Source organism: Sprattus sprattus (assembly GCF_963457725.1).
Source record: "Sprattus sprattus genome assembly, chromosome: 8".
NCBI lineage: Eukaryota > Metazoa > Chordata > Actinopteri > Clupeiformes > Clupeidae > Sprattus > Sprattus sprattus.
In genome coordinates, this window is record NC_137927.1 from 11,667,815 (window position 1) to 11,739,903 (window position 72,089).

Here is a 72,089-nt window from a genome sequence, read left to right on the forward strand (position 1 = left end):
AAATGACAGTCGAGGCTTTAAACAGCTCGGCCCCTGTCAATGCGCTGATTGTAACACAAGGCTGGACGATGACAAGGCCGGATGGGGGAACAATGAGGGGCTCTTAGCACACGGTGACTTGCCATTTGTCAGTGTACAGTGATAAAACACGTCCAGAACAGCCTTTTGAGCTCAGAAAAATGCCTGTCAAATCCATTAATCAAAGCAAGATGTCCGATTATGCTATCGCTAGTGCCGCAAGACGGGGACACTAAAAGGCCGGTCAGTGATATGGTGTTCCTCTCTCACGCGTGCGGCGTGGCTGTGACTAATGATGACCACTTGCCGGCCATATTGATCATGGCGGCCAGAGGAGGGGAAATGGTGAAAGATGGGGGCGCGAAACACTCCCTTCGAACTTTAATGCTCGTCAGGGGCAGGCCTTGAGCTCCTCTAATGAGCAAGGTTTATTTTGGGTGGGTGGATTCTGCATAGTGAGTAGATTTCTTAACGAGGCCGGTACTTGGGAATCAATGCGGGGCAATGGCAGGCAGCAAACCTCACGCTGTTCACAATTCCACAGACTGGGCAGGCAACATCTATCAGTGGCAAGCATGCAATTGCAATAAGAGAGAACAGCTTAGCTGTCTTGCCCCAACGCCATTGCTGCGTCGCTGTAGTGATTGTGCAAGTTCGGGAAGCAAATGCGGCACTTTTCTGCAGCACTTTTGGAGAGTGGCAGCAGTTTCGCTCAGAGCGAAACGTTGCTCCATGATTTGCAAAGCTGCAAACAGCAGCTGGATGCCGTTCCTCTGCCTTTCGTTAACTCAATCAGATTGGAGAGGTGGCCAAAAGGGGTGTGCTGCTGTTGCCGACTCGCCTTTGTGATTTTTCCACAGATTCAGCAGAAAATGTTTTTTATTGTTCATGTTTTGCCTTGACGATCCAAACAACATAACTCCACGTGCCTTTGCTCTGTTTCAGGCCCATGACAGGAGTTGCTTTTAATTGAGTGCATTTGCAATAATGTGTCTTTATTGTGTTGGTGCAGAGAGAAAGAGGCTTGCTCAATCCAAATACCTTGAAGTCTAACTGGCCTAAATGCGCAAAATCCAATCGTTTAGTCACTGTTTTCCATTGCTTTGAGATTTCTTCTGTGCATACCAGTAGCAGACATGGAGTGATGGCCTCGGGCAGTTCCCAGAAGGCCGTGCAGCGCACAGCAAACTGCAAATTACACAGCAGGCTGGTGCAAAGCAAACCAGCCAAAACAACAAGCATGTCTCCTTTCATTCCCAAATCATACAAAAACAACTTCCAACTTGGCCCCAAAACCAAGGTGCACACCCACCGACACGTTCGGAGCCCTCAAAGTCGATCTTGGCTTTGCGAAATACCTATTACTTGACTCCATGAGCCGTCTTTTTTTTTTATGTATCCCCCTCCCTCTTAGATTTTCATTCATGAAAACCCCCCTCCTCCTTCTCCTTCCCGGTCCTCCCATGGCTCTGTCATTCTGCGCAGCTGGTTTGTTTTAAGAACAAGGCCCCAGCGGTTGGTGGCGGCCACCAGACGGAACTGCGAGCCAATCCACATGGCCACAGTCATCCGCGCTAGTCCGGGTGGCTCACAAAGTTAAATATAGAAGCCTTCTGGGTTGTCACAACAGATTTAATAAATTCCTCCTTGACAGTTTTGCGTAATGCGCCACTTGTTTTTTAAAAGACCAAAACACTCCCTCTTGCTTGTTGTTTATCCTCCTCAAGCCCACTTTGTTGATCCCTAGCTGTTGAAAAGTACCAATGCAGGGCTCGTGTGCTAAGAACAAGCTCTGAGTGTTTAATAAACTTTATTGGCTCTTCTGTCTGGGGGGGGGGGGGGGGGGGGGGGGGCACCTCCCATGATGCCTGGGAGAGGGAATGTAAACGGCTAACAGAAAGAAGTGGAAAAGAAGCGGCTTTGCCATTGTACCCCCCTATGACCAAGAACAGACATGGAGGTAAGTGAGTAAAATATTTTTTTGACAGTTACTACTGATCCCGCTTCAAACTGGAAAAATACCAATGAACAAATGACCATAATGACACAGTTGCCATTGGAAAACATGGTTTGACTGGAAGAGGGAAACATGTTAATGAGATGAAAAAAAAAACAAAGCACCACAACAGGCGACAACAACAGCGACGCTACATCCCGCCAGAACCCCAACCAGGAGAAACACCAGAGCAGAACACGAGTACAGCAACAGAGAGGAGAGCCACCCAGACCAGACCAGACCAGACCAGAATACAGAGGCAATGTGTGGCCCAGCTGTGGGTGAGCCAAGCACTGGGCTGGGAGTCTGCGCATGCCATCAGTGGGTTGGCTTTGGCTCTGTGTGACGGCACCTGAAAGCTCGGCTCTGTGGTGTGGGTCCTGAGAAAGCCCGTTGTTTGGCACGGCACTATCAGGTGGAGATAAAGGGTATGGAAAGACTGAGGGCGACAGACAGAGGGGCTTCGTCACTATCACTGAAAGCCTGCACACACTTCCTTCCCTTATTCTTTCTTTTTAGTTGTTTTGCAAAGGCCCCTTCAATGGCACATTTTTATTTTAAAATATTTTTGGGGGATGGACTGAGAACATTGTCTTTCTGGGATAGTGTCTGTGTTGAGAGTGGCAGAATACAGCGGGGCTAAAATTCGGCACATAAACCGATGAGGTAACAAACTCTATGAATCCGTAGTTTTTCCTAAACTGAGATTGAAAGGGAATAGGAAGCCCAGAGCAGTTTGGACTTAATCATGGGCTGGGCAAACACCAATGAACACCAGAGTACCAATGATTTAGATTTGTACTCTCAGTGGAGCACAGCACATGTTCCTCTGTGCGGGGGTGTTTAACATGTTCCAAAAAACCCAGAGCTCCGTTTCCCGTGGAACCGTACCATATAACTGGACCATACCGTGATCGGTTAATGAATAACACGTACAGTTTCCATCACTTGGCATATTAACCTGCCCGGGAACCTGAAAAACAGTCTTCTCCACCTCCAGGGGAATGAGTGCAGATGTGAGGAAGGTCAAATAAATGGCCATGATTCATCCGCAATCCAACCCCAACATCCACTTAGGCCGAGGTCTCTCTTGCCAGGAGCCACCTGTTGCCCTCTTTTTAAATAACTCAGAGCCGCACAAGTTCTGTCATGTGGAACCTGTCTCTCGGCCTTCCGCGCGCCAAAGACTTGTAATGATTTAAATAAAAATTGTACACGGCCTTGGAGACGTCATTCGGCTCCCTATGCACACACAGAAGTGTGTATGTGCGTGTGTGTGTTTATGTATGTGTGTGTGTATGTGTATAGTGGCCATTCGCTTCCAGTAATGTGAGAGCCAGATGCTAAGTCAATCAAAAGCCCACTGCCAAGCGTTACTGTACACAGCTGTACATAACTTTGGGATGGATTCATGCAACAGTCCATTGCCTTTTATAGATTACAGAAAAAAAGTGATTTGTGACGGTGCGTAGTTGGGAACGATTTTATTCACTTTGGACTAATTTAACGACAATTCTAATCATGACCCTTCCAAGAGAACCAGGAAAGAATCAAGCCGACATAAGGCCCTTTCTTGGACCTATCACAATACACGTCTGTTGGCTCCTTTTTCCTTTCTTTCCCATCACCACCATATTTAAGCCATTCCCTATCTAGACTTTCAATTACTTAAAATGCCCTTTTGATCAAATTTAATTAAAGGCGGGCAATTACTTGGGTGAAATTAGCAGCATTTAAATGCGTCCATTTACTTGATTAAAGTTACATGATGAGAGTGAGGTAAGCTAAGACCAATACTTGTGCAATGAAAGGGCAGGAGAGAGATATTGGGTGTCAGGTGTGGTCCCAGGAGCGGTGTGACGCGCTACAAAAAGCCACAGGTGAATAAATGAAGAGCAAGTGCCGTGTCACTTCCTTTTCGGTCGAGCTCGGCTGGGTATCGTGTAAGGCTCACAGCTTCTGAACGCCGTGTCACGTAGTCCCAATTCTTCGGGGGCACAGATACTTCAGCCTCTGGTTACCGTTCTGAGAAACGCACACCCAGCCAGCTCTATTTCTCAGGCTGAGAAAGACAGAGAGAGGGGGATGGATTGGAGCAACTCCAGACTCCATTCTGATTCTGTTACAATTTTTGCAATTATGTGACATACCACAGAAACTGCACACAAGGACATTTTTGATCAAAATTTGTGTTAAATGAAACAGGTAACATGCAGTTTAGCTTGTCATTTTTTCTCTTTTTCTTGTAAGTCAGGTTCCATTTTAATTGACCACATTAGTTCCATGTCAGTTAGGAATGAAAAGCTGCAGAGCTTCAAGCTGGTTGGCATTGTGAGCAGGGGAAAAGCTCTGAGACTGCGAGAATTGGCCTGTCATGTGTGCCTGTGTGGGGCCCTCGGCTATCCAAGGAACAGGTAGCAGTCATTTTTTTCCTGCCACGAGCAACAAAACCCAGCCTCCACAATTTCCCGGGTTCCTGCCTGCTGCCAGCTATTATTTTCACATGTCATAAAGTCCCATGATGCTCATATAATCAGTAACATTCAGTGGAGCTGCAGCTTCTTACAAATAATTAGCCCAAATTGACCCGAGTCATCTCCTCGGCCGGCCCTCTGCATCCTCAGGGTCGCAGATATGAATGATGAGGTAGGGGGTTAACTGTGGGTCACGGACAGCTTCCTATCTCCCTGGTTATTTATTCAGGAGAATGAGAAATTGATCACATTATTGCGTTAACAGGGGACCTGATTCGTTCTAATCAGCTGGCTATTGGCAGCTGGGCGCCAGGAGGCATTGCTGCTGCATTAGATATGCTCGGGCAGCCATAGGTCACAACTGCCCAGGCCATTTTACAACTTCACGTCACCCCCGCTGACCTTTTGATGACCACTTTACAAAATGGAGGGGTTGGACAAAAAGAAAAGGACAGCAATAAATGGGAGGGCGATATTACTCGCAGAGTGCACACCGCCACTCCACTTACATGCGGCGGTGCTGAGTAGAGTTGTTGTGAATCTATTCAACATTAAACACTGTATAAATACAGATATTGCATGTAATGAAAACAAAAAATGTAAAATGGATTCACTCATAAATGTATTCTTAGAATGATGTCATCCTCCATTGTTTTCTGTCTTTAGCCATTTTTATTAGCGTACACCATATATAAAATATACATGCCATATTGATATTCTTATTACTTATACATACTTATTGTCATTCAAACACAGAATGTATAAGTGGGTCATAAAATGGCATCCGTGACCAATTCAAGTGAAAAGTGTGTTGAGGTAAAATATGTTAGAGACAAGGACGTGAAAGCTGTGTCTGTCTTGAAAAGAGAAGGGGCTGCTCTTCACCAGCAAACCGAAGACACATGCTAATACTGTAAAAAAAATAAAAAAAATAAAGCTCTGGAGTCTTTAAGGCAGTTGGGAACTGTAATCCCAGTTTAGCTTTCTCACGACAATGTGGCACTTTTGTCAGGTGAAAGCAGCAACGTACTCTTGCAGCACATTGTTTGTGTTGTCAGGCAGATCTTCTGTTTGCTTGTTTTCTTCTTTACCACCCTTCTTAGGTTATAAGTATCTGATAAAATTGAGTCAGCTCAGAGCATTCAGAGGAGTGTTTGATTCTGCTGTGCAAGTTGTGCCCTGTTCCAAAGTTGTGCACAAAGCATCCATGTTGTTAGTACTGAAATCAAGAGGGCTGATATTAAAATTACTTCATGGTATTATGGGGTTCACAATATTAAAAATGTAACAATTAAGAAATATATTACCCTGAGATAATGCAAGGAAACATACACAGGGACACCGTTCTAACAAACAATAACTGGTACTATCCTTTCCCAAACTTTCAGAAGGTGGTGTACACCATCACAGGTCATTAATCAGATGGACCGGTGCTGGTTTTGTGTGCACAGGGAGGTTCCTGTGTTTGTTCTGTGTTGTGAATTAGACCAGAAAGGATTGGGGTATAGAGGAGTATATTTCTCCCCTCTGATATCATGGCTGTTTTCGACAGTAGAAGTCACACTGCACACTGCTCTGTTACACACTCAGTTGGGTGGTGTGTGCCTGTTGAGGGTGAAAAACATCTGCATTTAAATTATTCCACTTCCCCAGGCTTGAATAAAATCACCTCCCTCCTCAAAACAACAACAACAGGAAGAGAGACATTTTTACAATAGTTTCACCGTGATTTGCAAGGATTCCTGTGTGTAAATAAAAGCACAGTAAAAGTAATTTAGTTTTGAAGATGTAAACTGGACCCTGTTTAAATTATAATTATAAAATATGACAACAATAATAAAGATTATAATAATAATGAGAGCAATAATAATAATAATAACAATAATTATAATACAAAATTGAATTATAGGTCCCGAAATTCATTATCTACTACACTGTTAAAAGAATGTGCTCTCAAAACATGAAAAGTATTTAAGTACATGGGACATGACACACGTTGCACACAACTTATAGAATAAAATAAAAAAAGTACTGAATGAAGAACAATTCATTTCCCCAAAAAGGTAGCTAAGACAGATGTACCAAAATATAGTTATTTATGCTTTTCCTGTGTCTTTCTGTCACAAACCACTACCCACAGAATATAAAGACTAGATAGATAGAAAGATGATAGATAGATAGATAGATAGATAAATAGATGATAGATGATAGATGATAGATAGATAGATAGATAGATAGATAGATAGATAGATAGATAGATAGATAGATAGATAGATAGATAGATAGATAGATAGATAGAGGGTGGCTGGTGCTCTCATATCCGCCACAATGGTAAGCAACCATGGACAAAAGCGTTAACTGGTCAATCATAAGCCAGGAGTTGCCACTGGCTAACTGCTTTTAAAAACACGCAGGTCATACAATCTGCTCCACAACCTCCCAATGTGGGCTCTGGGAAATTAAAGCCAGGAAAGAACAGGCAGCAACCCACACCACTGAATCTATCTCAGAGTGGCACGGTGTGAAGTTACTCTCAGCCACCACTCTGGGTCCCCTATTCCTCAGAATACATTCTCCAATGTTTTGGTTTTAACATTTCTGGGGACTTATACCATATGTACAATTTAATAGGGCATTGTTAAATATCTGAATATAAATGTCAACATAAGTCAAAGGGTGCAATTTACAATTCACAAATATGTGTCAAATGAATGTGACCTCATATGTACTACATACAGAAAAACAGAATACACAGAGTCAGAATACACCATGAAGTATAAAAAGTATAAAATGTATTTTTAATCTTTACACCACAGGATATCATTTTTTTGTCAACTCTTTTGCTGTTAAAATGAATTACACTGATACACCAAATGTAGGTTTCACTAATAGAGTTGTCAAGGTTAGGCTAATATGCTGAAATATCCCTGTGATCATGTGAACGTTGGTGATAAACCTAGAAAACAACTTGTGACGGGCAGAGCATCAATTTGAAGAGAAGGTACAAAATCTACAGGAGTAAATATTACATGTGCAAAGTGTTCAGGTTCTCATTCCCACTGAGAGGCCCGTTCTGACCCATATTAAAATACAAGTTGGTGCTCATTACAGTCACTGTCTGTCTCTATTCAAGCAAGGGTGGCTCAGTCACACAAGAAAGCGGAGGTCTCAAAGAAAGGCCAGTGATGTAAACAAATCTCTCCCTCTTAGCATTCCACCGTAACACTCGCAGGTGTGTGCTGCCTGCTCAAATGCAGAATTAATCTTTATGGCTCGCCTTCACTTAGACACTTAGAAATTTCCCCCTGGCATATGAGGATGTGACCTTATGATCTCCCTGACGGTAGTCAGTGGGAAGCGTATATACACAAAACCTCCCATGGTTACTCAGATGCCGGAGTCTGTATGACTAATGCTGAGGTTTTGTGCATATGCAGTTTGCCTTGTCGATAAATCAGTACGTGCCTGGTGGAGCAAGGAAACGACAGGCACTGTGAAGAGGGACTGACTGCTGAGTGCGAGTAGCTAAAACAGTGATTGAGTGCTAAGGGGCACAAGGGATAATATGGGCAAAACCTGTCATGGTTTTTGGACAGAAACACCTTTGGTGAAACTGCCCAGTCCCCAATTATGAAAACGAAAAAGCTTAAAAGTCTGTGGCTGTCCAGTTTTATCCAAATATGTCTTACTAGTTCTCTATTTTAGGGTATGTTCAATAGAAATAGATGACAGCTGTATAATCCCTTCGTGACAGCTGACATAAACATTTCCGAAGGCCGAGGCGTCAGCTGTCATTAAGGCCGCTTTGTCAACTTTGATGCTTTGTTGACATAACACCTGTGCTAAGTGATAAGATTTTGTTGACATAAGGCTATAGGTGTCTGTGTTGTGTTGAAATAGCATGTAATTGCAACTGCTAAGTATCTAAGTGTATTCCTAGAATGTCAGATACCATGTTAACTACTGAAAAAGTCTATATCAATGCCCTCTAAAATCATCTTTAAATATGTCACTTAATCAGTGTTATTTCGATAAGCATATAGGTGCTATGTAAACTGGACACCAACTATTTATTTATGTGTGTGTATGTCAGTAAAAATGGCAGAAAGGGTTTTGATAGGAGTGTAGCTGTGTTGACAGTCTCCTAGAATTAAGTGACACCCATTTCTCCAAAACCTAAAATAATTTCAAAATTCAACACACTAAAAAACTGACATGAAGAGTTAGCATTGGATGACATTTGGCCAGAATGAATTCACGTCTGCTGTTTAAGACAGAAAGGGCTTACTGTATTGCGGTTTGACAGTTCGTCGAGACAACTCAAACCTTGAAACTTAAGTACGTCTCTCCCCCTCAACTCCCTCGCCCCTCCCCAGTGCCTGTGCGTGCAGGCAGTCATGGCTGTGAGTGTGTGTGAGTGTGGTCCAGGGAAAACAGATCACTGTGACACATTCTGCGACTCCATGAAGACTTCTGAACACCCTGGTGCCACATTCCTGTGAGTTCCTAGTGGGCCCATGATGAAGCCCTTTTCACGCTACACTACTGACTTGTGGCTCATGTCAGGGCTTCAAGCTGACGGATGAATAATCTCTTTCTCCTCACGCTCATCCCCCCCCACCTTTTTTTTGTCTCTCCTGTATCAGCTATTCTCCCTCTTTTTCTTATGACTATCTTTTACCTTTCGATCCTCTTCTCTGTCGCACGTCACTAACTGTTCCACGGGGCCATCATGACTGTGCATTTCTGTGTCGGAAAAGGAGCAGCAGGTCAATTTGTTCCTCAGCATTGCACACTTGGCCCCGGTGACCCCTCCACCCTCTCTGCTTTTTCTCCTGGTGATCAATGGTGCCTGACCCACCCCGTCACACAAGTGCACCACAAGTGCCGTCCGGGGCCGTACTGACGCTCCGTCTAAAGCTCTCCGCCTGCGCTCAGACCACTTACCGCTCCTTGAGCACCGGAGCACTGTGGGAGTGGGCGTCCGAGGGGCTAATGTGCAATCTCGAGACCGGCCCTGGGCCTCCGGCATTTACATGTTTTACAAGTGACTAACCTGCTTTCACCTGGTAAGGTCATCCCTTACTGCCGGCAATTTGCGTCTGGCTGCCCAGGGCTACGTCTTTGTAGGGAGACATTCAGCCCTGTTTATGGTGTCCCGGCCCAGTAAAGTTGGAGTCAGTCTCCATGTGAGCCGGGAATAAAGGCTGTGGGTTGGGCTCAGCACTGCAGACACACACGGAGCCGCAGTCCCACAGGGACCCGCTTGACGACGCATTAAACTTACTGGGCCTCCTCCACTAATTCTCCCAGCGTAATTGACCACAAAACAGCTGACTGAATCTTCATACGCGCATGTTCAATATCCCTTCACATTCTATTGGAGGGATGCTCTTAGGCAAGGAGCAGACATACAGTTTACAAGCTTTTGATTGTATTTGGATCATATTCATTTAATGAAACAGACAATCTGAACAACACTAATTGAACTGACAAAATGTATAGTTAACACGATGTAGTATTAATATTTAATACAGGGTCATGTTTCTAATGATTAGTTTAAATAATACACACTGGTGTGGTATTTATGCATGAATACTTTTTTTTTAATTGTATCTGTTAAATTAATTAGAATAAAATGTATTAATAATATCCAATACTTTTTTTAAACCTAAATTAATGTTTTCAATCTGCACTCTTGTGCAATGTTTACAGTGACTCACACACACTTTGCTGCCGAAAGAAAAGGCCCTGGTCTGGTTCACCGTTAGTCATTGCCACTTCCTCTTTTCAACCCTCTGGTATGCAACACCACACATGGAGCTCTCACACCTACAGGAAAAAAATTACATTTAGCAAGTTCTATATTACCACTATATTACTCCTCTCTGCTGCAGGACTAGACTCATTGTTTACCTTAGTTGATTTTCTGACACTGGATGGGGGTACATAATTTATTATGTACAAGTGTTATGCTGTTGTTTAATTAGTTTTCCTTTAGTTACACCATGCTATGAAAAGTAATGATGAAAACAACAATAACAACAAAACAACAAAAACTCAATAATTCAGTCATTTTTAGCCATTGGTAACCATGATTCTGAACTGAACCGTGAGATTTAACCTTCTTTAATACCAACAAATGTGCCTGCCAAGTGCTTTCAACCACCAATACATGTGGTTTAAAAAAAAAAAATCACACATCACAATGGGCATCGGTATCATGTGTGAAACTTATGAAAAAGTGAACTGTGCAGTAGTGCGCAGAACCCAAGCAACCATCTCATCTGCAGTTCATCACTGAGTTTCTGTAGATAGATTTGAGAGGACCACACCAGAGCTGATAAACCCTATGAGTGTGTGTGTGTGTGTGTGTAATCCAGCCTCCTGGTTGCAGCAGGCCTGGCCGGGGTCCGTTTGATCTGAGCCAGACTGGGTGACTCACCCGCGCCCGCCCGCTTTCTGCGCTCTGTAAAAAAAGCACTGCACGGCACACAACACACGGCACACACGGCTGTGGGAACTCCGCAGGTTGGCAGGAAGGCTGAAGGCCTGTGTCTGGACCGTCTGGAGAGTGTGTTATGACTTCGGACACACACCATGTCTGTCTGAGACTGATACTGATTAACCACACCAGACACACAAACACACACACACACACACACACACACACACACACACACACACACACACACACACACACACACACACTTGCACGGTTAAAAGATAGCACATCTACAGTTGACACACTCATGAGTTCACGTACCTATATATCTAACACATACACCACACTTATACACGTCCACTGACCACACACACACACTCCCACGCACCTTCAAAGGCATCCGGTGTGGGCAAAGTATACAGTGATCTATAACATCTCCATGCCTGCATCAGAGGCTCAGAAAGATAACTGTGCTCACACTGACACAAACACTCCAGAGCTTTCATGCAAGCGCCTGACGTGACAGCATACAGAAACATAACAAAGCTACCCTTTCTGAGCTATCCTCCATGGCATCCCACGTAGGCTGTGGATCACCTCTGACTAATCGGTGCGCAGCGTCGGTGCGGCCTCTAACGGTCCCCACGTGGGGGGGTTAAGGAGACCCCCCTTGGTCCCAGAGGTGGGCCATTACGACCCAGATGAGGTTTAATTGCCCAGAATTGTTAAGTGCGCTGTGATGTGGTGGGTGGATGTGATGCCTCTGCTGCTGACACCAGTGTGACACAACACCATGGCCTCAGTGCTCCCACACTGGTACATTCATGCTCAGCTCTCATTGGTGGAGCAATGGAGTTCAAAGTTCGATGGAACACAGGGAGGGTATGGTGCTGTTACAATGCACTAACATTAATATTGTTTGATTACATCTCATCACGTTTAAAATATCATATCGAGGGGGAAATATTGTATCTATCATAGAATAATTATGCATAATGCGATGATGATTACATATTTTTATGTAGCCTAGGTAGAAAAATTAAGGTAGAAGAAAATAGAAATTTTAACTAAAAATACTGCTCAGTAGGACATTACTCTCTCTTTGGCTAAGGATGGGATTATATTGGATTAAAGGGTATTTTTGCAATGCAAATGAATGCTCATGAAATCAATAACCCCAGTTCAACTCAATATACAAACTAATTAAGTGGTAACACAGTCAAACCAGAATAAAGCAGAGAGCACAGCTTCTTCTTCAGGAAAAAATCCAATCAAACCTTTTTATGTGAAAGATAAAATCTAAAGTGATCTCTCTTTGTACAAATAATGGCCTGAGCTTTGTGCTAGTTTAATAAAGGAAACTTGTCTTAAGAGGTTACATTCAATGTGCATATTCTAATCAATATGAATTACATAGGGTTTTATCAGTGTTATCTGCACTAGACGGCTAAACTAATTAATGTTTTATTGAGTGTTTTAACTCAATTATTTTCCAAAGTCACAGAAAGGTACAATGAAATTTGCTCTGCACTCAGTCTACCGAAGCTCATGAGTGCCTCTCCTCTCCTCTACTCTCCCCACCTTAAAGTGGTCATTTAACGGCATAAACGTACAGCTGTATATGTTAAAAATGTATGTTTGATTAATAATATTTTAGTATTTTGTTCACTGTTTGAATGGCAATGTATTAGGAATCAGACACACACACCATTCATGTCATGTGTTTGTTTTAGGTGTAAATTGTGATCATCTTGCTTCCCAGCAACACCCACCCACACACACACACACACATCCACACCCAGCACACATCCCAGTTCATTCCAGCTGATTGCTCATTTTCTAATGCTAATGGCCATGAGGCTAGCCTCCTCTTCGGTTTCCCCTGCTGTCAGCTGGCCACTGGGGCTGTGGGCTGGATCTAATGGACTCTGACAGGAGGGAACGGATCCCATTCAAAGGGGATTTGATATGTGGCATGAATGTGGTGACCCTCAATAGACATATTAATGACCGTTATCATTCAGCCACTTTCCGCCATTCATAAAAGCCCCCTTCTCTTTCCTCTGGGCTCCCCCTCTCCCACCCCCCAGCACCCCCCAGCATAAAGGACATGACTTATGGATGAGCTACATCATATATTGTTTTCACTGGCTTTTAGATAACGCGTCAAAGTGGCTTAGTCGCCCTCCTTCTGGCTGGGATTGGGGGGGGGGGGGGGTGGTGTGGATGGGAAACCGCATTAGGGCCTGTAGAACAGTACATTTTAACATGGTGGAGTCCAGCATAGTTTCGTTCCATCCATACCAGCCTTGGTGTAATAAACACAGGCATGCACTGTAGTAAAACACAAGCAAGTCAATGTTTAAGCCATTCTTCTGTTCTGATGTGTTTTTCCTGCATTATAAATAATTAACACAATTTTTACATAGCCAGTTTTAAATCTATAAAGTCATTAACCGTACTTCGGCAATTTAAATAAATCTGAAGATAAGTACTAATCAACAAAATGCCTCTCATGATTTCCTACACACACATACAAATTACACCCACATATTCAAATCACATTTACTACAAGAAAAAAATATTGAAAGTTTACCACATAACAAGCAAAGGGGCTGCTGTATGAGTGTGTATCGGATATTTTTAATGAAATATAACCTATAGATGCCGCTTTGTTTAATTTTAAAACACAACTGTTTATATGTTAGACTAAAAATGAGGTGCACGGGAAGGAAGCATGGTCTCAAATTATAAATAGCAAACTCTCTATTACATATACACTCTATACAACAGGCTTGGGAAAGGGAGAAGATTGAATTATAACAGAATATTTTAACAAAACCAAATGTGGCTTTGAAATAGAAATGTGGGTGAGAGACAGGAAACACAGGAAAGCAGAAAACAGAAATATTGCAATTTAACTTATGGGGCAGGATGTTCATCAGTGTGTGGTTTCTCTTCTCCAAAACAAAGCTGGCCTCATTGGGAAAGACGGAATGGGCCCAACAAGCTTCACAGTTAAAAATCTGCGGGTCTTTTGTGTGTGCACATAACCCATTCACAAAGTGGTTGTTCGTGTATTACAAGGGGTGTCCATTACAAACACAAGAGGTTCAACTGCCGTAACCTGAGCGTTTGGCCATGTACCTGGCTAAGATAACTGTCAAAGAGTCAAAAAACTTACTCAAAAAAAGAACAACAAACTCATGGAGATCAAAAGACATTACATTGTTGACACGGGTAATTTGTAAATCAGCAAACCACAAAACCTCACCGAATGACTTCTGACGATGAATAAAAACAGCCCCCAACATATTCCCATTCACAAAATCTCTTTCACGCAACTGCCAAATGCAGGCCTTGTAACCTGGTGTGATATTTCAGATGAAAGCATGTACTTGCCCTGAGTCCTCAGTAAATGCCTGAGCATGCACACCTGTGCATGGAGCACAAGGTCTCATGTTCGTACCCCACTCCTGATTGAGCTGCAGTGAGCGGTTTGTGTGCATCTGTTAGTGGCTGTGTAGTGTGAGTAATGCCTCCAACCCATGTCCAGCTCAGAGCTCCTGATGCATTTTCTCTTACAGTGACAATGGCAAGTATGATCACGAAGGAAGCCGCGGTAACGAGGTACCTTCTTTTAAAGAAAGGGTTGTTCAAGTTATGAATATATAGATACATATATGAAGATATCTGGAACAATGCCAGGACACAAGACATACTTTGATGATACTCATCCATCAGTGCACATTAAAAGTTGTGTTTATTGCAGATGTTTAGCTAGGTAATTGTTGCTATTCCAGCTTTTTTTTTTTTTAGATTAATTTGGAACAACACTTGGTTTCTATTGGTTTTTCTCAACAACTTAACTGAGTTTGGTTGTTTGTAAGGTGATAGTCTGAAATCTTGTTTCACAATCAGGTCAAAATAATATTTTTCATATGGTTATATTTTGACCTTTTAGACCTCAAAGTATCAAACCAGGCCTTGGGGGATAGAATTTTATGCTGGAACTTGGTGAGTCATCAGTTAACATGTGGGGCCGCTATTGTGACTTGTACGTATTTGCCAGCCCTTGCTGCCAGGATCTGTAAGTATGCGGTCCTCTATTGTGGACCAAGCTATCAGTTTGCAATGTATTTGCAACAAATTGTGGAATTATGATGGATATGTTGGTAAACTCTTTGCAGTTCTACTTTTTTGGCACTATTGCTATGGATCCATGACAGTAGTTCATTAATAGTCCACCTCCCCTTATGCTTTGCGCCCAGCTTGGAACAGTGAAAAGCATTGCTACCTTACGAGCAGTCGACCTGGGTTTGACTTCAAGTCAATGTCACTTTGGACAAAAACGTGTGCTAGACAGTTCACCTCAATCAATTTATGTTGTCACAAAGATAATATTCAAACTATTGGTACGGAATTCATTTCTAACTATAGTTCTGGTTCCGTAGCCGTAGTTGGTGCCTTATTATAAATCCTTTTGCTGTGAAAACTGGAATGTTTGCCCTCCTGCAGTCTGCTATGAAAGCTAGCTGATTAGCATTCCCATACTGAGGTGGTGTTCCTTTTTTGTTTAATATCTTATTTATTATTTCTGAAGTGTATTATAGGCACTACATCTGCCTTCTGCTCTGCCTTTAGATGTTTTCTCTGCTATGTTTGCAGTGGAAATTGAGAGGGAACAGGAGGCAATTTAAGCATTAGCTTTTCTTCGTCAGCTAACCGTTATACTGCCATGAGCCTCTCAGAACAATGGATTTTCATGAATTGTGAGAGTATCGTAATTGAAACCAAGTTTATGGATCATATATGTTGTTGCTTCATGCAAAATTGGTCTCAGATGAAGCTTTTTCCTTTGCATTTATAATTAAAGCATCAGAGAGAAGTTTTCCGTCTAAATCCAGCGAGCTAACTACTCAAAAGGTATGCAAAAACCTTGAAAACACCACCAACAGCCCCGTTATCACTGCTAAAAACTTGCTAACAGTAATGTCTTGTTTTTGGCAACATTATTGGCCAATTATTACATTATTACATTTTGCAGGTGTGTTCCATCCCCAACCACAGAATACATGTTGGATAGTCTGAACAGTGAGTGTCAATTACAGGTGTATTTCTGTGTGCTTCACGTGATCATTTACCATGATGATGATTAGATGATCAAAACTTAGTTGCCAGTATAAACTTGCCTCAAAAAATGTCAAATTGTTGTATAATCTCTAATTTTCTACAATGAGCCTCCAACTGAGAGAGCTATAACTTTTGAAAGGATAGGACAAACAGGATCAACCTAAAACACCATTTAAAACGTGGCGGCTCGCCCATAGGGTGCGCTGGGGCTCCGCCCCCCCGCTGACCTGACTGCCTGTTTTTCTTTTCTTTTCTTTTTTAAATAATCTCTCATTATGAAAAAATAACCTGTGTTAATACAATGATATTGATGATTTTGCTTTAGAATGGGTTTAGAACTCTCCAAAATTATATTTACATTACATTCACTTTCAAGTTCCACGTTTAAAACGTGAACGTTTATCATTTTTGGTGTAGTAGCCAATAGGATGTCTTGCCGGGGCTCCTGGTCGATCAGCCCGTGTGTGCTGTATTTAAGCCAATGGCTCCCCTGTTGCTAGGCAAAAAAGAATACACATCCGCCAATCATCGTCGAGGAATTTTATGGGTTACGGGCGCTGAAGGCTAGAGCCCCTACCAAGATGCACCACTGCTTGTTAACAGGTATTTTCCATTCTAGCAGAGAAGTGTTAAGCATGGCGACGTCGGATGTAGTTGTGGGAGCTCAGCTAGCCCCAAATTCAGTCAAATCCTTACATCTGCATCCCTTTGGAAGAAGAACTTTTGCGGAAAAGCTAATTGTTAAACAACTCGGACCAGACAAGCCAGAAGTGAAAATAACCCAACAGACGCGAGAAAAGGGGAAAACATACACCAGAAGCTTTTCCCGAGATTGGTTCGATCGAAAGGCATGGCTAGCTGTGGGTATGTCAATGCCATCTTTTGTTTTCTTTGCCTGCTGTTTAAAACAAGTGCGTGTGATAGACAGTTCGTGGACACAGACAGGAATGACAGAACTGAAGCATTGGTCAGAACGCGTTTAAAAACATGTGCGGTCAAGAGTGCAATTTGTTGTTTCTAAGTTGTGAGCTGTTACTGTTTCATACCAGTTAAAATAATCTTTCCTCTCATACTCATACAGCTGCAGTATACATGTCTTTAAAAAAACTAAATTGTTGTAGTAGTTGTAGTAACAAAAAACTGTTGTTCCCTAGTATAATTTATCGTTATGTGTTGGCACTTTCTATCTGGACATGGACCATAATAAACATGTAACTTGTTCATTATCATTACCTGTGAAACAGTTGATTTCTACATGGCAGATATATTAATATTGTCTTTAGACCATTGGTATTGACTGGTTTGAGTTATTTTATTGGTATAGGCAAGGGGCTGTTTTAAAACTGAGCAGCACTTTTCTGCATCAACAGCTCACGTCTCGTTTTTAATTTATTGGCCTACATGAAATAGCGAACAACAAATTTATCATTGTGAATGATTTGGGATCTCCGGCTGGCCAACCGAAAATGCACCAGAATGCAGGAAATCACATCTACGAAATTCAAAAATTTCTGGGGGAGAACCCCCAGACCCCCCGCTCAAATAGCCCCACCAAAAAAAAAAATCACCAGCCGCCACTGGAGTTCACAATACAGCACCCATGTGCTCTAGGGCCAAGAGGTTCTGGAGAGAAGCAACAGGAAGTCCTAGCTCAGAATCTGACAGAGATACAGCTTCCTGCTGTCACTGAGACCGAGATAGCCTGGGTGAAATTGAAGACAAGGAATGAGAAGAAGAAGGAAATGGGGGGGGGGGGGGGGGGACACACACACCTCTCCTCCACATACAACTTTCACAGCAAGCACCCGATGCACTTTCACAGTCCAGAGATCAAAACAAGCCGCCATGTTGTTTCCAGGGAACAAATGTCTTACCAGCTGGCACGGCGTGAACACAGATATAATGCTGACAGGAAACCGAGGCACTGGCTTGTGGAGCTAATTACGGGGCATAACCGTGGGGGCAGGTTCACAAACACCACTTTTTTTGTGGCGTCACTCCTGGGGTACATGATTAACTTCTATTAAAGGGCGACTCCTGGCCACAGGTCAGCATGTCTTGGCCGGTGGTATGACTGAAAGGCCCAGACAGGAGGTGGGCTGTGGAGGGTATTTTCATGGGGGGGAGGGGGGGGGGGGGGGTTAGACTAGATCCCACAGAAGCAACTCGCTGATGGCACAAGGTGGTGTCCACCAGAGACCTTCTCCGAGATGCGTGTTAGCAGTGACTTACTGCATTCTTTTAGGTTTAATTGTCCCTCTTTCGGGCTTGTTTTCACATTCAGTTAAGTTTTACAGTGTTGGTATCACTGGGGAGAGAGGCACGTTATGGGCCCTCCCCCCTGAGCCACGCAAGCAGAGCCCTTTTCTCATATAAGCAGGGAGGTGCAATTCAAGCTGTACCCGTCCAAATTAAAATACCTCTGCTAACTAAACTAACTAAACTAATCACATCTTTTTGTTCTCTCTCAGTCTGATCGGAGAATGGAATTGGCCAACTAACCTGCTTCTCAGAAAGTTCTTCATAGTTTGGTTACAGTGAACATCTAGACTTCTTGGGTCACAAAATTCTAAAATGCTTAAAGCAAAGTCTGAAAGTTAAACTCTGGATGTGTATCTTTTGCTCTGCTGAGCTGAAGCTTGCTTTCCTGCCTTGTGGCAGTGGGGGTTATGGGCTAACAGTGAGCAGTCCTTTCACTGCCAGCCCGTCCAGGCCTCCTTCAGCCAGCTTGCCTGTATTTAAAAAGTTCCTTTCAGCACATCTGCCCTCTTTGTGTGGGCTTTTATTCACCTGACTTGCTCAAGAGATTCGCTTTATCTTAAAGGTCACTTCATTCAGCTGGGTACCAAACAGAATTGAATATAACTGTTCTGATCTTTCCCTCGCAGAATTCATGCTTGAATTCATTCAAATAAAAAAAAAGGGGGGGGGGGGGGGGGGGGGGGGACGGGGGACTCAGCAGCCAGCAGCAGAATGAACTGAAAGGGCCCAAGCCAGGCTATTGAGAATGCCTCATGTATCATACAGTTCCACTTACAACAGAACATTTTCATTTAATGACACTGAACATATTAACCTTGGTCAGCACCCAATTACTCAAAATAAGTGAATTATCTGCTCCCGAATGTAATTTGAAAATGTTGTCATGCAATACTAGGTAAAAGGAAATGGGGGAAAGGGGAGGTAAGGAGGGGAGAGGATTGGGTGCAGGGGTGAAAGAGGTGGTGGTGGTGGTGGGGGGGTCCCTTTCATTAATCCAACCCTCGTTAAAGAGCAGGCCGCTGCGTTATTTCAAATCCATTAGCTTTGAACAGGTGATTCCCGCTTCTCTATTCACTCCCAGACCACCGAGATTCCCAGCCTAGACTGCACCCGTTCACTGGTGGTTTAGAATGACATGGACACACAGACGAAGAAAAAAAAAGTGATTTGATGAGCTTTTCTTTCTAAGCCAACCTCTCTACCAAACAACCTGGCAAGGAAATGCAGCGAGGCCTCCATTCATTTTTAATTAGGCTCTTCTGACATCACCCATAGGTAATGTTACAGCATTCAGGTTTAGCCACTATGGCTGTTTGAGCCCAAAGTACATAAAACATGCAGCTCCCAGGGAACCTGACGTTTTCGGAGATGGATCAAGTCCTTTTAAGGCTTTCATTTCATGAAAAAAAGGGGGAGCCATGTGCTAAAGTCTTACTCAGCATAATCTCTTGGACAGGGAACAATGTAAATCACACCAAATGGTGAATATTCAATACCTGCAATGTAGCTGGTGTCATATGACCATGTGTTCTAACCTGTCATAGTCTCTGCTCTGCCTCGATTGATGGCCCGAAGAGAGAGATTAGCATGTTAGGTTACCAACACTTTGCTGAACTTAGTCCCCCTCAATGGGTCAAATCAAATCAAATTGCATTAATATATAGTTTTATAGTGCTCTGTGTGTGTACTTTAATTACCTTCTAATGTTAAAAATGTAATTGTTAAGGTCATAATGGCAACACATGACACACACTAACTGGTTAATAGAAAACATCTGTCTGAAAGCACCACTGCAAGTAAAGAGATGAACTTCCCTCTAGGGATTAAAGCATTGTTTTCTCATGACAGTGTTTAGCATTTCTTGATAAAACGTCACAGGGCAACTACTCCTTGCTCCCCTTCGCTCCCCTCCTAACGATGTGGCTTGCATTAGTAATTCAGCGCCCCCTCACCACACCCCTGAAAACATGCTGGGGTCCATTGATAGGCGTCCATGTCGATGCCTGACAAACCTCCAGGCACTTGGCTGTAATTGGAACGGTGGCTTTAATCCTCAGATCAAGACGAGCTCATTGACAGCCTAAGCGGGTGGGCATCCCACTGGTGCCTTATTAGCACAGACACCCTCCTACAGACGTAGGCGACGTCAGCACCCATGCATACAACTGTCATGCAACCACCTGACAACCCGGTGTCGACCATTTCTCAGACCTTTAATAAAACACCCTCCAGATGTTTATTGTTATATTATTAATTTTATTAGTCCAGTAACACTAACTATATTATTGAAGGTAAGCGCTTAGAATTAGGATATATGAAAGACAAGTGATCCATGGAATGGAAAGGGTGGGGATGTTATATCAAATGTGTCGGCTCAAATTGCACGGAACAAACAGCATGGTGTGTAATCAGTGCGTAATATCTGCATCAACAGAATCTGTATCCACTTGCATGTCCACGTGTATGTGGACAGCAGACTGTATAACTGCAATGACTTTTATTTACTCAGACAAGAATGAACTGCACCACACTGTGACCAGCTCAGACATCTCTCAGGACAGACCTCTCTTCTCGATCCAGCGCAGACAATCAGCCCCTCTGCTCATCTCGCCACAATAGAAATAAAGTCTTGCTGAAATTGCCCCGTGTCTTTTCCCCTCATCTTCTCCGGGGGTAATCTGCTCTCCGCGCACCTCCCTACCCCCCACCACCTCCCTGCTACAAGCTTTCTCTTAGCCACACTGACATCTTCTTGGCAGAGACTCAGTGTCTGGCACCAAATTCCATTTTGCGAGAGCCTGGCCAAGCCGCCCCCAAAAAGTGCACAGTGTGTTAATTTGTAGCCCCCTCTGAGTGCTCGGGATGGGCTGTCACTGAACATATCAGCAGTGCACACATCAAGAGAGACTCACACCAGCAGCACCATGCTTATAGAGGTGTGCACTCCATCTCTGTCTTCAACACGTACAAACACACACACACACACATACAAATGGAACATATAATCACACACAAACACACACACCACACACACACACACACACACACACACACACACACACACACACACACACACAAATGGAACATATAAACACACACACACACACACACACACACACGCACGCACACACACACACACACACACACACACACACACACACACACACACACACACACCACACACACACACACATATACAAACACACACTATATGCAGCATTGATAACTATAGAAAGCAAATATCATATTGTTTCAGTTTGTCTTGCAATTACTATAATACTTGGTTAATTCTCAAATGGACATATACCAGCAAGGAGCACTCTTATAGAGGAAAATGCAAATCAATTAAAACATACAAAAAACTTCAAATAAAAAAATAAAAAATTCAATGCTCACAACTTGTATGCAAATACTAAAGTTTAGGCAATAAAACAGATTAGTAGTCAGTCATTAGTGCCATAGAAATTCCACTGCATTGTTATACAAAGTAACCCCTAGATCCTAAAAATGCATTTCCTTCAATGCAGTGGATGAAATTGGTATGGGTAATTCCTCAGCCATTGTCCACCGTGGAGAAGTTAGTCCATACAGGAACCAACATTACAAGGCTGATTGGTTGACCTCTGGCTGTGTGGCCCATTTAGGGGGAGGATGAAGGAGCTTTTTCATGTACGGGGTAACAGGAGGTATCGCCTTCCCCTTGCAGAGGGCTCCATTCAGGCCCGGCACAAAGCATTATTATTGGTTTTGAATTGAAATGTTAATTTGAGGAACTGGGTAACTGTGTGGCAGGGCTGGGCATAACGGCTCATTTCTCCGTTTGGAAGAGTCGGTTAATGGTTAAACCGTAAACAACTACCAGACAAGATGGCCAGACAACAGCATGACATTTTCCCAGTGACACAGAATTATCGGATCAAACTCTGCTAGAGAGGCCTTTGGAGGGTTTCAACACGAAAGAAAGTGGATATTTCTGTTCCAAAGTACTTCTTTGCAGTTACAATAATGGCTCCCAGCATGAACAAAAGAAAAATAATAAATAAATAAATGAAACCCTGCTTGAGCCAAGTGCTTACACTTCCCCTGTGAGCGAAGCAACCTGTTGGACAAGCGCCATGCTTGGTTGAGCGCGGAGAAAATGGATCAAAGCAAAAAAAGTGTGTATGATTTTTTCGCCACCACCCGTTTTCCCCCGGCACCACCCTGAGCAGTAAATGTCAAGTAGTCGTGGTTCATAAACGCTGAAGAGCCAGTATCGATTAGAGGAGGCTGAGCTCAAAGACATAGAGAGAGCGTGAGACAGAAAGAGAGAGAGAGAGGGAGAGAGAGAGAGAGAGAGAGCGAGCGATATGGAAGGGTCGTCCCACTCACTCTCAGTGCCTTGTGGTCAGTGGGTCAGCACTATGCTGCGGTAGCTCAGTGAGGAACTGGATGCATCAGCAAAGGAGAGGGGAGGAGAGAGATCTATATGACGGAAATTAAACGGCATAATCAAATTGTTTGTGCAGCCGTTTAGCATCCCATTTGCCCCCACCGCTCACCCCCACCCAGACTAGCGCACTGACCACTGCAGAATGGCCATGTGGAGTCATTACAAAGCAGTGCAATAACTATCGGCGATTAGAGGAGTATTGATAGTCGGTGGCGCACACTATCCTGAGAAATGTTATTTGGTCAAGTAGCTGCAATAATTAAGTATATGAGGGTCAGTCAATTTAATCTGGTGTTTTTATACGGATTGATTCCTTAATGGAGAGGGCAGGTTTGCGGTGCACTCAAACCTTTTAAAAATGCTTGGTATTGAAGCAGACATGATGGTTCAGGTTCTTGCTTATATTTAGTTTGTAAATAACCAAAGGTTTGTTTTCCTATCAAAGGCCCTGATATGGATTATGTCATCAGCAATCGTCTGCCTGACTAAAGCACTGTCGTATGATCTCTCAGACTCGCGTGTTCTCTTCCATAATGATATGGCTCAGTGCTTTCATGTAGACTCTTCTCTGTAACATGATTAAATGTTAACCCAGAGGTTTGGTCCTATTTTGTTATTAATCTCAGGTGATGTGTTCACAGGCCTCTGAAAAGCTCAGAGTGTTTTTTCAGGAGCAAACAGAACTACATATACAGTACACTTGCCCTTTAAATAAGGAAGTAGTCGACCAAAGTTGCCACGACTGCAAGACTAAAACGAGGAACCTGCCTTGGTTCCCATACTTCATAATCCACCTCAGCGCTGCAGGCATATCAAACACTGGCCCACCTCCAACAGGACAACACTGGACAAGGTTACAAGTGGGATCAAGGTCGGCAGGTTTCCGTGCTCTTCGTGTGGAAAGCCTCCCGTAGCCTGTGACGGCGGTGCACTGAACCCCCCACCGCCCACCCCCCTCTTTATCAGAACCTCCATCGTTTTCCCACGATCCTCGGGGTGAAAAAAAAGAGGCCAGGCAGCCATTCACAATATGTCCATGCATATTCATGTGCTCTGTTTTACTGCGTACCTACACTGCTCATTACAGCAGGGTTAATGATAAAGCTGGAAAAGCCATGTGCATTCAGTCAGTGAATAGAACAGGTGGATGGCTACAGAAACCCTTTTTTGGGGGGGATGGATAGACTTTTTAAAGGTGGATACTGTCACTGATAGCACATATCAGTCCACTTATACTGTCATTGATAGCTTATGCTGTATCTTAAATGCTTATGAGCAAAGGCTTGTGTTGTCCTTGTGTGGCCTACCTACCCCTAGCTTTACAGGTGTAATGTTATTTATGGTCTTCCTTAAAGGAAACAAGCTAAAATATACAGGGAGTGTTTTGACTCAATGTGAACAGCTTGAGGGGGATGAAGGATGCGTCAGCTGTCAGCGTGAGATGGCAGTTGAGGGATTATGTCCTCTCACAGGTACCCTGTCCTCTTCAGGGCCAAAAATGACAAGTTCAATAAAACTCAGAGCGTCCTAGTGGATCGCCTACAGAGTAACCCACACCTCTGCAGAGAGGGACCAGTGGAAGCCCCAGGAGGAGGGGAAAAAAACAAAATGGAACAATGCATAGAGGAAGAGACACTTAAAGACCCTGACATGGTGTCTTATTTTTTAATCCACTTACAGTACATCATTCACCACTAGTTGTATAAGTAAACGTCACATCCCATCACCACAAAAGTGAGGGAGAGGAAGGTTGGAGAGGATATTTTATTAACGTCTTTTTTTGTCTTTTTTTCTTAAGGACATATTGTGATGAGGGAAATCTAATCGTGGAGATGACATTAAGAGAGAATGTCCGTGAGACTGTGCGTCTTAGACTTGAGGTAGACAGTGATGGCTAAGGTTACCGGCCCTAATTCTGATGCTGAAAGGGGCACAATCAGCGTACTTAATCTTGAAGCGGGTCTCTTAAAGAAAAGAAAGCCGATCTGGCCTCTATTCTACTGTACCACAGAGCAGTGTGTGTGTGCATGCGTATGTGTGTGTGTGTGTGTGTGTGTGTGTGTGTGTGTGTGTGTGCGTGTGTGTGTGATTCTCCCTTAAATGGAGATACACATTAAATTACACACATGGGACTGGACATAGAGTTCCGTCAAAGAGAATACCGAACCTTTCTTTTGAAAAAAATGTTTTTGTGTTTTCATACAAGCTTTCTTATGAGCCAGACTACCTGTGAATGGGGTAAACTCAAACCGCCGAAAATTCGAGGCATTAGCATCACAATGTCACTAAATGTCTCTCTTGCAATAAAACCCTACTAAAAAGGGCCCTGCAATTTTGCTGGTGATGATAAACAGGGAAGGCGGAGGGGGGGGGGGGGGGGGAGGGGAGGAGAGGAGGAGGAGAGAAGGAGGGGCTCTCAGACGACAGAAGAACTGTAGGTAAGACAAGACCTTACAGTACATTCACTGGCAAGCCCGAGCGATACCGCTCAGCAATGGGGAAATGGATCATTGTGCTGTTTCTGCAAGCATGAGTGCTTTATTAAAGTATGGCCCAAATACCCCCAGGCTGCCAGTCCCCACCCAGACCCCACATTAAGTCTGGGGACTCAGATGGGCACAATAGAGGCCCGAAATGCAATATCTTACAGTCCCTCTGTTTCTCACCACACAAAAGGGGGAGGAAGGGGGGTGGGGGGTGGATAAACAGAGAGATAAATGACCTCCACACTTGGACAGTCTCCAGATGGCGGTGCCACTTAAATAAAGCATGTAAATACTATCTTAAAACTATGCCAGTCTAAAGGGCCAACTTGAATGTCAAAATGACAAAAACGAGGGGGACTAGAGACTGATGCCGTTTTAACTGAATTAGTTTTGGGCGGATGAATGTTTCCACTGTGGCTTTGATTGCTTTTGTGTGATAACTATGCATACGCCCTCACTCTCACACTCACACACACATACACACACATGCAGAGGCAGAGAAGAATCTAGCTCTGTGTTTGCGCTCACAATCTGGAGCTCTTCTTCCACCCAGCTGTGTACACGACGTGGAGACTGTCTCTTCTTTCCACAGGAAACTATGTCATGAGAACCAGAGGAGGAGAGGAAAAGAGATGGCTGAGGGAGGGAGCCAAAGAGACAGAGAGAGAGAGAGAGAGAGAGAGTGAGAAAAGAGGCAAGTCAGGAAGAGAGGGAAACAGAAACAAGAGACAGAAACTCAGAAGTAAAAACTGTCATTTGAAAAGAAATATTTTAAAAGAAAGAAAACAACAATAGAAAGACTTCCCTCCATTTGCTTAATGTCCCGCTTCACGCCCCTGAGGCCTCTCCGAGGGCTGCTTTTGGGACGCATACGGCAGGCCTGTCACCTGGGAGTGACTGACAGTCAGGCTACGCAGGTGTGGCCTGCTGTCCCAGACCGGCCAAACACACGGCCTCCCATTGTTCCCAGCAGGCCTTTGATGTGGCGTCAACGCCAGCAGGGAGTCCTCTGCGGCCCCCCGGGCCACAGACAGTCAGTATTGACTCCTGAGGGCTAGGCTGGGGCTGGGGCTGGGGCTGGGGCTTGGGCTGTGGATGGGGCTGGGAGGTAGTGTGTGTGTGGCAACTACACAAGGGGAATGAGGGGGGTCTGGAGACCAGGGGTGGGCGCATGAAGCAGTGGGACGTGGCCATGGGACAGCGAAGACACAGCTGGATCAAAGCTTTGCAGTCAAAGCTACTCTCCAACTGTCTTATTATAGGGTGACTTTGTTCAGACCAGTGTAGTCCAGTTGAACACATTGAGCGAGAATCAACTCCATGACCTGCGTAGAGTTGTGAAACAATTTGGCAACAAACAGAACTACATAACGCAACAGGAAGAGCAATGTCAAACTGGTGCTTGACATAGCAAAGCTCTGCTATTCAATCCTACAGTACCACGTAACAGAAAAACCCTTGCACTCGACTCCAGTCCATTAAACCACAACACTGAAGCATCCTATCATAACAACCAGCAGAAAATCAATAAGGCTGATGGAGAGCAGACAGCCCTATGACTGACACCGTCCCGTGTAGGTACAACAACACTGTTTGTGATGGGCTTGAGCAGATAGCCATTTTAAAGGGAAAAAATAGAAAGAGAGAAAGAAAAACTGCGACTCCTCACAGTGTGGTCCAGCTCTTGACATATTCATGTCCATCAAAACTTCAAAGGCCAGCCCGTGAGAGCCCATGAGAGAGGTTATATAGGGGGTAGAGACATGAAACCCTTTCTCAGCTGCTTGTGATCATGTTTCAACCTGTCCTATTCCCTGTTCCTCCTGTGGTGCTTGTGGCTTGGGGGAGTGATGATGGTGGTGTGTGTGTGTGTGTGTGTTGGGGGGGGGGGGGGGGGGGGATGGGGGGTATTGGCTTGATGAGTGGGGGGGATAAAAAGCCACTCATGGTGAAGGCACAGTGGAAGAGATCAATTTTACACTCTTGCCACCTGAGATTCGAGTGTTTCTGTAATACCGCACAGCTTAATCAATACTCAGTCAAACGTGAGCTGCAGGGTGCAGAGAAGACACTGTGGAGACCGTGTGGAGACCATGGCGACTCATCCCAGTGCATCTGTATTGCACGGGCACGAGGCGTCGGACCTCCACGAAAGCTTTTCTGATTCTCTCTCTTTTTTAATGACTACATGACAGAAACAACGTGCTCATGTGCTTTGTGTTTTCTCCAAAGTGCTCTCCCAAAAATCGCCATCAAATATACAACAAGTCTGTTATTTTCATATAATTATGCAGTTAGTAATCAACGGTAGTTTGTAGAATCTGGACTCATGCATTTCGATTTGATCTCTTTTAAATGACTGAGTTGAAGGGGAAACACAAATTAAAAGGGAATATTCCAGAATGAAATGGGCATATCTTTGCAAACTTATTTTCCATTGCTGGATTACATCATTACACAGACTTGCTATCCCACTGAAGGAAAAGATTTACTGAAATCACAACGCAATTATACAACCTTAGGCAACAGCTGAAGGATAGCTTAACATATAGACCAAACATAATGACACACTAAAAACCAAGTATTTGTTCTCTGTGTTATATAATTTAGGTAACATCATAGTGGAAGCACTATTTTTCATCACCAGTAATTTGGGAGGAATAAAATGTACAACACATTCAGGCTGCAGTGAAACATTTCAGAAGTGTTTCTAAGTAAATGCAATTGTGTCATGGATATAATAAAACAAATAAAATACATTTATGTGTGCCTTTCTGACCATCAAATCAAGAAGAGGACAATACTATACATGTGAGTGCAGTAGACGCACGTTGGTCAGGGGTGATAATATAAAAGAGAAAACACTGTAAGATTTCATCAAGCCCTGGATGTAACTTTTGGATGGCTTTCTTTATGAGATGCATTTAAATAATTGTCAAATAATTATCAGGCCATACTGATGTAACTGAATGGCTGTTTCTATGTAGGGTCATGGATTGCCCTTTTAGTGGTGACATAAGTTACACATTTATCAAAACAGTATAACTAACCTACTTTTCCTAATATGTCTTATGCACGCATAACCTAGGCAACATAGCTGCATCGTAGCGTTTGGATGATTTTGAACAACTTATCATTAACGGCGATAGATGGTGATGGGCTTCCACATTTGACATTTACATTTACATCACTGATTAAAACAGTTACATCTAAAAGATTCAATCACGACCTGTTCACGCGAATTCGCAGTTTATCTTTTCTTTTTTCATTTTTCTTTCAAATTCAAACAGCTCACGCAATTGAATCAGACATTTCATCAGATCCCCCTAGCAAAGATTAGAACACTTTCGCGTTTCTTTAAGGTCAATAAACAGTGGTCAGTCAGGTATTCGTTTCTGTAATAAAAGAATCCGGAAGCTGATGCGCTGTTCAAACAAAGCTGTATCGGGGGACCAGATGTGACCGTCAAAAGGAAAACAGGCGCGGGGGGCGGGGATCCACCGTCGGTCCTGGGCTCTTTTGCAAGGATCATTTAGCATCGAGATCTTGTAAATATTGGGGAATTTAGCCAGCTATAAAATCCAAAGAGGAGGGGGAGAAAGGGGCGAGGGAGAGAGGATGCTGGGCTCAAATTAACAGATCCTGCATTGCAGGAAGTGCAATGATGTGTTAAATTAAATGCAGCTGGTGAAAAGCAAAAAGGGGAAAAATATCACTTCAAATAAGAGAAAAGAAACCAAATACATCTTATTCGGCCGGAGAAATGTAGCCTATCCCCGACTTTTAAAGCAATAGGTTTGATTTGGTGTTTATAAGTTAGATGCAATGGCCAATTGTTGAGGACATTAAGTAGGCTAACTCCTATGTGGTTTCCTTACATTCAGTCAATTCAGTGAGCATCCAGATTAAGTGGTCGAAATAACATAGGGGACAACATTCCCGAATTACAGTTTAAAAATACCCCGTTTAATCAAATAACCTCCCCAATGTAATATAGCCCGTAGCCAAATGGTGAGACCATACGTAGAATTTCGAGATCTTGAGAACTCTTGAGAATTATAATATTCATTTCCAAATATCTGTTAAATCTTGCATTTAGTACGGCTCAGAAAATACATCCATCAAATGATGTGAAGGGAAAAAACAAGTTACCCTCGCAAGACTGGCAGCTCTGATAAATCCATCTAAATAAACGCTAAAAGACAGAGGATTTCAAACCGATCGATTCTTTAATTAAAGATTCAGAGGCCTGACAGCGGAGGGAATGATGAACTAAGAAATCTGACTTCGGTTGCTTTATGTTTTTTAATGACCATGCTAGCATCCAGCTGGTGTTCCCACTAATTGCATCTACATCCGGATGCAGACTGTTGACACGCCAATGTTAAAGATGCTGCTCAGTGCACAGAAGAGGGGGAGACTTACAGCCTGTTTTAAATACAGTTTTATCTGCAAAAGGCTGTCAGCCTAAAGAATACTCAACTTACAAGCGTTTGTGTCACACCGAAATACACATATGAAATTATGCAACCAAACAAGCCGCCATGTAGTTTGAATTGAGAAAACACACAAAAAAAGACATATTAGTGGCCAGAAAACGTGAACTTGTGACCTTTCAAGTAGCATAAATCATAAATAAATAAATATGAAAAGGAAGAAATGCAACAACCACACATTTGCGTTCTTTTGGAAAACTGATGTATTTGATTATTAGAGTAAAGAATTACAGTATCTTAGATGTTAGTAGGTATTAAAGTGTAGAGAAACTGGACCCATAAAGATCTTTCCAACTTTCCAAGAAAGTGCATGTAACAGTCCAATGGTTTTCAAACCTAATATATATTTATATTTATAAAAACACTATTATTTGTCCCCTGGCCAAGATGGACGTTGTCTTGTGAGCAACATATTTACATTTGTTGTGTGATGGAAATTGTTGTTCCACATCTGATAGTATTTACAGAGCGCATCAACACATTTTGCATTTGATGTCAATGGGGATGCTTAAGTATAGCAGCAACATGGAATCCAGAATCACACCAACAAGGCATTTCATTTTTTTCTACAGTTCAAAACCAGGATGGAGACCTTTCTTGGAATTCTTCTCTTCACTAACAACTGTCCTGCATTTAGGTTTACAGCCAGTAAGCCAAAAGGTTTAAATGAACAACAAAAAAAACTGAACATAGAATAAAAAGCACTATACAGGGAACATTTAAGAACAAAATGTATTAACTCTAAAAGGAAGGACTGAAATGCAGTTACTTTTTCTCTTAAATAAAAGACCAAGAGCAGTTGGTTGTAGGACTACTTGTTAGTCCCTTGCCTGAAGTTTAAATATTTTTTTTTCATGGAGGAAAAGTTAATACACAGCTGGTTGACCATCTAGCACAGATCAGTGTTCATTATTTACAACCACTTTTGTTTTGCTTATTCAAGATCTAATGCATAACATGAACATCAACATTTTTAGTTATATATACTACAGATAGAAAATAATTTAATGCCAAGGTAAAGTATTCTACCCAGATATACTAAGTTCCAAAAGCACATTTTAAGCACTCATACAGGTCCATTCGGGCGAAGAGGAGAGAAAAAACTAAATAACTGTTAATGCTTCCACTTGGTTTCCGAGCAAGGTTATATTCACTAATAAATAAGCTCCTTTAAAACTATAACAGGTTGTACATTGTACAAAAAAGCAAGTTCTCTTCACACTCATGTTCATAAAGTTTCAATGGCAAGCCAGATCAATTGTTTGAACTCCGTCCTTTGTTCTCCTTCTGTGCATGTTTGTATATACTCCTGTGTGTGTGTGTGTGTGTGTGTGTGTGTGTGTGTGTGTGTGTGTGTGTGTGTGTGTACACACTTGTTTATGTATCTGTGTGTGTATGTGTGTGAATACTTTTAAGGATCATGACAAGTCTCATTTTCTAGTTGGTGACAATCTCTTTGTTGTCTTCCATGAATCGTGTGAAGCGGAAGTGAGTCCCGTTCTCCGTGTTGGCCATCTTCTCTAGGCCGGCCAAGGCCGCACCGGACTCGGTGCTGTGCAGCTTGTCCAGACTGCCGGTCAGGCCTCCCACTGGCGAGCTGCCGCCGTTGCCCACGCTTCCAGACAGGGAGGGTGGCAGGCCGCCGTTCTGGATGACAGAGATCTCGTTGGTTTTCATGGCCAGGCCGTTGGAGAAGGCGGCGGCGTACTGGTTCCAGAAGCTGGCTGGGTCCCCGTTGCCAGCTCGGGGGCCTAAGTCTTTCTGGAAGAGATCAGGGAACTTGATCGGGTTGGACCCGAGGAATGCCATTGGCCCGTCTACAGACAGCCGGCGTCCACGCCTGGCGGGGGCGCTGTTCCACATGTGTGTGCCCATGTGGACCTGCAAATAGAGAGGAGAGGAAGAGAAAGAGGGGGTGGAATTAGCAATGTTTACAAATTTGGCTACAACAATGTACCACAACATACAAGATGATGCAATGGAAAAAAGGGAGAAAGTAATGAAAGTATTTAGTATTAAATAGGCCCATTTTCTGGAAACCTTGAAAGGCTATATGGACCCAAAAATGTGTGATATATCACACTTCTTAGTGTTCATTTAGTGTGTTATTGTTTTTTTGGTTGGATAATTTGAAGTGATATGTACAGTTTCATAAGGACAGCTTGTGACCTGGTTAGAACTACAACTGCCCACTGTCCTTACTGTGTGTATTATTCTATCTGACATTTACTGCTGACGTGCCCTTAGCAGAGGAACAAACTGTTCCTTTCTGCATAGAAGAAGCATGAGTGATGTGAATAATTGGGGTAGTCATTATTGAATTAGTTTCTATAAGATGTACCTCAGTTACCATGCAAATCTCTTGGCATGTGACAAGGTTATGTTTCTCTCTTGGCAGTAACAGGGTATCCATATGGATATATATATGCAATGGCTTACTAAAATATGTGTGTACTTGATTAAGTCAACCTATTATACAAATGCCAAATCTTTGCTTTCTAAAATCTGATCTAAACTATTTAAACTAAATTCTAAGCAGTCATAGCCTTTTCATTCACAGTGTTTGCCTGTGTCATGTATTTTTCCTTTCACATGAACAAACCAGGCCTCTACAATTACTGATTTATTCAGGGGATGTGAGGCGGCTAGATACAGATTTATATTCCTTCCTGAAATTTAAGCTTCAAATGTGTCAGGTTTCTCTTATTCTTCACAGCTGAGTGGATGGGTCACGTATGCCAGCTGAACACATTCTAATCCCAGATGAAGTATGGAGGTGGTTCTTTATAATGAAGGGAACATCATGTTTCTTGCCAGATTAACATGAGAAAATGCATCCTTTGACATAGTTGTGAGTAATAGCCTTAGGTAACTGTAAAACCATTCCAAGTTGCAGTCTAAATATCAGGGACTAAGGTTTCCTCCCACTTTGTTCTATTAACTGGGGTGACTCAATTTTTCCGCTTGTGTACCTCTAAGGCTAACAAGATGATTAACATTAATTATGCACCACTTTGTGCCTATTATTACGAAAATTCTGAATAGCAAAGAAAATGTTGATGTGATTATCTAGTTTTTACACAACTTTTGGGGCTCCATGGTAGAGAAATTTACCTTGAGATTTCCTTTGGTGGTAAACGCACGGCCGCAGATGCTGCAGGCGAAAGGCTTCTCTCCAGTGTGAGTCCTCTCGTGGATCTGCAGTGCACTCGAAGAGGAGAACATCTTCCCACAGGTGTTGCAGTAGTGCTGCTTGGGTGTTCTGCGTGGCGGGCCAGAAGACAGGACCGGGGACGTGGAGGCCGAGGAGGTGACCACGCTCGAGGGCAGATCCTTGACTTCGTTATGAAAGCTCGGGAGGAAGCTGTTGACCTCTGACTTGATCATAGAGGACAGGGAGCTGATGGAGAGGAGCGAGGGACTGGAGCTGGTGGACAAGCTAGTGTTGGAGGGCTCAAACAGCTGAGAGGGCAGGTCCCGCATCTGATGGGTGAGCATGTGTTGCTTCAGGTTCCCCTTGGTGGAGAAGCCCCTGTTGCAGCCTGTGCAAATGAACGGTCTTTCTTTGGTATGGCTTCGGTAGTGAATGTCCAAGGCACTCTGGCAGGCGAACGTCTTGCCACAGATGTCGCACGAGGTGTTCTTGGAAATGCCCCGGTCACGGAAGGGGAAGAGCATGCCCAAGGCATCTTTCGACGAGTTCATGGACGTCAGGTCGAGGGCTCCGAGGCCGGCAGAGTGTGATTGCATTAGGCTCGCGCTAATCTGCTCCAGGGACATGGCTCTCTGATGACGCTCGTCCAGGCTGGGGGATTTTCGCATGTGCAGGTGGGGCATCCCACTGGATGGCGACGGCGCTTGCATGTAAGAGGTAGATTCGGAGACGGCCGGACTTCCCAGACTTTGGCTCTCAATGTCGCCTCCCAGGGACGAGGAATCATTGGTGAGGTGATCACCCTCCATCAAACCATTCTCAGTGACCTTCATTTTGCCGACATGCAGGTCCTCCGTGGACCCTCGCTGCCTGCCAATCTCCTGGCCCTCGTGGCCCTCTGTATGCTCGTGTGGGTTGGGCGAGTTGCACAGGCTGTCCTGCGATATGTCGGCTGACCTCGGGGTGTCTGGAATGCTGTTGCAGTCCAGGCCATCCTCCATTCCCTCCATGTAGTCATCGGACATGTTCTCCAGGTCATCGAAGTTCGTATCGTCAAACGAGCCCGCGTCTGACCCCATGGACTCAGAGTAGCTGTCGGGCATCGGGGTGTTGGGGATCTGCCCGCCCATATGCATGCGAATGTGCTGCTGCAGAACCACAGCGTTGGTGAACTTCTTCTGGCATATGGGGCAGGAGTGCTGCACCCTGAGCGGAGGCATGGCGCGGTGGACACTGTAGTGGGTCTTCAGGTTCCCCTTGGTGGTGAACGCCCGGCCGCAGATTTTGCACTTGAAGGGCCTCTCCCCGGTGTGGGTGCGGTAGTGCATTTTGAGCGCGCTCTGGCAGCTCAGAATACGGTGGCAGATGACACACTCGTTGGGATCTGTCACCTTGCGGTCGATGTTCTCCACCAGCTGCTGCAGCTTGGAGGTCTCTGATCCTTGCAGGGGGTCCAGGAGGCCGCCGAACGGAAACTTGGCCTTGAACTGCTCCGACATGAGGGGCATGAGCGGGTTGGTGGCCATGGGAGGGCTGTTGGACATGGTGTACTCTGTGGTGCTCTCTGCGGAAGAGCGGATGCCCATCATCAAGTTCGACGACTGGCTGCTCTCTTCACTCTTTCCATTTGAGGTAGGCAGAGTCGCACTGTCCCCTTCTTCCGACCCGCCGTTGTTGCTTTTAGTAGAGGCCTCTGCTGCGCCCGATTCACTTTTAGCTGAACTGAAAGGGCTCATTATGGCGACAGAGTGATTCTCTTCTTTCTTGATGAACGGGGGCAGGCTGGGATTTGTTGGTGGGAGCAACATGCCCACAGAGGAAGTGAGAGTGGAGAGAACCGGTTTGCTATCCAGCCAACTGGTGACAGGTTTCTCAGGAGGCATAGACATGCCATAGGGAATACCAGTGCTTGTTGGAATATTGTCCAGATGCTCGGGGACAGGATATGGGTTCATCTGAAGGTGCGGATACTTGTCTTTATGACGCTGGAAATGGACCTTCAAGTTGCCACGTGTGGAGAAGCGGTTGCCACAGATGTTGCACTTGTATGGCCTCTCTCCAGTGTGAGATCGCAGGTGGATCTGCAAGGCACTGTCACTCCCGAACACCTTGGCACAAAACCTGCACTTGTGTTTGAAGAATGCCTCCTCTGAGCTGCTCTTGTGCTCAAAGGACGAGACATTGGGCGGCTTGCCTTTCCTTGCCAGCGCAGCCAACGAGTTCAGGTCCTCCACGGTGCTGCCAATGCTGGGCAGGGAGCTAGAAAACATGGGGTTGCCTGGCGGGGGATGAGGTAGAAGTGGGTTTGCAGTGGGGTTTAGTAAGCTACCAATCCCAAAGCCTGGCGCACTTGATTTCGGCAGAGAGGGATTGAGCTGAGCGTGGAGGCTGGTGGCCGCTGGGCGTTTCTCGCCAGGTTGGGCGGTGACTGCCAATGGTCCCATGCTCTGAGACGACTCGCCAGCCCCAGAGGTGCTCTGTGGTAGCTGCACTGCACTGGCCATCTGCTTCAGGCTGCTGATGCTGGCAGACTGGCTTGCCAGGCTCTGAGCTAAGCCTGCAGCAGCGGCCAGTTGCTGGGAGAGGTGGGAGCTGAGGGTGGTCAGCGGGTTAGCGGTGGAGCCCGATGTGGCAGGGGAGGAGGTGGGAGGCACCTGCATCTCGGGGGACTGGGAGGCCAGCAGCAGGATCTGGTGGCGGATCTGCTCGATGAGCTGCAGCTGGTGGATCTGCTGCTGCTGCAGAGCCAGGAGCTGCTCCATCAGGGCCGGCACGGCTACCCGCTGGCCCCCGGAGGTGCGGTTCTCCTGGGAAAACTGGGCCACGGCCACTTTGGTGCTCTGCAGGTTCTCGATGATGACGTTGCTGTTGATCATGGAGATGTTGCCCAGCGCGGTCAGGTTGCCCAGCTGAGGTAGAGAGGTGGAGCTGGGCGGGTTGCCCACCGCTGAGCCCCCATGGCTGCTGCTGCTGCTTCCGCTACCGCTGCTGCTGCTGTTGATGGGGCTTCCTCCTTCAACGTGGCTTCCTCTGTCGTCATCCCCAGCAGTGATTCCTGACACATCCACTTCCATGGATTCCTCTTTGTTGGGTGTGTTCTGCTCCAAAAGGTCACAGCCCTCTACTTGATCTGTGTTATTAACTGTGTCATTCATCTGCTCGTCAGGATTATGTGGGGGGGAGCCTGGTGAGAAGGTTCCGGAAGGAGAGGCTGGATTCTCATTCACAATCAGAACTAATTGATTCTTAGTGCAATTCTTCTGGTGTTGTTCAAGATCAGATAGTTCAAAGAACTCGGCACAACATCTGCCACAGACGTGGGCATCCGTTTCCTTGCAGGGGGTGTCTTCCAAGGAGGCCTCTGCGTCGCCTGGAGAAAGAAAAGAGAAGGGGGAAAAAACACACACACACAGGAGGGGAGGACAGAGGATTAGAAATGTTTTGCAGCTGAAGAAGCAGCTTTATCTATTCAAATTCTTTTGTTGTTAATCTTGAGTTAATCAGTTTAACACTTATCCCTCTTGATACATTCACAAAAACAACTATCAAAAAAGCAACAGTAAATCCATAACAGACAAAGAAAAGGATTTCAGCACACCGCTATGAGTAACAGGATGAGAAAAAGAAAGAAAGAAAAAAAAGAAATCAATAACGCCTCTCAACTTTTGCTTAAAAGTGATCTTTGAAGACGTATCTGGGTTTCATCAATCCGTCTTAGGCAATCATCATCTTCAGATAATCCATCAAAACATAAAATACTATGAACTACGGACATTGGACCCTAATGAAATTTCATAGAGACGCATTGATTTCCAATATTTCATACTCTTCAATGTCTACTTGTCCATTGGGCGCAAATCAACCATTTGAAGGACTTATTAGACTTTCAATTTGCTGTCAACTTTGCTCATTTTCAACCAACTCAAGGCACCCTGGACAGGTTATCCCTGTCACTAAACTCATTTGTATCCAGGGCAAGCTGCAATCAGCGGCTGACAAGAACAACAGAGCCTTTGGCATCCAGATAGCCCTCTGCAGCCACTTGGACGAGGCAGGCCGAGCCCAAGCAAAACTACATGGACCGTCATTATGTCAAAGCATTTATATCTTAAACTAGAATTTGGCCTCAGTGTTCCCTAAATTCAATTCACACTTTTAAACAGTTAAATTATATAAAATGCAAAAATTCAAATATCTAAAACATCAAGATAATTTAGAAGCAAAACTTATGTTTTACACTCAAGTGATTGCACTGTAATAAACTGGATTCCACAAAAATAAAGTTTTCAAAATATTCCCTAATATAATATATATAATAATTCAGAAACATATGTAAAACACACTAAAAGCAGTAATGAAGGCTTTAAATGTCATGATGAAGTATGTAATAAGTTGTTGCCACAAAAGAAGCTGCTCTCACCTTACAAAGAATCAGAAATGACTTTGTGCCAGAGGCCAGAAACTACTGCAGACAGCAGTTCAAGAGCAAAATAGCTGACCGCCATAAAACACAGATGCAAAAGAAAAAAATAACAACCCATGTTTAAAGAACAAGAGAGAAACAGGTTTTTGTTCTGTTCACTCTCATTAAAGAAATGCAGGAGTTGTTTAAAAAGGGACGAGTCAACTATTGCCCCCCCTTCCCCCTAGGACCAGACTTATTCCCATCCTATACCACCACCCCCCACCAAATTCTAAGACCCCACCCCACCCTCCCAACACCCCTCCTTATTGTTGCGCAAAAATCTTGCTGTTTAACATACAAGTTGATTTACAAATTGCAATTCTCTATGAATCCCTTTCATTGCAGGCTTCACCCTCTACATTTTCATCAGCACGAGGATTCATTTGCAAATGAAATCCCGCAGAAGTGCGGCCCAACCCCACTGAGGGACAGGATGGCTTCCCATTGTTCACCCAGCATGGGAGCGACGGCAGCAGCAGCGGTGACAGCACACAAGCCTGCTCATCTCAGGGCCCCGACTCAAAGCCAGATCCTGTTTAATTCAGGGATTATCTCCCTCAATGTTTCTCCACGCTAGAACATCAGATAACGCAGAAGTTGCCATGACAGTAAAGCCAGGACTCACACCACCATGCCATGCAAACGGGAAGCTTCAACTTCTGATGAAAACTTTTAATATTAACCCACCCCAGTGTCCCCTAGTGAATTGTTAATTTGAAAAGAGTCCCCCCTCTCCTCCATTTACAAATGTATCTCAGTGAGATGTGCTGGATGAAATGAAAATGTTTGTGTTGTCCTTCCTTACAATATGTTTTAAATAGTATATATTTCTTCACAAGGTTGGAGATTTGTTTCAGTTTCTTTTTCAGTTCAGCATAATCAAAGCTTCATTATTTCTTGAAACATATTATGTTTCACAAAGCCACAAAACAGTGGATTACATTGTAGCGACGTGCTTTAGTCATATTTCACTTGTTTAATTTACAACACATATGGTAATGAATAACTTGTTTATAAACTAAAATAAGTTAGAAATTGACAACTCTCACACTTACATAAATGTATGCGAAAACGTCAAAGTACACTGAAATATTTGGTAGCAAAATCATATGGCTAAATTACACCTCAAATTGAAGTGGTGGGAAATAATGCTGTCAAAACTGAGAAAGTGAGCGAAAATATCATCATCATCTGAGTAATAATGATGTAGTCACGACGTACTCTTTCAAAAGTTGCACCAATATTCTTTACTGCTAAACAATGTTTTGGAAGCATTTTACCTAAATATAATACGATGGCAGAAATTGCTGAACAAAATCTGCACAAAATACCAACACCTTGAAAGAAAAAAATGTAGAAAAAGAAAGTATGTCAACTTAGGAAAGGACTGAATTAGCTGCATGACCACACATTTGATGTTCTCAGATTTGTGTCTTTCTGATCTAATTCGTTGGCAAATATGTAATATTTCTTAAAAAAAAAACTAAAAAACTGTGATATGACAGACGAAAATGTAGCTCGTCTAAGATCTAAGATCCAAGTCATTAATTTCTTGACATTATTTTACACTTACACAAATTATATTCAGTCATGAATCTAAATTAGTTTGGAACATTTATTCAGAACATTCAATTTACATTTCTATGTAACTGTCTATAATATGTTACAGTGGCTGTTGCTCACTGTTGGTATTTGATATATCCCGCATGAAACATTATCTGTGCTAAAAAAGTACCATCTTACAGGTTACATAGCATGTTACATACATTAGAGTCTTTTAAAAGAAGACTTCTGTTATAGTCTTAAAAAAATAAAACACTTGCAAATGTTCCCTTTTTGCAGCAGATGTGTGGATTAACGCTGAGCCGAGAACAGAAATAAAGCACTACTTTTAATGGGAACAGTGCCCTATAGTGTTGGATCATCGCATAATCAACATGCCACAGAGACGCCAGATTACAGGCCCGCAGGAAAACAAGAGCCTACACAGAGTGGAAGAACAAAATCTCGGTCTCAAAAGAGAGTGATACACAGCAGTTGAACAGGTGAACAGGAGAGAAGCGAGTGAGTGGAGAGAGGGAAAAATAGAAGAAAAAAAAAGAGAGATCAAGAGAGAGTGAAGAGTTTGCAGTGCCTACGGTACTTTTGCTCGGCAGGGCCGCTTGCTTGCAAGGCTCCGAGAGACCAGTCACTTCAGAAGGGGAGGTCGAGTTCCTCAGCCCTCACACTCTCATAACAGACTAAAGACAGAGGAACCCTCGCTTCAACACTAGATGGGGTTCCGCTTAGAGCAACCTTCCGAGGCAGGACAGGCTCTCTGCATTCCTGCTTCAGTGACATGCTTAGTGCTTAAAGGAGGGGTGGGAGAAGAAGAGGAAAAAAAAAAAACAGAAACCCGGAAAGAAGCAAAGTCCTTCAGGCTACATCTAGACATCCACTATATAAACATTGGCAAAATGACAAGTAACTGAATCCCTGTTGTTTGCGGGGTACAACAGTGTGAGGGGGACCGCCCTGCCAATCTCTCTCTAGGGGAGCCACTCTAGAGAGGTGAAAGGGGATGGCGGCCACATTGATAACCCCCTCCCTCTTCCTCCTGCAAATAAAGCAAGGGGTTCCTGCTAGGCTGCCTGTGGCGCCGAACGGAGGGGTCAATGACAAGGTAGAGGAGAGTGCACTGGGCCCTGAACTCCTATCACCTCCTCACAGAGGGAGGCTGGCAAAGGTTAAAACAGCTCAACATCGCACCCTCTTGGTGAGGGGTTAGGGGACGGCCTCACTTCCTCCTTGCTGGGGTCCCCCCCATGCTCCCAACAGGCCTGAAAACCTATGACAAATGTACACCTCTCCAATTTAATTTAGCCCTACATGAATACTCATGGGGATATTCCACATGAAAATGTCCAGTGTGTTGGTTCACATGGGACTAGCTTTTCACTTTAAATTATATTTTGCTTTAATTTCAACTCAGACATTACATGTTTGTGCAGGGAGTGAAAGAGTACTGTGTGGTGTTTGCTAAGCCTACTTGACAGAAGACACTCTGGCCATTGCTGTCGAAACTATGGCCTTCAGTTTGCTGTCAGCGATGACGAATACTGCCCTCCACGTCTTTATTAAATTTGAGGCATATATTTGGCGAGGTCAAGAGGAGATGCAATTTGGTGCAAACTGCTACATAGTCACTATGCACAAGTTTGTCAATTTAAAATGTTTTGGGGAAGCGTTATTGTCACAGCGTAAAAGGTCGCGAAAACACACAAACAAACCCCCCTGAATTTAAAAAACTATGGAAACTACGATGTATCAGAGCGCACTTGCATGTCTGTGTAACATTGTGCTTTAAACAAATATGTTGCGACTGGGTTTCAACTTGACGAATGTCACAAACCAACATATGTCAAACAGAATAATCTTCCATAAATTGCCGTGAAAGTAAATGTCTTAAGCTCTTCTATACCAGTACTGACATTGCTCAAAATGATGAAGTTGTAATCTATTATGTTGGACTAATTAAATGCCTGAAATGTACCCCACTTATGTTATGATGCATTTACAACTCTAAACATATTTATAATGCAATTTAAGATGGGGAGGCTGATTGTACAGTAAAATAAAATATACAATACAAACGTGTTCGTTTTCAATATTTAAGGACGTCAAAAAACGACACTTTCAAATATGGTCGTGTCCCAAGCTTGAGGGTCAGATGATAATAACTAATTAATAATTGCATACTTCACCGACATTTTCAAATTATATTATTGCAATTCAGAAATTACGTTTAAAGACGCTATTGTCTCCTTATAACCCCTCAGATAAAGTTGATAACGAGCAAGTGTTGTTAATATTGAGGGGGTAGGTGAAACTTACAGTGTATATGAAAAACTAACTTTTTTACGCACAACACAGGCTATTTTGAAAGACAAAACGTTATGTAGCTACAAATAACGACCTTTAACTGTAAACAAACACATGACTCAGATACACTTGAAGTTTGAGGGCAACGCTGACGTATTCACAGCAAGTTGAAATGATCGTCTGAAGGTTTTTCAAAGGTAGCCTACATGTTTGACTGATGAACTGAAGAGAGAAGTTTGTAGCTTATTTTAAATTATCTTTTGCTGTGTTCTTGCGACATTATGTAGGCTACGTTAGGCCTAGTTACGTTCGTTATTAGCTTGAAAAGTATAATTTACATCAATACAATTTACACCTTTTAACTTTCAACATTAAGGAAACGCGTCCAATTTTAAAGAAATCTTTCTGATTAAAATTCTATTGAAGCTAATACATACAAAATTATAACTATATATATATTTAGACCCATAAGTATGGAGGCTATTTCCCCTCGGAGTGTGTGTTGGTGTGTGTGCGTATGTATAGGAGGCAACTGCCTAGAAATATTTTGCAAGTTATGAGTTTTGCAAGACGATCTTCCAGACAAGGAAGGCAAGAAACAAACCGTTAAGAAATACATTCTGGAAATGTCACAACTACAGAAATAATAGTATGCTTTCCAACACTCTGAAAATATTTTAACAGATGATGTAGCGAGGGACACTGTGTGTCACTCTCTGGCAAGCAATGAGTTTCTCGAGTTTCAGTGAGATATTTCACTCTCATTTTAACTTAACGAAACCGGTTTTGAAACTCTTTCATAACAAAATAGGGTTACATTTACTTTAATCTACAGTCACCCCTTCACTTAAGTTTCATATCGAGGAAAGGCATGACGTTAAGTTTTCGAAAGTAGTGTAGCCTACGGACCTCCGAGATAGCCTACTGTCACACACTGCTAAAAAGTAAGAGAGGAAAACGTCCTGAATGAGCAAGACTAGAATAAAATAGTGTGAAGGCCTAGGCTACATCTTAAGCAAGCCGTTTACTCGATCAAAGACTTCATTGTTAATAGGGGCAAAGGAACGAACTTAACGGTGGGGACAAAGGCAAAAACCCATACGAAAGACTGCTTCACTCCACTATAGGCAACTTTAACCGACCGATCAGTCGTAGACAACTAACTATTCCCGAATGAATTCCACAGTTGATTTGAACACAAGTTATGTCATTTATGGTGAAAGCAAGCACTTGCCGACAACTCTTTTTTTCTATGAAAACTGTTACATTTGACTACAACATGACTATGGAAAGCAAACGGTTTTCCGTGTCAAAATATTTAGTTTGCAAAGGCACAATTAACCAGTTCACCTGTTTTAGTGTTAAATGCGGAATAAATGCTGAAACCTTAGTAAATATGCTATAAACTGCTTGAAATGTGTGACGATGTCTGAGCTCCGAGGCGTTGCTGTAGCTTAACGCTACGGTGAATAAAACATTGCATAGAAAAGTTGTAAGCAGATTACGATTGCTATATTGTGCCAGTAAACCCCGCAAAAGACAAGAAAACCGGACATCGGGCGTCGAAACCTGGGTTTCGCATGCATGAGGGTAGCTCAGTGAGGTTCGTCGATCTGCACGAACTTACCATTGTGCTCAGATAAGGCCAGATGCGGGTCCGACTGGAAATGCTGCGGCTTCGCTTGTTTCCTTCGCGACATGCTGGCTCAAACATCAGCCAGGAAAGAATAAAAAATCACCAAAAAATCTTCTCAAAATTACGGAAATCGAGCCCATCCAACGCGCATGTGTCCTGTTATGATTATCAATAATGCTTTGCGATTAATCATACAGGGGCTCTTTGAAAGGCGATTGGCACCTCGCCAGCCCCCTATTCAAATGAAGTCTCTTTAATCAATTAGCTCCTGATTTGCTGGGGACTCTTGTCTCTCTCTCAGCTCCCACCCAATGAGTTGATCCGTGTGGAAGAAAGGCTGGATTTTCCAACTCCCTTTAGATACAGTTTAACCCTTCTTAGCAACCAGCTGGTAGCTATGTAAAGCTTATCTTTACTACCGGAATGCCAGTTTTGAGTCCATGTGGAGAGAACCTACTCTACGGATCAAACAGCAATCACAACCGAAAGAGTTTCAATAAAGCACGTTTGACCAGGTGATCAAAATGAAACATCCATTTCCTCACGAAACTGCAACTTCTCGGCTTCAGACTTCAGACGTCGCTCCGCAGCGTATCACTCTGACGGACTGGCAGTGGGATAGGCTACAGCCTACAGTCGTTGATATTCAGATCTTGTATTATGAGAAAACACTTCTACCTTGTCGTCTTTCTCTCAAGACTACACCGGGAAAAAATAGTCGAGTAAATGAGATGTGTGCCTAGTGGCACTGTCAGCGTGTCGGAAGTCCACGGTATGTATCGAATATCCAAAATCTGATTCATTTGATTATTGCCGAACTAGGTAACTCGCACGTTTTCATCACGCACCGCATTCCGCGAACAAACAAACTTTAAGGGCCCATGCGAGACTGTGAGAAATCTTGGGCCCGGCCCATCTATGATGCTATTGGTCACTTGTCTATTCTATCACAGACCGACGGAGGTGCTAGCGCTCTCTCTCTCACCCTTCTTCCCTCCCTCCCTTTCTCTCTCTCTCGCGCTGTCGTCAGTGTAAGCAAGTGGCCAAGTACTTCTGCTCTATAATGCATCTATGAAACATTTCTGTACAGACAGTCTGCCCGCGTAATATTTTGTCATTACAGAAAGCTTTTAACCTATGTTGTCGTATTTTAATCATACCATAAATCGTTTACAATTGATAGGCTAGATAATGCATCTACTTTTAGCCTGTATCATCAAGCACAATTTATTCACATTGTTTGTAGATGTGAATTCTTCGCGGAATTCTATTTAAAGTATTCGCTTACATGTTTTTCATGCATAGACATATGATATTTTAAAAGAATAGCTTTACAAAATGATGGATAATGCATACATTTTAATATCTTACCAAGGCTACAATGTAATGGCTTTTCCACCGACTTTAGATGCAAATTAATAAAGGTTCAGAATGCACCAAGGCCTTAGTCCCTGTGCGAAAGATGGACTAACGTTTGTTTGGAAGAATACCTGAAGTACTTTAAAATAATCTCAAATCTAGCAGATAAAGTATCAACGCTAGTCAAAAGTCAACAAATCCCAAATTCAATATAGGATCTGTATAAATTATACTTCTGAAATAAACCTCTCAAAGTGAAAAAAAATATCCAAAATAATTTTAACCGCCTACATTAATAATAATAATAATAATGATAATAATAATAGATGTCATTATCACAGATTCGGTTAAATACACGATTGATGACGCTTTAGTTTAGAAGTGTTTTAAAAGGGTAGGGGCTACCTCCCATAGGAGCTGCTGCAGCAGCCTGAACGTCGGAAGATTTATAGTGTGGAAAAGACAAACGAAGCTATCAGTCTGGGTGATTTTGAAAAATGAAGATAATAATGTTACTATAGGTGATGTCTTGGATGCCATTATTTTTCACTGAATATTTAAAGAGGTGCTGCAGGCGAGATGGATCTAGTTCTCTCCTGCGTCAGCTATCTATACTTAGGACGACTGTTATTTACTTATTAATGAAAGAAAAATGAGAGGAGAAGAACAGAACGTGTACTTTTATTTGTGAAACGCCGACACGCTGGCACATGATCAATTCCCACATACATTTCTGTATTATAATCAAATAATGAACTACCTAGAGAAATACGTGTTAGAGAGGGTCACAATTAGACATAAGAGACACATTTGAAGTCTACACCTTTATGAAGCTTTCAAAGTTCTAACTGGAAGGTTTTTGGCTGTAAGAGCACACGATCTGAAGTAAGTTAGGATGTTGAGTAGTATTCCATAAAAAGATAGTCCTAGTGAATTAACAGTTCTAAGCATGAAACATATATGTCGAGAATGATAATGGCTATAAAAACCGGGTATGGCCTCGGAGAGGTGTCTGCAATATTGTAATGTCACAAGCAGGAAAATCAATGGTCAGTTAATTGATGTGAGTGTTGGTGTGAGATTGTAAACAGGGTGATTTGCAGCCCAGCCTAGCGAGAGACATCTTAAATGAGATTCTCTCCTCACGGCCGGGCTATACGGTGTTAACAATCACTACACTGAATGGCAGAAAACAGCGAGATTTTTTGGTCTGAATTGAAATAAGTGGAGAGCTGAATGCGGGGGATGGGGGCAGGGGTTGAATAAAAGCAGTCAAACATACACTCCTACTCATTATTCTCGTCCTTAATTAATTGGCGGTGGAAACAACTGTTTGGAAATATTCTAAGCATCAAAACTGATAAAATACGCTGAATGATGACCAAGTTACCACCCCAAAAGGTTAACCCCTGGCAATCAGATAAACTTGTATTCTTAGATGAAACGTAACCCAAACATGAATGCATGTAGAAATCATATGACTATTGTCTCACTAAAGTGTGAGAACAAGAGTGTAGTTTTTGAAGCAGATTCGATGCGGGGAGTGACAGGAGCTGTTTCTTGAGCGCATGATGCGCGCTCACTCCTTGCCTCACGCACTGATCAATACAGAGCATATAATAGCGGGAGCTGCACGGGACCATCACTCACTATTATCACTGACATCCGATAATTGATCATTGCACAGAAACACAAAGCGTTTGACCGCATAATTGAATAGCATAAGCAATACGGGTAATTCTACCGAACCTCAAGACCTATGTTGTTTGTGGACACCATAGATCACTTTTCTCCCCCTCTCAAATGGAAGCCTTTTGTGACAGTCTGCATTCCACGTGTATTCACAATGTTCTTAATCGCTGCGCACAGTGCCGAATTCATTTGAAAGGAATGGGATTCAAATCTTAGGCATATTTTCCCCCCAAACTACAATAGTAGCCTATAGAGAGGAGTTTACTCTTTCAGACATGTATTCCTAAGAATAGGGGTGGGTGTTTTAAAAGTTCTGTTTAGATGCACTTTGTGTGCATCGTTAGTGTATGAGTGTGTGTGCGAGTTGCAACGGTGTCAGCGTCTTCTATAGGCTGCAGCGCTACCCCACAACACTTCCCCCAAAGCCTTACATTCTCAGTGTTTTATCGTCCTGATTTACGCTCGGAACAGTTGGAAGAGCATATGACTATTTTAATCCACCGCGTTTACCCAGATTCAGTTACGTGCGGTAAGATGACAAAGAGTTTACAAAACAGAAAGAAACCTTACTGGGCGAGGTGGATGCACAGAATGACAACATTTTCGGAAATTAACTATTTCCCCAGCAAGTATATAGCATATTTCTTGGGTGTCGAAGATAATGAACACTTAAATCCCACTTGTAATTTTCTATTATTTGTCAACCAAGTAATTTCCAGTAGTTTTCGTCACTTTTATTTGCAATTCATTTATATATTAAATGTATACCTGTATAATTAATTTCTCAACAATTTACCTTTGTCAACGTCTAAGATAAGGTAATTTCTTATCAACATCTTAAGATTGTTATCACATCAGGTGGCCGGTAATTTTGTTATGGTGACGTCTTCGCCTGTTGAGCAGATTAAACAGATTTCCTTGCGTGACCAGGCGGCCAGATACAGAAATAGATATCAAGTAAACTTAAAGAGGCGCTCAGCAATACAATTTCTTTAGACATAACCTGGGCTCATTTTATAGGCTTCAATTTTCCATTTAAATATTTTGGTGGGCATAAATTGGCAACTTGTCATAATAATTACAACATGAAGCATGGGAGATTATTTTATATAAACAGGTATAAAGAGTGTCAAACAATGTTGTTGTGCAAAAATGAGAAGCTGGGGAGTTTGCAAAGTGATAGTCTGAAATGTCTCAGTAAAAATCATATGTTTGTATATGTATCGCTGTTTTCCCATGAAGTGACCTGAAGGAAACCCAGCAGGCATCAATTACGGGTCTAGGCACAAGGTGCCTTTTGGCAGTACTGCTTTTGAAAAATCGTCTGCATTAAAATTCAGTACCTGCAGCAGCAGAGAATGGTCTCCATTAATTAAGAGATCAGACCGCTCCTATTGTCCCCTCTCAGCCCCACTACCACTTGTCCCAGAGATTGTGTCTCTATTGTGCCACTGACAATTTCCTGCTGCATCACTCGATATCAATAGCCTGTGTTTGTTTTTACATTATCTCAGCTGGACTTACAGCCTGCCCCTTTCAGCCCTGTCCTGTTTGAGAGAAAACAAGCAAATGTTTCAAATAAGAGTGTCACAAATGTGCCAGAGGTCATCAGTCTCAAGCTCTTCCTCCCTCTGTGTTGGCAGCGTGAGATTATGCGATTGTGTGTGTGTGTGGGTGTGTGTGTGTGTGTGTGTGCTATGCTTACACTCAGTCTTCCAAAGTCAGTCATAGGTTGACCTAGCAGTTGGGCATCCAGAGTTGTGGGACTCGGGGACTAGTGGTTGCTCACCATGTAAATTACAGTGGTATCAGTGATGTGAGCAATCACAGGTGGTGGGCAGTAATAGCAAGTTGAAGAGTCCAGTCCAGACAGACATCCTTGGGTGGGTTAATTATACACATATATCTTTATTAAGCTTACGCCTCTTTGAAGGCTGCAAGTTTTGCTTGTCTTTACCAAATTAAGAGTTAAAACAGTACTGTTCCACAAACAATGAGGCTGGGGCAAGGGGGGTAGTATGAGTAACTGTCTTGAGATGTGGTATTTCTGTTACAACATTTGAGGAGTGGGGCTCTTCAGCTATCCTCTGCAGCATATCTCATTTTTACTATCCCTACTTACAATGTCAAACAAGGGCTAGATTTAATAATCCTTGCAAAAGTGCATCCAGCTTGTGTTTGATGCATTATTCTTAAGTGACCTTTCCGAGGAAGTGCCTCCCCCCCACCCCCCCCCCCCCCCTCACCATCACCACCACCAACTCACCTAATAACTGTTTAAACCATCTTGGAGGCGGATGTTCAAAGCAGCAACACACTGATAGTGCTTGGATTTTCTATGGGTAACAAAACACAACTTGTGCATAATAGATTTATATCATAATGATATTACAGTATAAATAAATATTCTCCATACATTTCAGTTTTTTTTTTCTTCAGGTAATGACTTACATACTCTCATTTATCTGAGTGAACATGATGAAGATGATGAATAAAGCAGCTTTAAACAAATTCAGCTCTCCCCTGACGTTGACAAATGATATTTGGAAAACAAAATGTTTCGTTTGTTAGATGTTGCACTGAACAGAGGACAGGGAAGAGAAAAAAAACATGGATACACATCACTTAGAATCCAAAGAAGGCAAACTGCAACACTCCAGACATCTTGAAGAAATCACTAACTTAAAAAATGCCCTGTTTATGTATTTTTAAGAGCCTGCTACAAAAACTCCAAATTATACTTTAAATGATCTCTACAGTAACTTGTGCATGTACAATCACATTGTATACACATTTTGATGACTACGTTCACCAACGAAAAAAATAAAATAAAATAAATAAACGTAATGCCTTAAACCTGAAAAAAAGTATTGAGAATGAGTCTGGAAGTAAAAACACAGTTGCCAAGTGGATAAGGAGAGCACAAATATCAACATAAAGACTCAGTCAGGTAGTAAATAACTGAGATGTTCAAACATATCAAGTGCTTTATTTGTGGGCATCCGGGACACAAGATGTTTATCGGGGTGTACAGACAGCAGTTGCAGGTTGGCCAGAGTCTTAACTCTGTCTTAGACAGCGCGTTATTGCTATTGATAGTTAGCATCAGTGTCCTGGCTGAGAAATGGAACCACCGGGTGGGGGGACGGCGGCTATTGATCCGCAGCTCATCCCAGCCGCGCCTGGAGCCAGTGGCAAGGGATGTAGGGAGAGAGAGAGAAAGAGAGAGAGAGAGTGTGTGTGTGAGAGAGAGAGAAAGAGAGAGAGAAAGGGAGTGTGTGTGTGTAAGAGGGAGAAAGGGAGTGTGTGTGTGTAAGACAGAGAGAGAGGGAGAGAGAGTGTGTGAGTGTGTGTGTGTTTGAGAGAGAGAGAGAGAGAGAGAGAGAGAGATGTGTGTGTAAGAGAGAGAGAGAGCGCAAAGGGGGGTGGAAGGAGGAGGGAGTAAAGCAGGTAGAGTACACTGTTCACACACATATATATACACCCCCCCCCCCCGCACACACACACACACACACACACACACACACAGACTTGCTTCTACATAGCCTTAGGGACATGGCTGGATGTCAGTGAGGGCGGGGGAAGCCGCCTTCATGTCTAATAAGTGGCCTGTCTGTCCCCCAGCAGTGAGATGTCTTCCTCGTGTGAAATATCATTTAGTCGGACCCTGTGCATTAGTCAGATTTGAAGAGAGCACGTCAAAAGAAGGAGAGAACAGCATGAATCACAGAGAGGTAGAGGTGCTCTGTTTGGTCTTCTCTCTTTCGTTTTTTCAAAGTTTCTTTGTTGATTATAGCTTTATTTGTTTACTTGTGGATGTAGAGCTTTAGTGTCAAAATCCTGTACACTTAAATTTTCATCGGTAATATTTTTTAGTGTGTGCCACTAAAATGCTTAATGGCAGCCTCCACATACAAGACAAATCATAAGAGCATTTCAAGATGGTTACACCTCGTGTCATTTCTGTTTCCCCACAGTGACGGAAAAGAAAAGTCCCAAATTAAGCCTTTTATTTTTAATTGATCTTTAAAACAAGCAGCAACACACATTAGACAGAAAAGTGGGGTTTTGGTGGTCTAAAGAGCAGCCACTGTCTGGAAACAAGAACGAAGAATCGCAGCCCAATGTGTGTCCTCTTTTGAGCAGCAGTTTTGGCTCACATAGACCACACTATGAAAAAATAAACTCCAAGAGCTCCTTAGGATACAAACGACACAGCTAAAAACACAACAAAAGAAAGGAATAAAAACAACAACAACAAATATTCTGTAAATATAACTGCTTTGTACATGTTTAACAGAATAGTCAAATTAGCTCGTTGACCCAAAAGAGAGCATAACGGTTCTTTTAACTTTTCCCATTGTGCTGTCATTCGAGCGAGGCCCTTTGAATCTGAGTCATCGTTTCATTCCACTCTTTCTCAGACTGCTCTCTCCAGCTATCCCACCGTACGTGTCTGGTGAGGACATGCTATTTATGTCTGTGCTTCTGTGCCTCCTTCTGACCTGGGCTGAGTCATCATCCTCGCATTATGATGTCATTATGATGTCAGGGGTCGCCTATGAAAGAATCCTCTCCAGGTGTTCTGTGGCTGATCTTCTAACGAGGGAGATATCTGAGGTCTGACATCTCCTGCTTCCCTCTCTGTCCCTCTTTCTCGCACCCTTTCTTCTTTCTGGCTCTCTTTACTCCCCCAACACACTAATGCACACACACACAAACACAATATACATACACACAGAGCACACAAACACACACAGAGCACACACACACACACACACACACACAGGTTTCTTTTCATAGAAGTTTGCTGTTTTTTTTTATTACTTCCTTGCCATTCAGTGCCCCTCCCCACTCTTCCCGAGTGCCTGCAGTCTGCAGTGAAAGAGTGCTGGCCTATTATCCGCTCCAACACTCAAACCCAGCTTTGTTTTGTTCGGATCGTTAATATTCACAGAAAGAGCCATGGCTCTCACAGAATCCACCCCCAAAACACCCTTTGCACCACCGCGGCCTCCACCACCACCACCACCCCAGTAACAGCCAAGTGTGCCCCATGAAGTGTAAACACGACGGAGGGAGGGACAGCTCCTGACAAACATCCCCCCAGGACGTGGCATCCTGGCCCCCTGCATTCACGGCCCTGGCACCGCCACTAAGCGGTTAACAGGGATGTGAGTGCGATGGCACTGAACCCAGAGACTGCTGCAACGACCTGCCTCCCAATCCCTGAAAACGCTCTTGTTCCAAAATCTCCTCTCTCATGTGAAGGTGGAAATGTTCTGGGGAACATGCTTAACAAATGAAAGGAATAAGTAGAGAAAGAGAGAGAATGGGAGGATGATCAAAAAAGTTAAAGAATGAGAGAGTGGGAAAGAGGATGTTTTTCATCTTCATTTATCTTTCTTTAAATTAAGGTTTTAGTAATGATTAGCTATTACTATTAATAGCTGTAGCTGTAACTATTGCAAAGTTCATAGTATGGTGTATAATTATGGTCGTATAGTTTGCTGACAATACATACACATTATGACATGTGTTTTGTAGAGTCTATATGTGACCTGATCCAGCAAAATGAGTCACAGTGACCAAGAACTCAAAATTGAGATATTGGTATCTTTGAAAAGATGGGAAAATAAGCTTTTAAATGATGTATTGGTCAAAGTCCTATCTTAAACGGTTGTGAAGTTACATTAATTTGAATGATGGTGTGGCAGCACCTTTTTCCAACTGAAAACCTGAGATAATCGCATTTTAGTTTTCCGTCCGTTTTTTGATGACCTCTTCAGTAATCCTTGGCATCCAGAGCTGCACCCAGTGTTTTTACAACATGATTTTACTTAAGGCATTTAGATACTTAGAAAAGGCTATTAAATTGGACTGAAACATCAATTATTTCAAAATATTTATTACATATTATTCAATATTTATCAAATAATTCAATAATAATTTAAGGCGCGTTTTACAGAGATTCAATTCATTTAAATTCAATACAATTCAATTCAGCTGATTTGACACACTCATGTCCAAAACAACAAAAGACAGAACAGATATATATTAAAAAGGACTATAAAAACATAAGTAGATCAAATGTCACATACAAACATACATACATTTTAGGTACAATAGTGTGCCCTCAGTCTGGATGTGTAACAGGAACATTGATGAATACCTCCAAAGATTGTACAGACATACAATATTTTCGCTTTAAAGCCTTTGAGACAGTGGCAAAATGCCAGTGTGTGTGTGTATGTGTATGTGGCAGAGAGAAATTGACTATTATATACATGTATCTACATAGATAGAGAGAGAGGGAGACTGAGAGAGAGTCAAAACAGACGTACTACATTTTCGCTTTAAAGCCTTTGAGAGAGTGGCAAAATGTCAGTGAGTGAGTGTTCAGTGTGTGTGTGTGTGTGTGTGTGTGTGTGTGTGTGTGTGTGTGTGTGTGTGTGTGTGTGGCAGAGAGACATTGACTATATACATGTATCTACATAGAGAGAGAGAGGGAGAGAGAGGAAGACTGAGAGAGAGTCAGTGAGTTAGTGAGAGAGTGTGTGTGGCATAAACACAGAGACACATAGTTGGAATCATATTTCTTGTTGCAATCACGTTTCTTAGCTTCTTTCTCAGTGGAACAGCTCACCTTCCCAGCTGGTTTTGGGCATGTAATGTCCCTTGTATTGTCGGTGCAAAACTCACGAATGTGTTGGTAAAGATAGTCCTAACGTTTCAAATCCAAACCAGGAGGATTGACAGCAGGGGGCCTCTGCATTGGTGGTGCATCCTCTTTGAGCAGGCATATTCCACGTTCCTCAGAATTGGCAAATTCCTTGTAGAACACCCACCCAGGATAGTCTTTGGTCATTCTGAAAATACAGAAGATTGAGAAAAAAAAATGAGTAAATCATCCATCCTTACAAACACACACACACTTTAACAATTACCTACATCAACGGCTTATTTACATAATTTCAGCACACAAATGCTCAGTAATAAGCAAGGATGTAGTGGTAGCTAAACGCAAGTAAACACAGTTTATCCACATCTAGAGTTTATGTGCCAAATGCAACTATTAACATTGCCAAATCCCACTGCATTATCCTGATTTAAGATTGAACCCACCTGGCCTGGAAGCCATCAGACTATGATAAAGATTAAGTTTAAAAGTATACAGGCCTTACAGGATTAATATCACAGCAATAACCTTCCATCATCAAACATGTCTGCATGTCTTTTTAAACATCTGATTCTGCATAGCCTACTACATTTACCCCCCTCTTATTGTACCACTACGACATTTAACTCGTGGGGTCAAGCCGTGTTCCTTGTAGTGTTTAAGTAGAGCTGTCAGTTTATTCTGGCTGATTCTGAAATTAAACGGGAACATCACGTAAACTACTGTCAGTAAAATCAAGAACATACTTCTGATCAGTCGCATAAGTGTAATGGTTGTAAAGCCTACTTACCAATGTATGAACTTGAATGTTTCACGGCAAATTCTTCTTCCATCCAAGTAATATTCCGACCTTTGATGTTGACGCTCTCGTTGGATTTTCTTCGTCGAACAAGTGCGTTTATCATTCTGGAAGTGACAGCTGATCTTCCCCAGAAGAATTAGGTCTTTCTCGTATTCAGAAAGAGACGCCATGGATCAATACACCCAAAGTAGTCTTTCACCAGCTTTATCCAGTCTTCCTGGCCAGTAGCAGAGCGCAAATTAGAGGCGCCAACGGAGTTTAACGCATTAGCTATTTCACATTCTTTAGATAACGACATTACCAATCACACGGTATGGTACACTTTACCAAACACACGTAATGCACACTACACTTTAAAAATGACAAGGTTGAATACAAAGTATTAAGTGAAACGCGAACTTTTTGAGGAGATATTTTGGAGAAAATGTTGCTAGCATTAGACTTCAGTATCACTGCTAATCTGACAGGATGGTAGGTGGACCAATCGCGTCGCACAAGGCTGTAAACAGGGCTTCCTATTGGCAATTGAGGAGGCTCTGTGAACATTTTGATAGGTTTAATAAGAAAGGACTTGACGTTTTCACACCATATTTGGATAACTGAGAGCATGACGTTTCAGGGGATATCAAAACATAGGAAAATCCTCGTGCGAAATCCTTGGTCGAGCCGGCTGGTAAAACAGCGTTATTCGAGACATTCTTTGTAAGATTAAGAGTTGCAAGTCAACCTAAGCAGCCATTTAAGTGCATTTTCGCAATTACTGTGATGATGAAACTTTGGGAGATTAATTTTGAAGACCTTTTCTTTCATATAAGGTAAAAAAAAAAAAATCAATATTTTCAATGTTTCTTACTGTAAACGGCCATATCTCAAAATAGAACGTTGCGACTTCCGACTCATTTCGCCAGAGCGGGTCACATATGGAGTGACTCATAATAAACACATACTGTGGATTGATCCAGGTTTTATGGAAAGGTGTGCCCAGTGTGGGCCCTGCCACCCCTCCCCATCCCCCTCCAAAGTACTATCATTATCCTCCAGTTTAGCATAAGATTTCCTCTCAAACACCTGCACTGTTTAATCCAAAAAAGAGGGGAAATTAAACAAGAACCCTGTATTTTATAGCCATACAGTCATCCGGCATGGGGTCGAGCATTCAGACCCCTGGTGATGTTAACGGCACACTACTATTATCACAGGTGTGATCACTCACCAACTGAGAGCCCCAATTTACATCTTAATAACCATTGTAATCAATGGGGCCGGGCAAGGGCTTCTTCTGTGACATTCATGAATCTCCATTTGAGACCCACAGTGGTTCCCATAATCCTTTGTTGGAACAAGGGAAGTACTAGCGGCCCGCTTAATGTTTAAATGGTAGTAGCGGAGATGATAGATTTACCTGGATTCGTCCAGGGATCATTTCACAGACGGAAGAACAGAAAATGAAATGGAGGGGCTCTGCAGTGAAGCCTGCGTGATGGGAGAGCATGTTCCACTTTAAGATGACAAGGCAAATTGGTATGATGCTCGCTGTATGACAGGAAGCAAATAGTCCATTGGCAAGTGATCCCTGTGATTTAAACTGCCAGTGATTGGACAGCAAACTCACATTAAGCTCTTATTGATCAGCTCAGTGTTTCGCTGGTGATCAATTAGTCAATATGCTGAGGCCGAATCCAATACAGTACACCAGGGAGGGAGGGAGGGAGGGAGAGAGGGAGGAAGAGACAGGAGCTCTAATGGAGGAAGAGAGTTCAGAAGAGCAGAGGCCCTCCGATGAGAGAGAGACAGAGACAGAGAGGGAGAGTGAGAGAGAGAGATAGAGGGAGAGAGAGAGGCGTGAGGTTCTCTCATCCACTGACCAACAGCTGTCAAGACTCTGACATATGGCCTGACAAGGCAGGGGGGGAGAACTGTGGTGTGGCCTGACTGTACGAGCTGACAGAACAGGCATTTCTGCTGAAATTGTGAAAGTCTCAATGATATGGACAGATGGACTCATAAATCATGGGCTCTATACCTCAGCAGGCAACACCGGTACTGGAGGAGAGGGGGGGGGGGGGGGAAAGGACTCGGGCACAGACTCTCTGGAGACAAGACAATGCATGAGTGGCTCACAGTGATCTTTACTGTACAGATAGGATGGGAGTTGCACTGTATGTGGAGTACTTTAGAAGGAGCTCAAAGCTGAACACATTAGGTTCCAATTAATCATTTGTGTAATTGTTGCTAATTGAAGACAAGATGTTATATGAGTAAAAGTACTTGTTCACCAGCTCTCTTTCTAAACTGAGTTAATTGTCATGTAATTATCTGCCTTTCTCTAAGTGGTCACTGACAGCATATTTACAAAAGAGCTCTCGTGCTGCTGATAATTATTAAATTGGTTAATTAATTAAAAATTAAGCAATGTAAAATTTGATCACGCTGCTTAAATGAGAAACATGTATGGGACGCCTCTTGAATGATTGCACTAATGAATTATACATTTAAAATGAATTAAACAATTAAAGTGAAAAGCGTTTTAATTAATATTAGATTGCTTGGGTGTTCTCCTCTGTCATGGTGCATGCATTCAGCACACAGGCCGTGGTGATCCTGATATTGACCTAACAGGCTTGCCAGGATACACAAGTTCAGGTCTAATAGGAGTGTCTGTGCCTATCCATGGCTGGGTTGATGAACTGGAATATGCGCTTCCCTCACTAGCTTCCACAGACCGGTAAAACAGATCACTCTTTTATACCTTATACTGTATATTGCCTAATTCTGTTTTGTTATAGATAAGGCTGTGACGCATGTCGCCAACTGTCGAGGTGAAACTCAGTTCTCCTCCAAAGTTTGCCCCGCCGCTAACCCCTGCGCAGGTTAATGGATTTAGTGAGGTCCAGTAAGCCTGTAGACTCAACTGGAGGAGAACAGGCATCCTTGGTCTGCCTTTCTAACTGAAAATTCTCATGAAGAATAATGCAATTTAGCCAACACCCTGCGAGGCCATGACTTGACACCCTGGCTGCGACCCTCACTCGGACACTGCAGGCAACACACACCAATCAGGAAGCCACTCATAATTCAATGTTACGAAATTCAATTGACTTAGGTCCAATTCGATTTGTCACCAAAAAAATGCAAAAAAAACACTCTCTGGAATAATTGTTCCAACTGGACAAGATACAAAAACAAGGCATGGGGCTGGGAAAGACGTGACACAAATAAATGGAATTACAAAGAGTCCTTAAATTTGAAGAAAATCCTAATGTGCAACATAATGCAAGGTTTAAAAATAGCTGAGGGATTATTGGGAGGCTAGGTAATTGGATTGCCACTCTAAAGCAAATGGTTCCTTGCACCACATGAAGTCCATAAAGCAACAGTCGCTCTCATCAGAGATTTGTAAAACTTCTCATGGTAAGAATCTCTCCACTTAGAGACCCATCCAGCACTAAATGGACGACTTGCTGTTTGTTTATTTGCAAATAGTGTTGTGAGAAGCGCACTGACAAAAGGTTAAATGACTCCCTGCCCGTTTGATTGGAGAAAAGACATTTACATGACTTTTGCGTCTTAGCCAAATTAAATGAATACGCTGTATCAATCAGAGCACATTCATATGAGTTGCAAGCTAGATATTATTCCATAACCACACATTCTGTTCCCTGCAAATACCAGAATAGGATCAATATAATAATGCAACTTTTAACATCTGCAGTCAGTGGGATGGATTATGTGAGTGTATGTGCGCCTATGTGAGTGTATGTGTGTGTGCGCCTATGTGAGTGAAGGAGAGTAAGTGTATGTGCAAGAGCCAGAAAGATGGCTATAAATATATCATATATAAATGATAATGTGAAGACACAGAGTCATAAGGCCATAAATCAGGGGGAGCTGCACAAATTAATATAGTTTACAGTTGATGCAAAGATGGGTCAGTCGTAAATACTGCCAGATTTATGCAGATAAAATCAAAAGGATTTCCTTTATGAATCCACTCGATGCCATAAACACACTCTGTGGCTCTTTCAAGCATTAAGCAAATAATCTCCTCAAGAATTTGCACATTTGCACCCCCTGAGATTGCTTTAATTTACTATTCCTTCAAATGGGGAATTTGCGATTGTACAGCATAAGAGTGTGCTGCTCTTTAAATAAATGAAAATTCATTCATATTTGCAATGTGCAAAACTCTCTGAGTGTGAGACAGAGAGAGATCGAGACGGAGACAGAGTGAGAGAGAGTCAAGACAGAGAGAGTGAGAGAATGAGAGAGAGAAGGAACAGGGTGGGTGCTACTGCAAGTTAATATGGGGGGGGGGGCTGGGGGGGGGGGGGGGGGCTGTGAAGATGGGTGGTGGTGCTGGGGGGGGGGGGTACTAAGGTTGCAAGCCATTTCTCTTTGTTATCAAGTGAAATGACTCTGCAAATATGACAATAAATCACGGCTGAAATCAATCTGAGAGGAGGCGACTGCTAGGCACTGATAATGCATCAATCAATATTTAATGTTTAGACTTTAATTAATCCACAGGCTGCAAGCATTCTTTAAGTGACAAAAGGAGAGGGCCAGAAAAAACGAGCAGAGAGTGCTTTAGCATAGAGCAGCTCTTATATCAAACGGGCACATCGAGCTGGCTGGCCCCATCAGTCGATTCTTCCAGAGTTTTCTTTTTGTTTTTTTTATTCCATTAATCTATTACAGCAAGTGACATGTGTATGGTGGGACACCCAGGTTTATGACCCAGGTGCCGGAAAAAAGATAAGGGCAGAAGACTAAAGAGAAGTCAGGGCACAGCTTTGACCAATGGTAAAAAATGTGTCATTGTGGCACACGGCAGCATCGGCTCTCAAAGAACAGACCAGACCAGAAACAGAAGATTCAGAAGAGTTCCTTGGTATAAAGCCATCCCTCTTATGTTGTTAGAAAGGATAGCGGAAACAAAATTCCAAACCCCTGCTGATTTTGAATGATCCATTTCCTAATCTGGCTGAAGTGCGGGAATGGTGTCTGATGCCCTGGGCTGTCGTGAGAAAATGGAGACCCACTCTGCCACAGCAGCCGCCCTTTGGCTCGATACATCCAGGACAGCCCTCCACTCAGTGCCCAACCCACCCACCCACCCCAGTAAAGTGCCTTTCCTTTAGCACACACAACTCCCAGGCAGGCTGAGCCGAGAGCCGAAATGGAGGCAACTGAGCGCCTCAGATCATAGACCCGGGTCCCAGAGGTGCTAATTACTGCATCCTCAGCCAAGGAGCTCCAGCAGCTGTGAGAAAAAAAAGGATGCTTGACATTTGGATACCTGTGAGTAAAGATTCAGCCTTATAATTGGGACAAAGTCACCCACTGAGAGGGAGGCCCACAAGATATACTTAAGGTACTGATGGGTGAAATGTCTCGGGGTAAATAAGGAAACTCTCCAACCAGGGGGACCGACTGATCATTTCGAACTCAAGATCAAGACAGTCGTAAGAGCTGGCGAGGTCAACGCGTATCACACTGAAGAGTCTCCTTCCACAGGGACTGGGATCATTATAGAGGGGTCATGCGATGGGGGATAAGGGAATTATCCATAACAGGGTTTTGATATTCTTGACTGCACATATTGATAACAGTGCCGTTTGACCCATTGTGTTATTGTGTTCAGATTTACAGGTCTTTCATCTTCAAAGGCCTACATCTGGACCAGATGAAAATGCTCACATCAAATAAACAGCCACATTTCTGCCTTGTGTAATATGTAAGTCTCTCTTTTTTAATCATAATGCCTGTTGGTGAAACTTAAAACTATGTTTAAAGATGTCAATGGAGTCCAATTACCAATTTCCGAAAAGGAGAACCTTTTCAGTGTTCTAGTGTTGTTTGCCGGTGTGTGTGTGTGTGTGTGTGTGTGTGTGTATTTACATAGGTGGTCGAAGAGTATGACACTTTTGAGTGAATACCAAAGTGTCGTTAAGAGGTGTGTGTGGTCTGTTGAATGGCCTCAGCTGTCACGTCAGAATGTGTGTATGTGTGTGTGGTGCTGGATTAGTGGGCACACACACACACACACAGACACACACACATACATACATGAAAAGGCCCTTAACGTGTCTAAAACATATTAAGAGATGACCCTCAGTCTCTTCCATCTCCAAACAGTGATTTAACCTAAGCCATATGTTCCTGTCGCTCGCGCAGCTAGCCCCAGTTTACATCCAAGGTCGCTTGAGCCTAATCTAACTCAACATCATGTGTTCACATTAAACCAAGCACCCAACGCAGCCCAGCGTCTGACTTATCGGTCCAGGGCAGAGAACTCCGCTCATTTTGTAATACCACTCTGTACATTATGTGTCGTTGGTGAGGCAATCACAGAGTCGCCGCTGGAGAGATTTCACAAGATATTTTAAATTCTTTCTTTTGAAATCTGAAAGCTCTCTAGCTAGCACACTGGTGTCACAGGCTCCCCCCCCCCCCCCCCCCCCGTGTTTCTAACAGCTTTCATTCACATTTTGAGAGAGTTATTTCTCCTTTTTTTTATCACATTTCCTGTAAGGTGTGAGGTGGATGTCGCAGGGTCTTGGTGTGATATGTGCTGGGAGTTTTGAGCGAGTATCTCTTCCTGTTTCCTTAACTGAGGTAGAACAGAGTGTCAACTTCCCGAGAAACACACAGTCAAACAACGGGAATATTCTGGGAATTTTGGAAATGATAACAGTGTTACTGTCACTTAATGTTTTCAGAAATAGGGGGAGAATTTTTCAAATTGTGAAAATGCATACAATTGTCAGACAGTTAACTGCCATAGATATCATACACAAGCACACACACACACACACACACACACACACTAACACATACACATATACATACACACACTCACAAAAACACACACACATACTCACAAATGCTGATTGAGATCTTCCAATCCAATAAATTAATAGAACCTACTGTACTATTGAGACAAGACAGGGTGAATCTTACATGAATTGCTATTCGTGATTAACTCTGTAACATACAGCTTCATAATGTCTCCCAGAAGCTAAAGAACAGATTGTTCAAGCAAGGACTTATTTCAAAATGACACATTAGCGGGAACCATGCGACATCTCTGAGTTATTCATCATGCAACGCCGCAAACCAATTGGTACAATAAAACAGGAAGTATGACAGAAATTATTATCACACTTTACTGCCATTGCACAACAGCTGTCTGTTATGTCAAATGCAGTATCACTCGCACAAAGAATGTTATGTACAATTAAACTGCCAGAAAAACAGACAGTGCAGCAAAACAAGCCTCACCAACTTTTTGCCTCTTAGCTACTTTTAATGCACAATAGCTCAGTGTATAAGGGATGGGGTGAGTTGCCAATTGCACATATCCCATTTGTCACGCTTATTAAAACGAACAGGAGCTAAAACAAGCTGAACTGAAAGTGAGCTGTTGGTGGTGGAGGAGACACCATGGCCTGATTTATTGCATCAACTTCTGCACGACATACACACACACCCACACACTCTATTTCTCTTATAAACTCACACACACACAGACACACACGTCTCCCACTCTCTCTCTCTCTCTCTCTCTCTGCCCCTCTCTCTCACACACACAAACGAACACACATACACCAAATATTAGAATTGAAATAAAAACCCAAAGTGTGAAGCATTAATCCAGCCAGCAGACAGAAAGACAGACTCATAAATAGCAGGAAGGCAAAATAAGATATCGGGCGCACATGCCAGGGCAATGTCTCATTCCCTGTGGACATATGTGAACATGTGTATGTTAGTGTGTGTGTGTGTGTGTGTGTGTGTGTGTGTATGTGTGTGTGTGTGAGCATGTGTAAGTATATTATCAAATCCTGCATGCCATGTCGTGTCACAGGAGCAGGGTGAGGTAACACAAGCTTTATTTTCTAGCTGGCCTGCAAACTTCCAGCTTCCAGCAGCCTCTCTGGGTTGCGGAGGGGAGCTTGGGGTTTCTCAAGATACAAATACAAAACTAACAGCAAATTAAACATTAAAATATAAAGAAATCACACAAAACATAAATGGACCCTGGCCCCAGTCACAACAAAACAAATCATTTCTGTGTGCACTTTGAAAACAATGAAAAGTCAGTACAAACCTTCAATGTCACCACACGGACACGATGTGATCACTGTCCAACAAAATGCTCTTAAAATCACTTTGAGTGTCTCTTTACACCCCCCCCCCTCCCCCCGTCTCTGTGTGGCATGGGTCACGCCCCTCCCTCGCTGGCCTCCTGGATGCACCCCTCGCCCGCCTCTCCTCGCCCCTCGTTTAGCCGGATGGCATTTATTACAGGTGAGGAAGGCCTGGGTTGGGCTTGGCTGGAGGGTAAGTGGAGGATGCGCGGGCACAGAGCTGCTGCCATGCATTACAATGAGCCCTCCTCCTCCTCCTCCTCCTCCTCCTCCTGATGGGGTCAGGAGGCCTGGACAACGGGGAGAAGTGGATGGCCACTGGCCTCCAACCACTCATAAAAACCAAACAAGATGCATAAGTTTCACAAAAAGGGAAGGAAGGAAGAGGGGTGAAATAAAATAACGAGTGCCAGAGAGCAAACGACAGATCTGTCTCCTCCCCGGTCATGGCATTCCAGTTGGATTGGAGATGGTGGGGGGAGGTGGGGCGGGCACTGATGATGTCACCCATTTTATCATCTATTTGATTAATCCCTCTGTCAATTTGAAACCCAAATTCGATGCTGTGGTTTTTAGAACGCATCCAAGCAATATACAAGCTGATTGCATATAAAGTCATGGGGGCTGGCAATGAAGAGACAGGGGGGTGGGGGTGGGGGTTTGGAGGGGGGAGTTGTGTTTGTGTGAGTAGAACTGAGGTGGGGAGGGATGGGGGGGCATATCTTTGGGTCAAGGAACTTAAGGAATGCCATGTTCTTCTGTCCTTTTGTGTGCCCTGGCTCCTGTGCCAATGGGGAGGCTCTTGGTCATAATCCACCCTGATTTGGTAAACACTCACACTAATGCTGCGTTCAGGCTCTTAATGCTGTTGTTTTCTCCTTAAAGAAAATGTGTATTTCTTTGGAGATGTCCCGGAACAGATGGAAAATGTGAGGATGGATTTAATCTGACTAAGACTCATGTTTAGATTGGAGCCCAGATTAAGAGCGTAGCCAGGCATGTTCAATAATTATTCTCTAGTTGAATTAAATATATCCTCTTAAAAGTAAGGCATACGCTTGACGTGCGTGTCTATTTGAAGTCAAGCGTCATGTGACTGGCTGAGATTTCAGTAAACATATTTTTGTTTTTCAGTGCAAGAAAAAAAAAACACGGCTGGAAAATTGACATGTGTTTTGTGTGATCATCATTTTTTTTCAGTGATACACAGTAATTCTTAGAGAGCAGTATTTGAGTTGGATTTCATCTATCACATCAAGAAATCCTCAGGGCACAATTTAGAAAAAAAGACTATTCCTCTGTTTGTGAGCCAAATGTTTAGCAAACCAATGTATTATCACAAAAAAACAGTGTCAATTGATTAAATTCACTTAACAGCAAACAATTCATCCCTCCCCCACAATCATCAAACAATGGCCCCAAAACCCATCTCTCTCGTTCCCTTTGCTTGTAAGTGTCCCATATAAAATGCATTTTTTCTTTCTCACAGACAGTCAAACAATTGCACTCATTTGCTAATTGATGGCAAAGTGGCGGGAGCATTCAGCTGCAGGATCCATCTATTTGTAGTGGTGTGGCCTGAAGATGGGCCCTTCCCTTGCCATGAATGGAGACTCCCGGCCCTTCCCTGGCTGGGCCTATTGTTGTGTTTTATCACTCCTCATTTTCATAAATCTAAGGTGGTAATCTTTTAATGCAAGCAGCCCCACTACACACACACACACACACACACACACACACACACACACACACACACACACTCAAAGGACACATGTAAAATGGTTACCTGCTGTAACAATAGCCCTCTCTGCTGATGTTATCTAGCAGTGGGGGCTGAATGTTGACTGAATGAGAGCAGCTGCTTGTACCTTGGGTCAGGCTTAGTGCTGCACACACTACAACATCTTTCTATCTTCCTCCCTTTTTCTCAAGCTATCTCTTTCTCTCTCTCTCTCTCAATTGAAATAATGTCATGCTTTCTGCATTTCTGTCATACAGACAGCTGACAGACAGCTATATAAAAGAAAGAAAACAGAACACAGCATCATATTTCCATTATGTTACATGACAAACATTATCTCCTCCCCCAGTTACCCCCCCCCCCCCCTTTCTCTTGGGTGGGGGGCCGGACAGGCAATCTTCTCCCATTGATGTTATCAGACCCACAAAGGACCTGCTCCAACTAATCACTGGCCCCTGTGGAAATGACACTATGTCACTTGGCCCTCGGAGCCACTATGGTTAATAAAGATAGAAAAGAAAAGAAAAGAAAAAAATTCTGAAGGTGGTAAGCAAGAGAGCAAGAGAGGAAGAAGGGGAGAAGTGGTGGAGTGGGAGGAAGGGAGGAAGGGAGGGAGGGAATGAAAGAGGGTGAGGGAGAACAGAGATTAAAAAAGCATATGTTTTAGAAGTCATTAAAACGTACTCAGCAGGGCCCTTGCAGGACTTGATTTACACACAGGCCAGTGAGGCAGTGGTGGGTGTAAATAATGTATTAATTTTTAAAGACTTTTTTTTCCCTCCTCTCAAAGATAAAAAAAAAAAAAAAACAGCTCCATCTGGCCAAGTGCGAACTGGGACAGAGCTAGATTAGAGAATGTTCTGTGTTATCTTATCTGAGCACAGGCTTAATGTCTGCCGAATCAATGCCACACCAACAAGTGGTTCATTAAAACTGAATGGCAATGTTTAATTCCATGTATTACAAAAAGAAAAAAAGGGAGAACCCGCTGGCATTTGTTAAAATCTTTTGCCGTTATAAAGGAATTAGTCCTGACTAAACCAAGCAGTAAGTTGAGGAAGACTGGATACTACATTTCCTCATCAGACAGGGCATAGTGCAAATAAAACAGCATCATTTTTTTTAAACATTAAGATGACACAAAAAGGACAGATTTGAAAACTAGAAAAGATAAGTCTGGTGAGTTTTCAGGTAAGGACTAAAGAAAGTTATCAACACAGCAAAGATAGATTCATTTAATGATTTTGAATGTATTCAATATTACATTTTACCTTGTAATTCAGGATGTTATGGCCCATTTTGAAATGAATACAGCACTATGTAAAGGTAATTAATATAGGTTAAGTCTAGGTAAAGGGAACTTGTAGATCCTCTTTAGAGGACACAATAACAATGATGACGATGATGATGGCACTGAAGTCTTGGAAAACCCTGAAGCTGATTCAGAAATGTTGCGAAAGACCTCCACAATGCAAGCATACCAGCACAACTAGAATAGTTAATACAAAAGAAACAATGCCATTGATAAACAATGCAATAACTGGCAAAAGATAACCAGCAAAACCAGTTCCACTCTTTCCCAATCGTGTGACACACGAGGCGTCTTCTCCTCCCCTCGTTCCGACCCCTCCCACTCGTCTCCCGCCTGTCTCCCCCGCTCACACTAACATGACCATGGCATCTGACACTCTGGCCTGCATTAACATACCAGCATCCCTGCACGGCCATGTCTTTTTTTTACGGCCAATGAACTGTGCCGAGAGAGAGGCTGTGTGTTTCACTCTGGCCCTTCCCTGCATTCAATCTACATGCGCTTAAACCTCCTACAGAGGCAGGGGCTCCCATCAGCCCCCAACCCCCCAACACCTAGCTCATCCCCATGACGGCCACCATCCCCACTCACTGCAGCCCATATCAATCACTCACAAACACCCATCCCATTCTTCTCCCGGCCCTGTATATGGTCCACGAGGCATAAAGTTGTTCAGTGCCAATATCTCGTCATGTCCAGAATCACAATGGCTTGATTTCAGCCTCCATCCATCACAGCCCTCGGACAGGCTCCTGCCACGATATTACTTAAATATTATTAAAACTTTCAACCCCGGTGACCGTAAATTAGGGGGCGAGTTGGCCACGGTGCCATTACGCCAGGAGAATGTATGGCCGCGCGTCGCTTTAGAGTAATTACGCACTAAACAGCGAGCGTGGCTGGGCATTCTGTATGTGAGAAATCGAGGGGGTGGGATAAAAAAAACGGACACAAATAATTTTCAAAGGAATGAAGGAGAAAAGAAAAAGAAGTTGTTTTATTTTTGTGATGGGCTTGCTACAGTTTACATCTTTTTATTTTTTTTGTGGGTGGGGAGGGGGTGGGGGGAACAACACATTATTCATTCATCAGGTCAGGCCAACCTGAGCAGGGAGCCATTATCCTGCCAGTGGAGAGCAAACATCTGCTGCTAAGTGCATGCAGGCGATACTGTGACATGTTTGCAATCTTGTCCTCTTCAGATGTTTGGCCTACAGTGATACACTTCAAACACTTGGCCTGGGCTGCTCCCCTGCTCTCTCTCTCTCTCCCGCTCTCTTTCCTTCTCTCTCTCTATTTCTATCTCTATTTCCCAGGATCAAGTTGAGAAACCGGTCTCCTCCTTCTCTCTTAACTTTGTCATCCTTCTCTTTTGCATCTCCATACAGGTTGGTTTCTTCCTCCCTCTCTCCCTCTCTCTCTTTATCTCCCTCCCTCTCTCTCTCTCTCTCTCTCTGGGCAACTGAATTTATCCAGTAGGAAGATCTGACCCTGTTTTTTTGTGAGATTGTTTACAGCCTGACCTCTGGTATCTTGTGTGTCTGTAGATCCTCTTTAACCGGACAAGCATTTTAACAGCAGAAGGACCAGACACTGAGGGTTTAGCCTCTTCTTTCTGGCCCAGCAGCATCCATGTCGTGCCCGTGTTCGTGGTTCTGTTATCATTCAGTGCATAAACACAGATAACAAGATCACATGCCAGATGATTTGATTCAGTTTTTATATGCTATACTGGCTATCCATTCAACAAATAAAACTGAATTTAATAGATGGGCCTATTATTTAATCAGTTTGTGTGTTCATTAGTTAGTACACATACCATATTCTGAGACGCAGACAGAAACACTGCTGGCAATTTGAGGCTTATTACATGATGTCAGACAGGCTTAGCAACTGTTCTGGTTGTGTCTCAATGTAAATGATGATATTTGTTGAGTTCTGAGATGATTAAGAGACGTTATCTTCTACATCTCTGAGTTTCCTCTCTTTAGGCTAATATCGAGGAATACTCGCTAAGCAAGATTCCTTCTATTGGTTTGGCTCTGTGCTCAGGGCAAAAGCTGTACACTGCATGTGTGTTTGTGTGAGTGTGTGTGTGTATTGTGTGTGTGTGTGTGTGTGTGTGTGTGTGTGTGCAGGGGCGGACTGGGACAAAAAATCGGCCCGGGCATTTTGAACCAGACCGGCCCACTAAATTCGATAACACACCTTTTTAATCTCGAATGTCTACACCAACCAGGCTTATAGCTAGCAGGGCGTCTGCCCTATAGTCTACTAAAAAATAAGAAGAAACGGGACGCCCTACTTTTAGGCAGGACGGCCTAAAGACGCCCTATTTTTCTCCCGTTTTACCTGTTAACTTCGCTGAATGTGATCAAAATTCACCATTTCAGTCGCTTCAGTGCTTAGCGAAGTCTAGAATCATACATATGACCTGCCAATTAGAAAATACAAACAGCATTGCTGTATTCCCGCTACAACAACGTTACATCATGATTCCAACGAAACATTGATTCACGGGCTCGCAGAAGCTCCAGAAGACAGCTGTCTCACCGCACGTCACTGAACCTACTACTGTATGAGTTCAACAAGAGTTTGTGTGTTAAGGTGGTGGTCTTAATTAATCTAAATGCAATACACATCATACACTTTAAAGCTTTGTTCAGAATACGGAGGTATAAGATCGGTCGATATTTTCCATGAAAATAGCGACTGAAGAACCCCCTGTTCTCGTCTCCGAGAGGACAGGCTGTATTGCTCCCTTTTCTAGAAGGGAGTCTATTTCCTCCTGTAGGAAACGCGCTTGATGAGGTGGCATTAACGTTTGAACTACGCCCCTGAACTTAGGGGGGGACGGGAAAACTGGAGCGTATAACGGGCTATCATAATTCGGTATCTGGACAAATTGGCATATTTTCGGAATACCAGGGTTTGGGAATACTGGGCTTTCAGAACAATTGACATGGCACCGCGCACCACTCAAACACACAACATAGAGTGTAGGCTAACGGCTGGCTGTTTCAGAGTACAGTAGGCTGAGGGCTAGCAACAGCTACAGACTTGTCTTGTATTTAGCTATGCAAACGAACTTGGCCATAGAACATAGGTTCTAAGTCAAACATATTTTAGAGACGTTTTAATTCATGATCAGTAAGCTTACCGTAGGTCGTTGTATCGTATCTCCCTGGCTGTAGCCACCAGCACTGTCATCCACGGGAGCTGATGGCAAAGTTTAGCTAAAGGTAGAAGGTGTTTGCTGATATGATTGGACGAGACCCTAGTCACTCAAGAAGACGGCCAATGGGCCGCAGACTAGCGTGCGCGTGTCAAGCATGTCAAGGCCATGGGCCACACTGTTTACCGTCCTAATGCATTATGTAGGCAGGTCCAAATCGAAAGGGGTTTGTGTTGGGTCAGCCCAGGGGATGTGATTGGGCCAGCCCAGTGTCAGTAGGGCCGCTGATGAACCAATTTCGTGGGCCAGCCGGTCAGACCATTATATGGGGAAAAAAATAAAAAATTAAAATTCGGGACCATCGGCCCATATTGCACCCCGGCCCAGCGGGGAAACGCCCGGTATGCCCGATGGCCAGTCCGTCCCTGTGTGTGTGTGTGTGTGTTTGTGTGTGTGTGTGTTTGTGTGTGTGTGTGTGTGTGTGTGTGTGTGTTTGTGTGTGTGTGTGTGTGTGTGTGTGCTGGTTCAGAGGCCTGGGGGAGGCTAGTGTTTGGGATACAGGCAGTGATAATGGATGGAACATCTGCCGAGCTGCAGGTGTCTCTCCCCTCCTCATCTCTCCTCTCCTTTTCTCAGCTCCTCTCCTTTCTTCTCTTCTCCCCTCTTGCAAACAGATGATCTCACTCCCAACCCTCTGCTCTGTTTACAGCTCCCAAACGAAAAACAAGTGACGGTGACACCAGCTCAGGCGCGGAGCAGGTGATAAATATGTCTGACACGCGTGACATCTCTCTCAGGGAATAACTCGGGTCACGTGACTCCGCTGACAGGAAGAGAACACATCTCTTTGCCAGTGTGAGGTGTTTATTTATCTTCCTCTGAGACCCATGTTTATGACAGACTAAAGACAGCCCTTTTCGGGGATTTTAACAGAGCAAAACTGACAGTTCCTCTGCTCACTGTTACTGACAGTATCTGACTGCTCAGAAACTGGTGAAAATGACAGCGGAAATACTTATATTTTCATTCCTGGACATCGACAATGAGAACTGCGGCGCTGTGAAAACAGACAGACTTAGAGGGAGAGAGAGTCCCCTGGCTTTGCTGAAGACACTGGCCCCAACCTCATCCCTGCTCTCTTGAGTGGCCTGGTCATGACTTCAGCTAAGAGGCATGACATCGAATTGGGTTTAACCTCACCGCAACTTCACCGGACTTCAGATGAAGACGACATTTTTTCCCTGATTTTTTTTTTCCTCGCTAATACTGCTGGCAGGGAACTTGAAAGGGCCATTAGACTGGACTTGTAATTGTGAAAAGATAAGAGAGCAGAGGAAAAGGGGATGGGGGGTTGGGTGGGGTTTGGTGGTGGTGGGGGGTGGAGTTGACTATATTGAGGACAGGAGAGGGCGACAGGGTGGGGGCCAGGGCCCGTCTTCAAAGAGATATCAATTTTGCCATTAGTTCAATTTGAATTGATTTTTCCCCCCTCAAATACTGAGAACCAGATGCCAAGATGCTTTTGTTACTGAGCCCCAAACACAAAGCATGGGAAGAAAAAAAGAAGAGGTGGGGTCGGAATAGGGGGATAGAGAGAGAGAGAGAGAGAGAGAGAGAGAGCATGGAATTCAGCATCTCTGAGCCCTTTGATTGCTATCTTGGGGCTATACAGTGCAATTACTGGCTGGAACTATTAAGGCAGCTGATTGTAGGCAGGCAGGCCAGACAATGTGGAGCACAACAGACACTAGCAGGGCTGCGCTTCCAGGTAGAGCTCTGGGCGTCTGCTGGGCATCCTCCTGTGTTCACTGTGGCACACAGACACACACACATGTTCAAACACTACACACAAACACACTTGGACACACACACACTCACGTTCAAATACCTACATAGGGACCGTTACAGGCTTTAGATTGAAAAGGGTTGTTTTTGCGGCGGGCACAGATAGGCCACTCAACAACCATTTCTGATAACATTACAGCATAATATAGTTTAAACTGATTATTTAATATATTTTGTTAGCCCTTCTCGAAGCAAAGTTACACTGTTCGAGCTCATCCAACCTGCCCAAGAAAGCACGGCTGCACTTAGCAGTCCATGTCTTGTGCCTGATTTTCTCTCATCAAAACAAAGAGCTGGGCTAAATGAAGGTTCTCTTCCTCTACTGCAATCCATCTCTCCACTCACATATTTCCGGATGTTGCTAGAAGGAAGGCAGACAGAGAGATGGACATATGAGGGGGGGGGACTGTGAGAGGAAGAAAGAATAGGGGGAGGATTGGGAGGAGAGGGGTTGGGAGGTGGGGTGTGGAGGGGTGGGGGTGGGTGTGCAATCATTTGTTTCCAGTTTTCTCACATCTCCAGGCTCTGATGCTCCCAGTCGGCCTGATTTACTGCCTTTCCTTGACACGACCACATCTAAGACACAAATAATTAGAAGCCTCTAAAACTGGGCTGTTTAGGGTCGTAATGAATTTTTTTTGGGCCTGCCAGTGATTCTGGGAGTGTTGGGGGAGGTGAAAAGGGGGCGAACCGGGGAGTTGGAGGAGATGGGGGGGGGGGGGGGGGCATGTCGAGAGGAAAAAGAGGAAAGAAGGTGAGCCCCGACTACAACACGGCCCTCTTCATGCAAAAGAAAATACTTCACATGCGCCTCTACAAAGTCATTTATTCCTACCGGCTCCTTGTTATGGTGATTAAATATATCCCCAGTGCACGGCATCAATTACTGGGCAGCCCAGCACCACAATAGGCCCTGGCTGTCGGGCCTGGCTGCCGCTGTACTGGCACCGGTGCCAAGAGGAGCTCCGGGCCCCCGTCAGAGGAGAGCCCCTGCGGGGGAGAGACCTGGCTGGGAAGCCCCTCGCTGCTGGAGTGGAGAGAAAGGCTGCTGGCTGCCATGGGTCCAAACACAGGGAAGAGCTCCAGACTGAAGAGTGGAACAGTAGGAGTGTGTGGGAATGAGAACTGTAGTGTCTCTGTGTGTGTGTGTGTGTGTGTGTGTGTGTGTGTGTGTGGAAGAGTATACGTGAGTGTGTGTCTGAGTGCATGTGTATGTGTATGTGGATGTAGGAATGAAAAGTGAGTAAAAGACAGTGTGTGTGTGTGTGAATGTGTGTGTGTGTGAATGTGAAAGAGCAAGGCAGTGTGTGTGTGTTTCTATGTTTGAGATTTGTGTATGTGCGCATCAGTGAACTGTTTGTATTTTGTGTGTGTGTGTGTGTGTGTGTGTGTGTGTGTGCCTGTGTGTGTGTGTGTGCCTGCCTGTGTGTGTGTGTGTCTGCCTGGTTGGAGGTCCATGGCACAGCCCCTAAGTGCACATTTACAAACAACTTTAACAGCTCTATTTCCCTAGGCAGACACGCAGTGCCAAGCAGTGAGACAACGGCCGCCAAACAGCAAGCAGTGCCTGCCTCGTTTGAGACACTTCGGGGTTGTTTTCCCCTCACATGTGTGCTTTTGCCCTCACACCGTTGATTGAGCTACACTAGCCACCGAAATGCCTTCCAGAGAGGTGCGAAAACAGACCAAAAAGCAAACAAAAATGACGTCGTCATCAACTTGCCGCCTTTTGTCCAAAAACCCATATCCATTTATCATGGGTGTCGTTCCCTTCACAGACCTGTCAGTGCTCTTGACCAGGGATTGAACTCACCCATCAGTGGCGCTCTCCGGTTTCCCCCTGCCGTGTCACTTCCTCTGGGCTCCACGTCGGTGGGCTCCTGGGCAGGTGAGCTCCCCTCCGCCCCCCAGGAATGGCTGCTATGCTGGCTGCCCCCCGGGCTCTAATGGAAGCCTGCCTCTTATTTATCGCCACAGCGGCCACGCATCATTTACGCCAGAGCGGCCACTCTTTGTCCACCTGTCACCAGAGCCCTTCCGCTACGGTGGAGGGACTCGGACTAAAGGCAGAAGGAGAGTGGAGAGAGAGAGAAGGAGTGAGAATGAGAGAGAGAGAGAGGAAGAGAAGAGTATATGGAAGTCTTTTTTCACATGGGAGGTGTCTTCAGAAGCTACAGGGGCTTCCAGGGACCCCTTCGGTGTGTGAGGACTCTAAGGCTGTATACTTGTAAAACAAATTCTAATGCGCCAGACAGGAGGAGGGGAAGAGAAAGGCAGAGAGAGAGAAAGAGTAAAGGCAGGGGAAGGAGAGACTCAGCTAGTGACTAACTAACTCTTAGAGTCTTGGAATTTTTGAGGGCAAAATGGTGACTGACCAAAAACACATCATCAGCCTGAGGAAGGATTTGGCTTCAAAGTGCGATGCCAAACACCTCACATTATAATTATCACATGCAGCGTAGCTATATACTTA

General features: G+C 43.6%; 1 protein-coding gene across 1 annotated transcript; it reads right to left on the reverse strand.

Moving 5' to 3' along the window:
• Positions 1–31,179: 31,179 nt before the first annotated feature.
• Positions 31,180–42,922, reverse strand: sall1a (spalt-like transcription factor 1a; the record flags this gene model as incomplete). Its single annotated transcript, XM_080843063.1, has 3 exons — positions 31,180–31,623; positions 32,857–36,266; positions 42,850–42,922. 3 exons carry the CDS (start codon positions 42,920–42,922, stop codon positions 31,180–31,182), a joined length of 3,927 nt encoding a protein of 1,308 aa, XP_080699189.1.
• Between the last annotated feature and the right edge of the window lie 29,167 nt (positions 42,923–72,089).